The sequence below is a fragment of the Rhinatrema bivittatum genome, chromosome 2, assembly GCF_901001135.1.
Source record: "Rhinatrema bivittatum chromosome 2, aRhiBiv1.1, whole genome shotgun sequence".
NCBI lineage: Eukaryota > Metazoa > Chordata > Amphibia > Gymnophiona > Rhinatrematidae > Rhinatrema > Rhinatrema bivittatum.
The window spans coordinates 66,669,119-66,741,207 of NC_042616.1; the positions used below are offsets into that span (position 1 = coordinate 66,669,119).

Genomic DNA, 72,089 nt, shown 5'->3' on the forward strand with positions numbered 1-72,089 from the left:
AAGATCCTTCAGGAAACATATTTATTAAAGAGAAAAATGGTCACCGTCAACAAGAGAAGAGTTTAAAATTTAAAAGCAGCCACAGAGCAGTAGATTTTTAGATGGGATTGGAATAGGGCCAGAGAGGGAGCATGATGCAACAACACAGGAAGCTATTCCAGGTACACAGTGCAGCAAGAGAGAAAGATTGGGGTCAGGAGTTGGTGATGGAGGAGTAGTGCACAGATAAGTGCAGCTTACCTGATGAATGGAGTTCCCAAGGAGGGATGGGGAAGATAAGGAGGAGAGGCAATGAGGAACTGCAGATGACTACGGTGCCAATGAAAAAAAAAAATGTGCTGAAAGCGGGCGCTGGGCGTTCAGCGTTCACATGGTGCCCCCAGGCACCTCTCCTGGGGGCACCATGTATATTTCAATTAGGGGTTGTGCTGTCAGGGAGACTTTAGGGTCGATTGCACATCCCTTGCACCTCCTTGACAGCCGGTGCCCAGGAGTGGTCCATGGCTGTCCACCGGTTAAGAAAATGGACACTGAATTTATCAGCATCCGTTTCTCGAACCTGACTGCCAGCACTTTAAAACAATTGTTTTAATCTTTTGTTCCTCTGACTTAATATTGCCATGCTTTTAAGTCGGAGGATGTACAGAAAAGCAGTATTTTCTGCTTTTGTGTATTTTTGGGGTGCTCAGAAATTGCTCCGGACGTTATAGATTAAGGGGTTATGGACGTACCTACACATCCTGCATCCAACTGTAGGTTAAACAGTGAGCTCGGCTGAACGCACTGTATTGCTTCAGTAGAAGTTAAACTGTATGCAGAAATAGATCAGTAGGGTTGCAGGCCAAGCAATGTTCCCTCTAAGTTGTGTGGGGAACTTCCAACATATGTCTAACTACTGGGTGCTCTAGTCGTCTTATGCTTCAAATTGCACGGGGACCCATAGTATTGTGGGAGCTGCTAGCCCTGCACAGTTCAAACCATAAGATGACTGAATTATTATCTCAGTAATTAAGCAGTCCCCCATGCAGCTGTGAATGCGAGGGAACATTGATTATATGGTTGTAATGACAGTGGAGGAAGTTCAATTGTTCGGCTGTATTTTGACTACACTATAGAATAGGGATGTGCAGCAGGGACGGATATGTTTGATTCGGTATTCGTATTCATTGGGACCCAAATCCGTTACATCCATTTTCGGGGGACCCCGATTCGTCCATTAGTTATGTATGGTATTCGTTTCCCATTAAAGTTAAAAAATACCCCATCCCAACCCTTTACATTTAATTAACTACATCCCCCCGCCCTCCTGACCCCCTCAAGACTTGTCAAAAGTCCGTGGTGGTCCAGCGGGGGTCCTGGAGTATTCTCCTGCACTCGGGCCATCGGCTGCCGGTATTCAAAATGACGCCAATAGCCTTTGTCCTTACTATGTCACAGGGGCTACCGGTGCCATTGGTCAGCCCCTGTCACATGGTAGGAGCACAAGATGGCGCCGGCCGTCCATTGCTCCTACCATGTGACAGAGGCTGACCGATGGCACCGGTAGCCCCTGTGACATAGTAAGGGCAAAGGCTATCAGTGCCATTTTGAATACCGGCAGCCGACGGCCCAAGTGCAGGAGATCGCTCCAGGACCCCCGCTGGACCACCAGGGACTTTTGTCAAGTCTTGAGAGGGTCAGGAGGGTGGAGGTTTTATTCATTAGTAATACGTTGTATTCATGGGGGTTCGCCATACGTTTCGGAACCCCACGAATGCAACGAATAGGGACCTATACGTTGCGAATTGTGCATTCATTCAAAACAAATGCACATCCCTACTATAGAACAAGGCTTTCCAAACCTGTACTAGGGACCCCACAGCCAGTAGGGTTTTCAGGATATCCACAATGAATATGCATGAGATAAATGTGCACACCATGGAGACTCAGTATATGCAAATTTTATCTCATGCATATTCATTGTGGATATTCTGAAAACCCAATTGGCTGAGAGATATCAAGGACAAGTTTGGGAATCTCTGCTTCAGAGAAACTAGATTGTTCATTGGGAGACTTGTGAAAATGGATAATTGTTGTGGTAGTATATTCAAAAACAAAGAGGTTGATGTTAGAGAGAAACACACAATTGAGAAATGTCTTCTCTTCTGCAGCAGGCTGGGCCACTGCTGCTGTCTTCCCATGCAGCCCGGAGGCCATCTCCAACCTTGTGCCCTTGCGGCTGGGTGCTGCTGTCACCAGGACCTGCTTCACAGCCTGTGCCGCCTCCAGCCTCCTCTTCACAACCCGGAAGCCACCGCCAATGCAGGAACCTGGTTTTGCGGCCTAGTGCTGCTCCTGCTCTCTCTTTTCTCAGCATGGACGCCACTCTCCATGGTCCTGTCCTCCTAGGTGCGCAGCAGCGCCTCTTCTGCTTATTTAAAGGGCCCACGACGGGAAAGGCCCCGCAGCCCTGATTGATAATGTCATCTGGACATCTCCACTTCAGCTCTATAAAAGGGCCCTTCGCCAGTCCTCCAACACGTTCACAAGGAACTGCCTGCTCCTGGATTCTCTGCTGTTCCAGATCTTCGTCCAGGAGGCTCCAAAGTCCATCCTCGCTTCTTCAAGGCACTCTGTTTCTTCGAGGGAATTCCCTTGTCTTCCTCTGTGGTTCCTGATCCTTCATCTTCATTTTCGTTCCATGTCCTGGTCTCTCGTCGGATCCTGTCTCCTCGTCTTCAGATGTCCAGATGCTCCTTTCTTCTGATGTCTTCGTCTTCAGGTGTCCTATGTTCCAGTCATGATCTAGATGTATCCAAGTTCCAAGTTCTGAGTTCCGAGCCCTGATTCTGACATCCTATGTTCCAGTTCTGATCCTGATGTATCCTCTAGTTCCCAGCTCTGGGTTCAAGCCTTGCCTTGCCTGCTGGACCTCACCTCCAGCCGACCTTCCTGGAGGTAAATCTGTATCTGATCTGGTGTCCGTTTCCAGTGACTGGAGTCCTCTTCCAGCTGGATTCTTCTTTGAGTGCTGCCCAGACTCCTCCTTCATACTGAGTCTCAGTCCTGTGCATACCCTGCTCTCCACATGGTCCATAACCAGCCTCTTCAGGTTGTGTAGGGCATGCAGTGGGACAGGGTGGTCCATGACCAGCCCACAGGGGGCTGTGTATGGCGCCCTGAGGGGCAGTGCTGCCTAAGTCTCCAAATATGTTCATCTCATCCAAGTTCAAAGTATCCTCATCTTGTCCAAGTCTCCAAGTATCCTTGTCTTGTTCCAAGTTTCAGTTCCATTGTCTGTCCTCGACCTTTGTCCATCCTGTCCCATCTGCCGTTTCCAGGTGGCAGGTCTGAAAGGGCTATCGAGTGGCCGGAGGGCTACCCCAGAGACCAGCATTGCATTGTTGGATCTCTTCCAGTGCGTTCAGATTTGGCAGAGTTCAGGGCTCTTGATCTTCAGCCTGTCTGCTCAAGCATGGACACGTCTTGCCTGCCTCGGTGCTTTTTCGGAGCTCCTCTGCAGTCACACCGTGGTCCAAGGGCTCACCAATCTCCCCGGAATTGGGACCGCTCCATAGCACTCCTGCAACAGAGTTATTAAGACAATCGGGTTGAAATTTGCAACTGGATTCTTGGTGAAAGTTCTGATGTAGAAAGGTAGATCTGGGAGTTATCAGCATACAGCTGGTACTGAAAACATTAGGCGGAAAAGCAGAGCACCAAGGGAATTACTGTGGAGAGAAAAAAAAAAGAGAAAATGGCCCAGCCAGAACCCTGAGGCACATCAGTTCATAATGGGATATCAGTGGAGGAAGAACCATGAGAGGAAACACAAAAAAAGTGCCATGGAAAAGTTAAGAGGAGAACCAAGGAACAATAGAATCCCAAAATCCAAGTGAGGACAGACTATCAAGGAGTGGATCGATAGTAACAAATGCATCAGATCAGTCAAAGTGATTGATTATCAAATAAAGATTCCTGGCTTTAGCCATGAAGAATTTCACTGGAGAATTTGGGAAGGGCAGAGTTCAGAAGCTAGACTGGACTGAATTCAGAATGGCTTGAAATGCAAGAAATTCAGATCTTTGAAAACAGCAGAAATGGTTGCAATGAAAAGTGACAGAGGAAGGGGTGACTGCAGACAAGATAGAACTAAGGAGGTGGGAAGAAATGGTAGCAAAGGAAGAGGAACTGTGCTTGGAGGAGGCAAGAAGATGGACCATTTCCTCTTTACTGTTTTCAGAAAAAGAAGAAAAGGTGACAAGGGCAAGTGGGATGTGTAAAAAATGAAACTGTGGCAATGGAGGGAGTCTGATGGACAGTTCAAGATTAATTTTGTGAGCCTTGTCATAGAAGTCTGTCATAGTCTGGATAAAGAGTAAAGGGGGAATGGAAGGCAGAGGCAGAATGAAGAGGGAGATGGTGTGGCAACGGAATGTCAGAGAGTGACAGCATAGCTGTTTTTCATATGGACATAGTGGGGCCAACGCAGTAAAATGCGCTTAAAAAAACATGCATCCAAATTGGAGCCCGTTTTTAACGCGTGCACATTCATATCTCTTGGGCGCCCAAAGCAAAAGGTAAATAAGCTGCCGTGCTAAAAAGGTCACACTAGGGAAAATTGTGTGCCCCTAGCATGTCCTTGGCATTGGGCACCCATGAAATGTGGCTGTGTGTGGGTTAGGAAAACAGATGCTCAATATGAGCATCCATTTTATCTTGCTACCGGCGCATTATACACGCACAATATACATGGCCTGGAGCGTGTATATTGTGTGTGAATATTGTGTGCCCAGAAATTTTTTTTTACCTTTGGAGTGAGGAAACTCACCCAAAGATGAGATTTATGCAATGTTCTCTCAACCTAGCTTGATGGACTCTCTACCTGGGTAACAGCGGAGCTAACGAAGACACATCAGGGAGTGACGATGACTAGGATAGGTTAAAAGTAGACAAGATAAAAGTCTGGGACTCCAGGAGAGCAGACGGCCTCCCGTCGCTGGCAGACACTACAATAAAGAGCAGCCACGAGCACAGGATGGACAACGGCCCCAGAAGGAATTCAGGAACAGCAGATGGACATCTGGACAGAAGGAATCTGGACAACTCCCAGCAGTGATGTCCTGGACGGAGCCTCGGGACCCAACGTGATCGACACACCTGACAGGTCAGTAGATGGAGGATGAGACCTCCGACCTGGTGTGGAAGACGCAACAGAGGGAGGTTGGGCTGAAGACAGCCACTAGGGTTCAATCCGGGACCCGGAACGAGACAAGGACATCAGGACATGACGGACGAGGAGGATCTTTGGCCTCATGGGATGGAGGAATCATGTCACCGCTCTACACACCCCAGCGGGGGTGGTCATGGACCACTGGGCCACTACGTGCTCTACTCAGCCCAGCCAGGCTTTTTACCTTTGTAGCTGCTCCTTTCAGTTTTTTACTATTTTTCTCATTTTATCAAAGTTTCCCTTTTGAAAGTTTAGCACGAGAGCCGTGGATTGGCTTACTGTCCCCCTTCCAATCATTAATTCAAATTTGATCATATTATGATCACTATTGCCAAGCGGCCCCACCACCGTTACCTCTGTCATCAAATCCTGTGCTCCACTGAGAATTAGATCTAAAATTGCTCCCTCTCTAGTCGGTTCCTGAACCAATTGCTCCATAAAGCTGTCATTTATTCCATCCAGGAACTTTATCTCTCTAGCATGTCCCGCTGATACAGTCAATATTGGGGTAATTGAAATTATAATATCTTTAGTGTAATGAAAGACCATTATGAAATATTTATAGCACCAACAATATAAAGAAAAAGTATTTGTGACACAACGTATTTTCTTGAAAAGGTAATTGAAATCTCCCATTATTACCGCACTACCAATTTGGTAAGCTTCCTTAATTTCTCTTAGCATTTCACTGTCTGTCTCATCATCTTGACCAGGTGGACGGTAGTATACTCCTATCACTATAGTCTTCCCCAACACACAAGGGATTTTGATTGTGCATTTAGTCTCATGCAAGATGTTTATCCTGTTGGACTCTATGCCATCCCAGACATAAAGCGCCACACCACCTCCCGGGTGCTCCTCTCTGTCATTGTGATATAACTTGTACCCCGGTATAGCACTGTCCCATTGGTTATCCTCCTTCCACCATGTCTCTGTGATACCAATTAAGTCTATGTCATCATTCACTGTTATACCTTCTAATTCTTCCACCTTACTTCTTTAACTTCTGGCATTAGCATACAAACATTTCAAAGTTTGTTTTTTGTTTGTATTTTCATTCTGCTTTTTATGTTAGCACCACTGGCCACAGCAAATAGCGACCGGGGCCGGGTGTCATGGCCGCCGGCCGCGGTGGACTGTAATCCAGGCCGGGCTGGCGGCCGCGAAGAAAATGGTTACCCGAGGCTTCGGGTGTCTTTGAGGGCTCCTGCGGTGGCAGGCAGCCTCTTCCGTTTTCTCCCGCAGCCACTGCCGCGTCCAGGCTCGGCAGCATGGCTCCTCAAGGGTTCGGCTCCTCCCCCGATGTTCCCCTAGGGCTGTGCACGCGGCTGAAGATTGTTCTTAAAGGAGCCTTGACAGGAAATAGTCATGGCTCCTCCTGTGACTCCTCCTCTGACATCCTGTACTTAAGGCAAGGTCTGGACCTCAGACCTTGCCTTGGTATCAAGGTTCCTGCCTGAGTTTGGCCCAGAGCATCTTGTTCCTGGTTCTTCATTCCGCTCTGCATCCTGGCTCAGTGGATTGACTCTTGGCTTCTGACTTCTGGACTGGCATTCGTGTTTCTCTGGCTTGATCCTGGTACAGCTTCGGACCCTTCTCCTGTATTCTCCTGGACTGGCTTCAGACCCTTCTCCTGTTTTGATCCTTGCCTGGACTTTGACCCTTCTTGTGTACCGAACCCTCAGACCGGCTTTGGACTATTCTGTGACTCCGTCCTCAAGACTTCTATGACCTGCTGGAGGCGCCAGCCGTCTGGAACCCACTGCCCGCAGGAGGCGCCTGCATCCAGACCTTTCTTCAGTCTTCATGGGAGTCTCCTAAGTCCCAGAGGCCAGGTCCCTACGAGCTTCTCCTGGGGGGATCTCGAGCTTCCAGGGTGAAGTCTTCATTCTTCAACTACAGCATTTTGGCCTTGCCCTTCGACGGTAGAGACCTAAGGGGATCATTTCCTTCTAGGTAGCGCTGACTCTACCTCAAAACAGGGGTCCACCTTCGGATTCATAACAGAATACCAAGACCATGGACCCGGCAGAGGCCTCAGCTCGACAAGCCATTCCAGGACTAGCCCAGAAGGTCATGGAGCAGCAACGTATACTGGAGTCCATGGCATCTTCGTTGGAACGACTCAACGCACGTCTTGATTCGATGGCGGCTGCTCGGGCAGTTCCCCCACCAGTACCATTGGTAACGCCAAGTAATACCTGGAACACGATTCTGATACCTCTTCCTCCACGCTACGTTGGTGATTCTCACCTGTGCCAAGGATTCCTCGACCAGTGCAGCATGCACTTCCATCTTCAAGCTTCTTTGTTCCCGGATGACCTTACGAAGACTACATATATCCTGTCTCTGTTAGAGGGTAAAGCCCTGGCCTGGGCTTCTTCTTTTTGGCGACGGTTGGATCCAATCCTCCAGGATCTCCCAACATTTTTGGAACTGTTTCAAGAAGTATTTGATGACCCTGGGAAACAGGTGGTCGCTGGCTCTAAACTTTTACAACTTCGGGAAGGAAGTCAACCATTGGCTGACTATACCATTGAATTTCGAACGCTGGCATCTGAACTTCACTGGGAAGAGAATTGTCTACAGTCTATATATTTGGAGGGCCTGTCTCCCAGAATAAAAGATGAGATGGAAGCCCGAGAGTTACCTCGAGCATTAGACTCTATTGTGGACTTGGTAACTGTTAAAAGAGGGGCTTCCCCTCTATCTAATTACAGAATGAATACCAGCTTCAAACAATAATAAAGAAAGAGGTTTATTGATAAAGGTAATTAATAGAGGAAGGCGGACTGTTCCTCTATGGAGCAGAAAAAGATACAGAGAAGACAATACAAGAAAAGGTGTACAAAGTCTGTTCAGAATCTGCTCAGAGTTTCAAGATGTGTGCTTCAGCTTATAAGGGTCTGGGGTCTGCTGAATATCAGTCATCTGCATAATCCACACCCTTTACCTTTAATAGCCAATCGATATATATTTTAACATGTGTACAGCAGCTTGCTCTTACTTATAGGCCACAGGCCTCTTCTTATCAGTTAGAATAACAAACTTAGTTCCATCCTTCCAGGAATGATGTCATCCGTGCTGGATGATTCTCTGGTAAGTTCAGTGATCATAGTGCTTCACAGTGCTATAACTACATGTGTGCAAGATATATGCAGTTCACTATTCTACATAACCCAGATCAATTGCCGACTTCAAGAAAGAACCCGCGAGGGATCTAACTCAAGAAGGTCCATGACGGTTACTTCCTCCTCCCGTCCAGTTACTTCCGTTCCATGAACTATGCCCACTGTCGAAGGGACTGTGGCAGAACCTATGCAATTAGGACGTGGCCCACTCTCTCCGGAGGAACGACAAAGATGCCGCCGAGAGGGCCTCTATCTGTATTGCGGAGGAGCGGGTCATCTCAGAGCTCGTTGCCCAATGCGTCCAGAAAGCTTCCAAGCCCAGGCTCATGCGGGGGAGTAACCCTAGGCATCACTTCTCTGGCTCCCCCACTCACGCTACAGGTCTCCTTGATTCTTGGAGGTCTCCGATTTTCTACGATGGCACTAGTAGACTCGGGGGCAGGAGGGAGCTTCATCCTCCAAGATGTAGTGAAACAACTACACATCCCTCTTTGCCTTTGCCCTAGGCCATTGATTCTATCTTCCATCCACGGAGATCCTCTACCGGGGAGAATAACGCACCAAACTGTTCCACTGGTTTGTCACATTGAACCTAATCATTCAGAACAGATCTCATTTACGTCATTCAGAGAGCGATACATCCTATAGTTTTGGGCATCCCCTGGTTACAACAGCATAACCCTCAGTTCGACTGGACATCCTTAAAGCTTATTCACTGGGGTTCAGCATACCAAGAAACCTGCCTTAAAGGAACGACTTCCGCAGACAGTTATATCTGTACCACTCTTCTTGAAGGTTTGCCGTCTCAGTATGGTCAGTTTGCGGATGTGTTCTCCAAAACAGCTACTGATACCTTACCTCCACATTGAGAGTTTGACTGTGCCATTAATCTGGTTCCAGGGGTGACTCCACCTCGGGATAGGGTTTACCCATTATCTGCTGCAGACACCCACGCCATGTCCCAATACATTCAAGAGAATCTACAGAAGGGGTTCATTCGATGATCTACGTCTCCAACCGGAGCCGGGTTCTTCTTTGTGGGAAAGAAAGATGGGACTCTGCATCCATGTATTGATTTCCGTGGACTTAATGCCATTACCATAAAGGACCACTACCCATTACCTCTAATTGCTGAACTATTTGATCGTTTACAAGGAGCCCAGGTATTTTCTAAATTAGATCTCAGAGGAGCATTAAACCTAATCAGGATTCGTGAAGGAGATGAATGGAAGATGGCTTTTAATACTAGAGATGGCCATTATGAATATCTTGTTATGCCATTCGGATTGACCAATGCTCCTGCAGTTTTTCAACACCTCATCAATGAAATATTTTGAGATCTACTTTACATCTGCGTAGTGGTCTATTTAGACGACATTCTAATATTTTCTTCCAATCTTCAGTCACACCGGCAACATGTCATTCAGGTTTTACAACGACTAAGAGAAAACAAACTATATGCCAAGCTGGAAAAATGCATTTTTGAAAGAGAATCACTACCCTTCCTGGGTTACATTATATCTAAACAGGGTTTCCAAATGGATCCCTCCAAGTTGAAATGTATCAAAGAATGGCCACAACCTAAAGGATTACGCACGCTTCAACGCTTCCTTGGGTTTGCGAACTACTATCGTAGTTTTATTCAGAACTTTTCTAAACTAGCTGCACCTCTTACTGCCCTGACTCGTAAGGGGGCAAACATCAAGGCCTGGCCCATGGAGGCTGAAGAAGCCTTTCAAGCACTCAAGAACTCTTTCCTGCAACAACCGTGTCTTCGACATCCTGATCCTAGACTTCCATTTATTGTAGAAGTGGATGCATCAGCAGAAGGAATCGGAGCCGTCTTAAGTCAAACTAATACATCAGGAACATCTCAACCTTGCTCGTACTTCTCCAAGAAATTTTCTCCTGCAGAACGCAATTACTCCATCGAGGATAAGGAGCTTCTCGCCATTAAGCTGGCATTTGAGGAGTGGCGGCAGTGGTTGGAGGGAGCACAACATCACATAACAGTCTTTACAGACCACAAAAACTTGACATACCTGCAGCAAGCTCTACATTTGAACCCCCGCCAGGCTCATTGTGCCCTCTTTTTCACACGTTTTAATTTTGAACTATACTACAGACCAGCCGATAAGAACATTAAGGCTGACGCTTTATCCAGATCCTTCTCCATCGATGATACTGAAGAGCCTGTACAGCATATCATTGACCCAGCTCGCATTATTCTCTCTGCTACGTTCACGGTTCCACTGGGTAAAACAGTAGTGCCTAAAAGACTCCGTAATAAAGTATTGGCTTGGGGTCACGATTCCCAGTTAGCAGGTCATCCTGGACAAGTACGTACTCAAAAACTCCTCCAACAATACTATTGATGGCCTGAGATGCATAAGGATATACAAGCTTATTTGACTCCTTCCCAACTTGCGCTCAACATAAGATTCCTACAGGGAAAACTTGGGGTCTTTTACAACCATTACCAGTGCTCACGAAACAATGGACACACATCTCCACAGACTTTATTGTGGAACTCCCACCACCTGAAGGCAACACTGTGATTTGGGTAGTGGTAGACCGCTTTTCAAAAATGGCCCACTTTATCCCACTGCCCTCCCTCCCATCTGCCCCATGGCTGGCTCAATTATTCATGCTTCACATTTTCCGCCTTCATGGACTGCCTCAGCACATCACCTCAGACCGTGGTCCTCAGTTCACGGCTCAATACTGGCTCAACCGCTGCAAGAAGTTCTGTATTTCTCTGGATTTTACCAAAGCGTTCCATCCTCAGGCTAATGGTCAGGCGGAACATACAAATCGTACATTGAAACAGTTTTTACGGCTTTATGTCAACTCCCAACAGGATGATTGGGCACCCCTTCTTTCCTGGGCTGAATTCTCACACAATTCGCATGCCGGCACCTCTACGGGGGCATCTCCTTTTCAGATTGTCTTTGGTCATCAGCCCAGGCCACCCCTACCCGTACCACTGCCTGTTCCTTCACTGGCGGCTCAGCTGACGGCAGTTCAGCTGAAACAGCTTTGGCTCCATACTCAGCAGATGTTACATAAAGCAGCTCACTCCGCTAAGAGGTTTGCTGATCAACATAGATGACGGGCCCCCCAGTTCCGTCCAGGAGACAAGGTGTGGCTCAGCACCCAGCACATCTGTTTGAGAGTTACGTCTATGTGATTGGCTCCTCGCTACATTGGACCTTTTCTGGTGCTGCGACAGTAAGGTCCTGTTACCTACCAACTTCGATTACCTGCCACGTTAAGGATCCACAACTCCTTCCATGTGTCCCTTCTGAAGCCGTTGGTTCTTACCTGGCCTTCTCGAAAACCACCTGAAATAGTGCAACATAGAGCAGTAGACGAAACTATATATCAAGTACATGAAGTTCTGGATGTCTGGAGATGGGGCACCACCTGGGAATACCTTCTAGCTTGGGAAGGATTTGGACCAGAAGATAATTTTTGGGAACCTGCTAAGAATATATTGGATAAATCTCTTCTCAAGGACTTTCACTCCAAACACCCTGGTAAACCCAAGCCTTCTAGGGGGAGGCCTAAAGGAGGGGTTACTGTTAGCACAACTGGCCACGGCAAATCATGACCGGGGCCGGGTGTCATGGCCGCCGGCTGTGGCGGACCGCAATCCAGGCCGGGCCAGCGGCCGCGAAGAAAATAGTTACCTGAGGCTTCGGTTGTCTTTGAGGGCTCCTGCAGTGGCAGGCAGCCCCTTCCGTTTTCTCCCGCGGCCGCTGCCGCGTCCAGGCTCAGCAGCATGGCTCATCGAGGGTTCGGCTCCTCCTCCGATGTTCCCCTAGGGCTGCGCGCGTGGCTGAAGATTGTTCTTAAAGGAGCCATGACAGGAAATAGTCATGGCTTCTCCTGAGACTCGTCCTCCAACATCCTGTAAAGGCAAGGTCTGGTCCTCAGACCTTGCCTTGGTATCAAGGTTCCTGCCTGAGTTTGGCCCAGAGCTTCTTCTTCCTGGTTCTTCGTTGTGCTCTGCTTCCCGGCTCCATGGATTGACTCTTGGCTTCTGACTTCTGGACTGGCATTCGTGTTTCTCCGGCTTGATCCTGGTATGGCTTCGGACCCTTCTCCTGTATTCTCCTGGACTGGCTTCAGACCCTTCTCCTGTTTTGATCCTGGCCTGGAATTCGACCTTTCTTGTGTACCAAACCCTTGGACCGGCTTTGGACTATTCTGTGACTCTGTCCTCAAGACGTCTATAACCTGCTGGAGGCGCCAGCCATCTGGAACCCATGACCCGCAGGAGGCGCCTGCATCCAGACCTTTCATCAGTCTTCAAGGGAGTCTCCTAAGTCCCAGCGGCCAGGTCCGTACGAGCTTCTCCTGGGGGGATCTTGAGCTTCCAGGGCGAAGTCTTCATTCTTCAACTACAGCATTTTGGCCTTGCCCTTTGACGGTAGAGACCTAAGGGGATCATTTCCTTCTAGGTAGCGCTGACTCTACCTCAAAACAGGGGTCCACCTTTGGATTCATAACATTTTAATTGATAGGGATAAGTTAGAATTTTTTAGCTCAGGTGAGTTTTTAGTTACAGGCACTTGGACTACTTTTCTTATTATTGGAATCTCACTGTTGGGATGCCCTAATTCTAATGCATCATTAGTATCCTTTGAAGATACCTCTCTCTGAACCATGTGCTGCTAAGCGACTGTTGGCTTTCCCCTTTGTTCTAGTTTAAAAGCTGTTCTATCTCCTTTTTAAAGGTTAGCACCAGCAGTCTGGTTCCACCCTGGTTAAGGTGGGGCCCGTCCCTTCAGAAGAGACTCCCCCTTCCCCAAAAGTTTCCCCAGTTCCTTACAAAACTGAATCCCTCTTCCTTGCACCATCATCTCATCCACGCATTGAGACTCCGGAGCTCTGCCTGCTTCTGGGGACCTGCGCGTGGAACAGGGAGCATTTCAGAGAATGCTACCTTGGAGGTTCTGGATTTAAGATTTCTACCTAAGAGCCTAAATTTGGCTTCCAGAACCTACCTCCCACATTTTTCTATGTCGTTGGTGCCCACATGTACCACGACAGCCGGCTCCTCCCCAGCACTGTCTAAAATCCTATCTAGGTGACGCGTGAGGTCCGCCAACTTCGCACCAGGTACACATGTTACCAGGCGATCCTCATGCCCACCAGCCACCCAGCTGTCTATGTTCCTAATAATCAAATCACCAACTATTACGGCTGACCTAACCCTTCCCTCCTGGGCAGTAGGCCTTGGAGACACATCCTTGGTGTGAAAGGACAATGCATCACCTGGCGAGCAGGTCCTTGCTACAGGATCCTTTCCTGCTGCACCAGGTTGATGCTCTCCGATCATGAGTCCTTCTTCCTCCAAGGCAGCACCAGGGCTGCCAGTCTGAAGTTGAGACTTGGCTTACTGTCCAGCTGAAAGTGCCTTCCCTAGAGAGCCTGCATTTTTTTCAGCTCTAGGTATATGCCCCAAATAGCTTGCACTGGAAATTGACATAGGCTTTCCTCCCTAAAGATAAAAGGACTATGTAAATATATACATGAAACTGTCAGGGAAAATGGAGGTGGGGTTTTTTTTTCAGAGAATATTTAATTAATCAAAACTATGCTGTTATTTATTTGTTGAACAGGTATTTTGCTATAGAAATGTGCAGACCCAGTACCCAGAGATGTGAAATTGCTCAGTTTTTGGAAGGATAACTGTCAACCAAGCTTGATGTTTGAAACGTTCATTCCAATTCATTGATGTGTCTGTGTTCAAGCCCTACCAGTCCAACAGGTAGGGATGTCCAAAAATGCCAAGACTGGACAAAAACATCTTTTCAAAAACTGTGTCTATCACATTCATGAATATCTGAGCATCTCTGGAGCATAAAAAAAGAACTATAGACATTGCATGCAACCCACATTAACTTTCAGTCCTGCCAATTCACAATTTTATTTTAGATTGCTTAGGATTCAGTGATCATTCCTGGAGTCTGAGATGCTGGTCTATGTGCTGTTAGGGTTGTGTTTTGTTTTGTTTTTGTAAGGAAAAGGGCTCAAATTGGCTGTCAATAAAATGTAAAAGAGAAATAGGAAGAAATAGAAAAGAAACCAATATAGAAATCAGATTTCACTGGTTAGGAAAGAAATATTAAACATAAATATCCATAAAAGTACAGATTACTATAATATGCACAGCACCCGTGTCTGCAGGAGTATGCGTTTTGCAGGGTGAGAGAGTTAAGGGGCAAGGTGGAAGTGCGAAAATATTCAATCTCTTATCCTGTACCTGTGATCTCAACCTTATGAAAACAGCACAAGTCTCAATAAATGGCCATGAAAAGTGGTTGTCCAATGCTAAGCTGTATTTGATTTGCCAAATTTTGGATTTCTACACCTCTGTTAGATTTCAGTGGAATTCCACAAACGTGATAGGGTAATCTATAAAATCTCTAAACCTGTTGGAAGAGGTAATTGCAATGTTCCAACTTGTTTATGGGGATGTCTTATAATAAAGGCAAAATATACAGCCCTGACACATTAAAGCACTAAAGGATTGGGCAAACACAATGATTCAGCTGTAGATATGGCAGTTAGTGTAGCTGTTGTTTTTGTTGTTGTTGTTTTTTTAAGGATTCCTGGAGGAGAGGAAAATAAACTGATATTATTCAAGTTGATTTAGGGAATAGCCAGTGCCATTACTGCTATTAATAGCATGGGATCTATTTTAATGTTTGCCAGGTATTGACAACTGTATTGGCCACTGTTGGAAACCAGATGCTGGGCTTGATGGACCCTGGATCTTTCCCAGTATGGCAATGTCTTATGTACTTGAGAGAAAAAGTATAGCATGAAATGCAGGAGGCACAGCAGGAGGAAGATAGGTAAAATTGCCAAAAGAGCAAGAGAAGACTGGAAAGGAGATCAGGCAAGCAAAAGTTCATATAGTGGAGGATATCGAGCGATCCGTGAAGACAGGCCGTGGACATTTCTTTAGTTTTGTCGGAAGAAAGAGGAAGAGCAAAGGCAAAATAGAATCGAAGGGGAGTGCGGGTTTAAATGAAGTGGAAGCTGGGAAGAAAACAGGTGGCTTAAACCGATACACATTCTCGGTATTGACTCTAGAAGGGGAGCAGATTGCAGCAACTGCAAAGGACCAGATCCTAAGCAGATGGAGCCAAACCCTCTGCCATTTAGTGAGGCTAGCAATTCCCAAGCAGGACAACATTGCACCAAATCAGAAAGGTACTGCTACTGTGATATACATTCACCGTTGGATTAGCTCTGCTCCAGGTTGACTGGTGTAAGGATAAAAGGCATTGTTGTGGAGAATGGAATACGAGGGGATGATATAAAGTTGTCACACAAAAGCACACTGTGAGCAGTGACATGGCCACAAGTGAGAAAGTGAGCATGAAGCGAACGTAAAGAGAAACAGACTACAGCTCTCTTTAAAGCACGGAAGGGGGGGGGGGGGGGGGTGAAGGTTTTACCAAAGTGATCCATTAAAAAATGAATCATAGGCAGCCAGGGTATGGAGCAGAGTGGCACAGCGGGAGCGTGCTGGGCTCATAATCCAGAGGTCAATGGTTTGAAACCATTCTCAGCTACAACACTGTCAATTTTATCATCTTTAAATTCTTATTACCTGGACAGGCTCTTACATCATAAAGGTCTACGTTCTAATACGGAACATCAGCTCTGGGTGATGCAAGCCATTAAAAGACCATCTTTGGTCACCTAGCTCTGGGAGTTAAAAGAGCAGCCAGTGGCTCATTGGGCAAGGGGTATGATTCTTACTTTGGGTATGAGAAGTCATGTGCTCAAATCCCAGATAAGCCCTTCGCTTTACCTGGGTGCAGCTTCTGCAGTAGTGCCTCAAATCTCCCCCTGGTGAAGGGAGTAGCAAATCAGGTACTAATCAAGCTTTTGCTTCTCTGGGAAGATGAAAGCATGCTTAGGAAAAAGCTAGGACAGGAGATAGTGATGTAAGGACTACAGAGGAACAATGGACCTCAGACAAATGCAGCACTCAAACGGACAACAAATCTTCATGATTGGAAGACACCCCAAGGCTTCACAAACAGACTGCATAAAATGTAACGGTGGGACATGCTGGAGTGGTAAAGTTCCTACATGCAAAAAATTACTGTAAGGTAATCAAGTTTTTTAGATTACACAAAAGTATTCAGAGAAGTTATATCATATGCAGATTCTCATAAATATTGGATAAGTGCAAGGTTTTCATTTGCATAATGAGAAAAATAACCCATGCTGCCGTAACAAAATGCTAGATTCCAGTTTAGGGATTACCACCGACGAAAGAGATCTAGGCATCATGGCGGATAATACTTTGAAATTGTCAGCTCATTGTGCTGCAGCGATCAGAAATTCAAACAGACAGTTAAGAATTCTTAGGAAGGGAGTTGTGAAAAAAAACAAAACACATAATATAATGCCTCTGAATCGCTCTATGATCAGACCGCGCCTACAGGAAAACATATAGTTGCACTGGAGAAGGTACAGAGAGGGGTGTTCAAAATGATAGTGGGCCTGAAAGGGGTTCCCTATGGGGAAATGCTAAAGAGGTTAGGACTGACATCCTGAGAAGAGACGGATGATAGGGGGACATAATACAGGACTGTATAATCATGAGAGGACTAGAATTTGTCAATGTGAACAAGTTACATACCCTTTCGGGTAACATGAAGCTTAGGGGGCACTCCATTAATGTTGGAATGTAGCACATTTAATACAAATCAGAGAATGTTTTTCACTTAATGTAAAATTAAGTTCTGGATCTCTTTGCATGAGGATGTGGTTAGGGCAGTTAGTGTAGCTGTTGTTGTTTTTTTGTTGTTGTTGTTTTTTAAGGATTGCATATGTTCCTGAAGGGGAGGACTATAAACTGCTATTATTCAAGTTGATTTAGGGAATAGCCAGTGCCATTACTGCTATTAATAGCATGGGATCTATTTTCATGTTTGCCAGGTACTTATTGTTATTGTTTGGTGTGGTTGTGGACCTCTGGGTCATAGTGAGAGTTGGCTCCACCCACAGGGAGGAGCCCTGTGGGGACTCACTATGACTGGCAATAGCCTAAAGTGACAGACAATAGGAAATATACATTATTAAGCAGGAATTTAGATATCCTACTAGGTGGGCGAAGACTCAGTCCGGAGTGAAGTGGTACAATGCTGGTACTCCTAGAAATGGTCCTCAGAGTGGGGTATGCCAGCGCAGCTTCTCTGGAGTGGAGATGCATCTACTTGTTATCCAGTAGTGGCTCACAGCACGGGATACGCCGTGAATCCAGTGGAGATGAGAGAGAAGCACTCGTAGCAGAGGAGCAGGAAAGATGATAGCACTCACTACCATAGCGATGGCAGGTAACAGAGAGAACTCGGTAGTGGCCCAAGGAACAGGGTACACCAGAGGTCTTGTCACCAATGTAGTAGATGATGGTACTCACAGACTGAAGTAAAGATTCCTATAGGCAGGATGGCCCTCCAAGGAGTGGATAACCAGAACACAATAGGCCCCCGAGGAGCGTGTACCTTAGTCCAGTATCAGTAGTCAGGAAAGTACTGAGAATCGAAGAGAGTTATCTGTAGGAGTGGAATCAAGCAAGACGGAAGTCCTTGCTAACTCGCTGGATATTAGGAAGTTCAGGGTTTAAATACCTCTTGGCAGATGATGTCACAGGTGGGAACATCCCTGAGGTTCCTGGAGCAGGCAAAAGAGAGGTGAGCAACAGAGGTTGCAGCCATCTGCGACCGATGGGTGCAATAGTACCCCCCTTCTTAAGGCCCCTCCCAGATGGTTTTGGCTTCCTTGGATGAGTCAGGTGGAATTGTTGAAGAAGGTCCTTGTCAAGGATGTTAGTAGCTGGCTCCCAGGTATTTTCTTCAGGTCCATAACCTTCCCATGATATTTGGTATTCCCATATCTTTCCTCTCTTGTGGACATCCAAGAAAGCCTCCACTGTGTAAGCGATGTCCTCTTCAGCTGAAGGAGGCTATGGATCTGGAGTCTTTTTAGAGAATTTGGAGAGGATGAGTGGTTTCAGAAGTGATACATGAAAGGTGTTGTGTATCTTCATTGATGAAGGAAGCTTTAGGCTGTATGTTACTGGTCCCAGGCGGCGGATGACAGTAAAAGGGTCAATGTAGCGAGGAGAAAATTGGACAGATGTTAATTTGAGACGTATGTATCTGGTACTGAGCCATATCTTGTCTCCTGAGGTGCAGCTCTGTGATGAGCGTTGTAACATTTCTTGGCCCATTGTCCTGCCTTCTCCAGAAGGCCTTTGGTCTGTCTCCACAGTTGATCAAGTTCTTCCACAGAAGCCTGGGCAGCCGGAGATGATACCGACAAGGGTAGTGGTAAAGGTGGTTGTGGCTGACGGCCATATACAATCTGGAAAGGTGAAGATCCAGTGGCGGCAGAAGGATGAGAGTTTAGGGCAAACTCAGCCCAAGGAAGTAGTTCTGCCCAATTGCTCCATCTTGAGTTGACGTATGAGTGTAAGAACTGCTTGAGAGTTCTATTTGTTCTTTAGGTTTGACCATTCGATTGAGAGTGGTATGCTGGCATTAGATGTAAAGAAATGTCCAACTTCTTGCAAAGAGCTTGCCAGAACTTGGCCGTGAATTGCACACCTCTATCTGACAGGATGTGCTTGGGTATACCGTGGAGGCGGAAAATATGCTGAATGAACACTTAGCCAATTCTGGGGCTGATGATAGTCCAGGCAGTGCCACGAGGTGCGCCATCTTTGAGAAACAGTCTACTGTTACCCATATAGTGTTGTATTCACTGGAAAGCGGCAGGTCAACCACGAAGTCTGTTGTGATGTGCATCCAGGGTTCCTTAGGTGCTGGCAAAGGCTGTAGAAGACCCCAAGGGTGACCGGCCGGTGGCTTTTGTCTGGCACAGGTGGTACATGACTCAATGTACGTCTTAACGTCCTCCTTCATAGAAGACCACCAATAGTATCATTCCAGAGTGGCTAATGTACGGGCTTGCCCAGGATATTCAGCTAAACGAGAATCATGTGCCCATGTTAGAAGTTTCTTCCCCAGGTTCTGAGGGACTATGGTTCTCCCCACTGGCACAGTGATAATCAGCCATGGGAATGATCACAAGACACCGCAAGGCTTCACAAACAGACTGCATAAATGTAACATTGGGACATGCTCAAGAGGTAAAGTTCCTAGATGCAAAAAATTACTCTAAGGCGATCAAGTTTTTTAGATGACACAAAAGTATTCAGAGAAGTTATATCACATGCAGATTCTCATAAATATTGGACAAGTGCAAGGTTTTGCATGATGAGAAAAATAACTCATGCAGCAGTAACAAACTGTAGTTCCATTTTAGGAGTATCCACCGAAGAAAGAGATCTAGGCATCATGGTGGATAATACTTTGAAATTGTCAGCTCGTTGTGCTGCAGTGATCAGAAATGCAAATAGACTGTTAGGAATTCTTAGGAAGGGAATGGTGAAAAAAAACCCCAACATAATGTCATAATGCCTCTGTATCGCTCCATGATCAGAATGCACCTAGACTACTGTGTGGAATTCTGGTTGTCGCATCACAGAAAATATATAGTTGCATTGGAGAAGGTACAGAGAGGGGCGTTCAAAATGATAACGGGCCTGCAAGGACTCTTGTATGGGGAAATGCTAAAGTGGTAAGGCTGTTCAGCCTGAGAAGAGACCGATGACATGATACAGGTCTTTATAATCATGAAAGGACTAGAATGGGTCAATGTGAACCTGTTACATACCCTTTCAGGTAACAGAAAGTCTAGTGGGCACTCCACTAATGTTGGAAAGTATCACATTTAATACAAATCGGAGAAAAATGTTTTTAACTCAATATAAAATGTAAGCTCTGGTACTCTTTGCCTGAGGATGTGGTTAGAGAAGTTAGTGTAGCTGTTGTTGGAATACCAGCTCTCGTGGTGCAACATGTTAAAAGCACATCTTTGTTCAGCTATCTCTGGGAGCTGAAGGAACAGTTAGTGGCTCATTGGTCAAGGGGGATGATTCTCACTTTGGGTGCGAGAGGTCCTGGCTTTACACTGCAGATAAGCCCTTCACTTTACCCAGGTGTAGTCTCTGTGGTTGTGCCTCAAATCTCCACCTGGTGAAGGGAGTAGTAGATCAGATACTAGTCAAGCCTTTGCTTCTTTGGGAAGGTGAAATCATGGTTTGGAAAAAAACTAGGGCAGGAGATAGTGATGTAAGTACTACAGAGGAACAATGGACCTCAAACAAATGCAGCACTCAAACGGACAACAATTCTTGATGATCAGGCATGGGAGTGATCCACCCCCCTGGACCACCCCTCCCCACCCCGGGACCACCCCTTCATAGAGGCCTGGCTCTTGTGCATGTAATGGGGGATACACGCACAGCTGGGTCTTTTTTAAAATGTGTGCAGCGCGCGCAAGGCCCGGCCACGCGCATAACCCCCGTTTTTTACGTGCGGGGAGGTGTTTAAAATCAGCCTGATATTGCGCTTCATTAGAATGACCTTTTCAGCAAATGTGAAGGGTGAAATATTAGATGTATTTATGCATTTCTGGGGAATGAATATGAATGTTTAAGGGAGTTTTAAGAGGTGTATGTTTTTTGAATGTGTAGTGTGCTTTGTTAACATTATATTATTATGAATGGTTAACGTTTTCAAGCAATTTATTTAAGCTACATGTATTGTATAGATTAGTTAAACCACATTTTGTTTTAAATTATATTTTATATTAAACAATTCATAAATATTTTTCTATAAATAATTATTTAAACATTGTATTTGAATGTTAACCTTAATCTCTTTTCAGTCTTAATAACTGTAGAAAACAACCTTTTCCAGTGCCAAGACAGGATACCTAGAGAAATAGACAGGGTGGAAGACCAATTAAATTGAAGCATTTTTATTTAACTAACCCTATGGCTGCCAATTGGGTCAAATGATATTGATGTCTTCTCACTGAAAATTGTGAGCATATGCAAAGAAATTGCATTTGCTGTGTTGGATTTTACAAATTTTTATGTTTGGAAGCTTAGAGTGTAAGAAAAATTAAGTCATTGGCATTGACAAAGGGCTTTTTCAGATCTTCACTGCTGCAGTCAATGCTCACACTGACTGTGACAGAGAGACAGAAACACAGCTTTCTGTCTGTTCACTGGAGCAGGGTAGGACTGGATCTTAAAGCAATTGCCAGCAGGTGCAGACATATACTTTGTGTCACTCTGTCTGATGCAGCACAAGTGAGCAGAGTGTATTGCAGACTGTTTGAAGTGAAGTACAGCCTTGCCAGCCTTCTTGGCTCTCTTTTGATAGCTTTTTTATATGTAAAAAATGGATTCAGTCAGCAGTGTATACAGATACTTTGTATATGTGTGTGTGAGATAAAGACATTTTTGCACACATTGTGAGAAACAGCCCTAGAAAGACACCAAGGGCCTCATTTTCCAAATGTATCGCACGCGGTAAGGGACATTTTGCATGCAAAATGTCCCTTTTCGCGTGCGATACCAAAAGGGGGGCGGAGTCGGCCCCGGAAGAGGAGGAGTCGGGGCGTCACCGGGGCCAACTCCGTGACGACGGCGCACACAGTGAAAAGGTAAGTGCCTTTTCACAGCCTATTTCGCTCCCAATAGCTACACCTCCTATGGTGGCGCTATTGGGTGTGAAACCGGCAGCGATCACACCGTGACGGTGTGATCGCTTCCGGCTAGCACAGGTCTGCCCCCATTTTTGCCCCCGCCCCTCATCTTCTAAAGTATTGCAGGCTTGCGATACTTTAGAAAATGAGGCCCCCAAGTTTGTACACTAGTAAGCTGATTATTATTATTATTTATTGAACACATTATAGAAATTATCCAAGCAGTGGTGCACTAAAAAATATATAAAATAGTTGTCTAATCTAAAAAAAATGACAATAAAACAAAAGAATTTAACAAAATTACAAAGACACATCACAACATAAGAAGCCAAAAAATAGCTCTGTCAGGTTGATTATAGGTGACTCACAGGTTGTTCCATCAATAACTGTCCTCAAAAGCCTGACAAAAAAACCCCCCATATTTTTATTGCCTTCTGGAATTTCATAAAATCTTTCTCCAATCGAATATCCAGTGGGAAGGAATTCTAGAAGGCCAGAACTTGGTAGTTTAATGAATTTTCTCAAGTTGATTCCATCCTAATGACAGAAGGAGGTGGAAGAAATAAAATATTTTTTTGTGAAGAACATAGTGAATGGGCTGGAGAGTAAGGGTTTAATAATTTGGAAAGATATAAAGGTACTCCAAATTGACGTGTATGGAACGTTAGGCACGATATTTTAAACTTTATTTGACACAAAGAAGGCAATGAATGTAAGATTTTCAAAATAGGAGTCACATTATCACATTTTCTTAAATTAAAAATCACCTTTGCAACTGTATTTTGCAAAAATTGTAAATGTTTTGGTTGAAAAGAGGGTAAGGCCAGTAAGAGAGAGTCGCAGTAGTTGATACTTGTGATAACAAAAGCATGAACCAACAGTTTTAAATTAGAGGGTTCTAATAATGGTCATAGCTGACATATGTAATGAAGAAAGTAAAATTCTTTTAGAACTATACTGGAAATGTGGGCAATCATAGATTTATTTATTTAAAAACTTTTCTATACCGTCGCTAAGTTATATACCATCGCAACGGTTTACAAATAGGCACATAGACTAAGGTAAGTAAATGTAGGATATCTTACATTCTAACAGGTGCCAATAAAGTTTGGTTACAATTTCATAAATAAAATCATTATTTGAGTAATGTTGGTCAAGTCCAGGTATATTATTGAGTTACTATCGCTTTGAAATATTACTTCTTAAATGTAGGATTGAGTAAATTCTTTCTCATCTGCATTACCCTGTACTTTCATTCTCTACCCTCCACACTCTTTAGTGAAGGCTTTTTTAAAGAGCCATGTTTTTAGATTTTTCTTAAAAGTTTTGAGATTATTCTGTAATCTGAGTTCGGGGGGCATCGTGTTCCATAGTATGGGCCCAGCCAATGATACAGCCCTTTCTCTCACTTAGGTCAATTTTGCTGACTTTACTGAAGGGATTGTTAGTAGTGCATTGTTTGCTGAGCGGAGGTTTCTTTGTGGAACGTGTACTCGTAAGGCTGTGTTTAGCCAGTATGCTTCTTTATCATATATTAGTTTGTGTATGGTGCATAAGGCTTTGTATTTTATCCTGTATTCGATGGGTAACCAATGTAAGTCTGCTAGAGATGTACTCCTAAGGCAGCTGCAACATTCTTAAGTAGTATCGGAGTACCAAGCATTGCTGGAACTAAAGTTTGTTCAGAGAATCGGTGGCAGATATGCAAAGCTTCTGATTTTGCTGGATTATCTTTTAATCTATGGTTGAAAGGCCAAGCGCTACAGTTATTTAGGTCAACCAGTGAAAAAAAAATTCTGGAATTCAAACATACATAGCAGGTACGAAAAGAACTTCCCAGCCCGGTATCAACAGTTAAATACCTAATATTATCTGAGAAAAAGATGGCAAAAGAATTAGCTGAACAAGAAGAGTTGTCTGGTGGTAGAGGAGTAGTTTGATTTGAATTTTGAGCAATAGCTTTGAATAGTTACCTTGAGTGGTTGTCAGCTGTCTTGATCCTGTTAGAGAAATATTTCATTTTAGCAGACACAACTTCTTATAGATAGTGGGGCAGATTTTATAAATCTGCGCACACGCGTACTTTTGTTCGCGCACCAGGCGCGAACAAGCGTATGCGGGATTTTAATAGATACGCGCGTAGCCACGCGTATCCATTAAAATCCGGGGTCGGCACGTGCAAGGCTGCATAAAATCGGCAGCCTGCGTGCGCCGAGCCGCGCAGCCTGCCTCCGTTCCCTCCGAGGCCGCTCCGAAATTGGAGCGGCCTCGGAGGGAACTTTCCTTCCACCCCCCCGCACCTTCCCTTCCCTTCCACTACCTAACCCACCCCCCCGGCCCTATCTAACCCCCCCTACCTTTGTTGGCAAATTTACGCCTGCTTCCAGCAGGCGTAACTTTGTGCACGCCGGGCCGGCTGCCGCGCTCCATGTTCCAGTCCGGGAGCTGGTCCAGAGGCCGCGGCCACACCCCTGGAACGCCCCTGGGCCGAAACCACATCCGTGGTGCCGCCCCCGAAACACCGCATCACTCGCGACACACCCCCGAAACACCGTGTCACTCCCGGCACGCCCCCGACACGCCCCTCCATGCAAGCCCCCGGACTTACGCGCGTCCCGGGGCTTGCGCGTGCCGCCGAACAAATGCAAAATAGGCTCGGCACGCGCAGGGGGGGTTTGGGGTAGGTTTTCGGGGGGTACACACGTATCTTACGCACATACCCCATTGAAAATCTACCCTAGTGTTTGCTAGCTGCCATTCATTTATTTAGCCAAAAGAAGTCTTATCTCAAAAATTTGCTACATATTTTGAGAGTGTAAATAAATATGTGGATAATGGTTAGCCAGCTAATATAGGGGTAGATTTTTGAAAGTTGCGCGCGCGTGTCCATGTTTGTGTGCTACCCGGCACACACACGTGGAGGGAGATTTTATAAATTTGCGCGAGCGCGTACTTTTGTTCGCGCACCAGGCGCGAACAAAGGTACGCTGGATTTTATAAGATACATGTGTAGCCGCACGTATCTTATAAAATCCAGGGTCGGCGCGTGCAAGGGGGTGCGCGCTGCCGTTCCGAAATCGGAGCAGCCTCGGAGGGAACTTTCTTTCCACCCCCCCGCACCTTCCCCTCCCTTCCCCTACCTAACCCAACCCCCCCCCCCCCCGGCCCTATCTAACCCCCCCTACCTTTTGTTGGCAGATTTATGCCTGCTGAAAGCAGATGTAAATCTGCGCGCGCCAGCGGGCTGCTAGCGCGCCATCACCCGACCCGGGGGCTGATCCGGAGGCCTCGACCACGCCCCCAGGCCGGCACCACGCCCCTGGTCCCGCCCCAAATCGCCCCCTGACCCTGGACACGCCCCTGGACATGCCCCCTTCCCGCCCCTTTTACGAAGCCCCGGGACTTATGCGCGTCTCGGGGCTGTGCGCGCGCCGGCGGCCTATGCAAAATAGGCGCGCCAGTGCGCGAGGGCCCTGCACGCATAAATCCGGCCGTATTTACGTGCGCAGGGCATTTAAAATCCGGCCCATGACGCGCAATTTTATAACATGCGCGCGCCTGCTGTGCCAGGTGCCTCTAGCCCCGCCCCACCCCCAGGACTGCCCCTTTCACTAAGCCTGGGACTTACATGCGTCCCGGGGGTTTACGCACGTGGATGGGCCCTTTGAAAATTGGCCCAGCGTGCTTTCTGCTTAAGGCCCAGCCACGCACATAAATCCCCGGGTTTTATGCACGTAAGTGTTTTAAAATCCGGCCATTAGTGTATCTGGATTTCCAGAAAGCATTTGACAAAGGCCCTCATGAAAAAGTTCTTAGGAAATTAAAAAGTCATGGGATAGAGGGTCAGTGTCCTATTGTGGATAGGAAACAGAGAGTACAGCTAAATGGTAAATTTTCCTAATGGAGAAAGATCAATAGTGGAGTTCCCCAGGGATTTGCTCTGTGACCACTGCTTTTTAATATATTTATAAACGACCTGGAAATGGGAACAACAAGTGAGGTAATCAAATTTACCAATGACACAAAATTATGCAACGTTATTAACAAGAGGATTGTGAGAAATTTCAAGAGTACATTTGCCAAACTGGGAGACTGGACATTCAAATGGCAAATGAAATTTAATGTGGACAAATCCAAAGTGATGCACTTAGGGAAGAATAACCCAAATTAGAGCTACACAATGCAAGGTTCTATTATAGGAGTCACCACTCAGTAAAAGGATTTAAGCATCATTGTGAATAATGGGCCGGATTTTAAGACGTACGCGTGGGCATACATTTGTGTGCGCAACCCGGCGCGCACAAATGTACGCCAGATTTTATAACATGCGCACGCAGCCATGCGCATGTTATAAAATCCAGGGTCGGCGCGCGCAAGGGGGTGCACACTAGGGATGTGCAGAGCAAAATTTTATGTTCATATTTTTTATGTCCGAAAGGGGGTCCCACTTGCGGCCAATATGGACATAAAAAAAATCCAATGAGTTGGGTATATGTACATATGTGCAAAAAAAAAAATTAAACCCCCTCACCCTCCTTAATCCCCCCCCCCAGACTTACCACAACTCCCTGGTGATCGAGCGAGGAGTGAGGACGTCATTTCTGCAATCCTTGGCGAGAAGCATGTGACGTCGGTGGCACGTCGAGTGACGCGGCGTCACGTGATTCCCGGCTCGTTCGCGCCGGACGGCTCGTTCGGCCCAAAAAGAACTTTTGGCCAGCTTGGGGGGGCCTCCTGACCCCCCCAAGCTGGCCAAAAGTTCTTTTTGGGCCGAACGAGCCGTCCGGCGCGAACGAGCCGGGAATCACGTGGCGCCGCGTCACTCAGACGCGACGTCACGTGATTCCCGGCAAGTTCGCGCCGGACGGCTCGTTCGGCCCAAAAAGAACTTTTGGCCAGCTTGGGGGGGCCTCCTGACCCCCTCAAGCTGGCCAAAAGTTCTTTTTGGGCCGAACGAGCCGCCCGGCGCGAACTTGCCGGGAATCACGTGACGTCGCGTCTGAGTGACGCGGCGCCACGTGATTCCCGGCTCGTTCGCGCCGGATGGCTCGTTCGGCCCAAAAAGAACTTTTGGCCAGCTTGGGGGGGTCAGGAGGCCCCCCCAAGCTGGCCAAAAGTTCTTTTTGGGCCGAACGAGCCGTCCGGCGCGAACGAGCCGGGAATCACGTGACGCCGGCGTCACTCGACGTGCCGCCGACGTCACATGCTTCTCGCCAAGGATTGCAGAAATGGCGTCCTCACTCCTCGCTCCATCACCAGGGAGTTGTGGTAAGTCGGGGGGGGGGGATTAAGGAGGGTGAGGGGGTTTATATTTTTATTTTGGCTCAACAATCGCGATTTCCCACATATCGAACATATCTATGTTCGATATGTGGGAAATCCGATCGTTTATGTCGAATCAATTTTTTTAAGTAAAAAAAAAATATGAGTTGCGTTTTACTAATGCGGTCAATCCGAATGCACACCCCTAGTGCACACTAGTGCACCTTGCGCGGGCCGAGCCCTAGGAGAGCGCCGGTGGCTTTCCCCGTTCCCTCCGAGGCCGCTCCAAAATCAGAGCGGTCTCGGAGGGAACGGGGAAAGCCATCGGGGCTCCCCTAGGACTCGGCGTGCGCAAGGTGCACTAGTGTGCACCCCCTTGCCTGCGCCGACCCTGGATTTTATAACATGCGCGTGGCCCTACCACCTCCTAGCCCTACCTAAAGCCCCCTAACCTTTATTTTATAAGTTGCGCCTGGAGAAAAGAGCAACCCAAATTATAACTTCACAATGTAAGGCTCCACATAGGGAGTCACCACCCAGGAGAAGGATCTAGGCAGCATTGTGGATAATGTGTTGAAATCCTCTGCTCAGTGTGCAGTGGCAGTTAGGATAATTAGGAAAGTAATGGAGAATAAAACAAACAAACAAAAAAAAAATCACAATGCCTCTGTATCACTTCATAGTACAAGTGCACCTTGACTAGTGTGTACAGTTTTGATCACCACTTCTCAAAAAAGATATAGCAGAATTAGAAAAGTTACAGAGAAGGGTGAACAAAATAATAAAGGGGATGGAACGAGTCCCCTCTAAGGAAAGGCTAAACAGGTTAAGCTTCTTTAGCTTGGATAAGAAATGGCTGAAGGGAAATAGGATAGAGGTCTATAAAATAATGAGTGGAGTGAAATGGGTAAACACAAATTGGTTGTTTACTCTTTCAAAAAGTACAAAGACAAGGGTACATTCAATGAAGTTACTAGGTGATACATTTAAGACAAATAGGAAAAAAATATTTTTTTTTACTCAATGCATAATTAAACTCTGGAATTCAGTGGAGGAGGAGGTGGTGAAAACTGTTAGTTTAGGTTTAAAAAAGATTTTAACAAGTTCCTGGAAATAAAGTTTATAAACCTTTATTAAGGTGCACTAGGGGGAAATCTCGATAAACTCGGCGTCAGTTTTCCTTACTGGCGGACAGCCACGGAAATCAACGCTGATAAACCCAACGCTGGTTTTCCCGACCGGCATACGGTAGTAAGGGAAACTGATGCCGGGTTTATCGGCGTCGGTTTTCCTGGCTTTCCGCCGGTAAGGAAAACCGATGCCAATAAACTCGGCGTTGGTTTTTAGTGGCAAAAGGTAGTCACGAAAACCAACGCCGGGTTTATCGGCGTCGGTTTTCCTTTCTGCCAGTAAGGTAAACCGATGTCGATAAACTCGGCATCTGTTTTCGTGATGGGTCCGACTGTCAATTTTTTTTTTTTACTTTTATTTCTTTTATTTATTTATTTATTTTTTTATGCGCACAGCTATTAACGCCTGCTGCTGGCAGGCGTTAATAGATGACAGTTAAATGTGCATCCAAGATGCACATTTTATTTTTTTGCATTGGGAGTGAATGCCTAACAGCCTCATTCACATGCATTTGCATATGAAGAGCGCTATTAGATTCACTCCGCGTTGGACGCGCGTTGAATATGAGCTAATCCCCTTATTGCATTAGGGGATTGATTGGCGCCTATTCTACTCGTGTCCAACTGCAGGTTAACAGCGTGCTTGGCTCAGCGCACTGTATTGCTTCGGCCCCCTAGTTAGTAGCATCTTAGTCTCCATTGAGGAAGTAGAGTAGGGAAATGATACTGTCAAGTTTGAGGCTGGACACAGCAAAGGGAAGGACCAGCTCCAAGCCTGAACCTCCAGTCCCTTCTAATGATGCCATACAGAAATGGCATGAGTCCTGCTCAAGGGATTTCCTCTGGCTTTTCACTGCCTAGAGCTTTGTACCAATTTGGTTGGTGTCCTTTGCCCCTCATTTCAGGCCTTGGGGTGTTCCTTTCCATTATGGGTAGGTTCTTTGTTGTTCTCATGATTCCTTGGGGTCATCATGCAAATGTTGCAGCTGCTTTGACCCTATATTACTGTTTTCTTCCCCTTTCATGTTGTCTTTTGCTGTTCATATTATACTTGAGCTGCTTTGTTCATCTCATGCATCCTTGAGGGGTTCATGTCACTGACAGTGTCCTTTGTCCCACCTTTGTCCCACCTTTGGAGACTTGGGGTTTACTGGCCACTCTTGCTGCTACTTTGTTCCTTTCATGATGCCGTGGAGTACTGCAGTCACTGCTGCTATGGATCATATTTAGTCGCACATTGAAACTGCTTTGATGCATTGAAGTGCCTTCTCCCTTCTGATGATATTTACCCAGAAGTTTCATTAGAAATGATTAGAAAACCCCAATTCTGGAGCTAGATTCCTTTCCTCAGTTGACTTTAATGGAAAACCAATGAATGAATAAAACAAATAAATAGAATAAGTTTTTCATTTGAAATAAACCAAATAAGTTATTTTGACTTAAGAAACAAATACATGAGCTTAAACTAAATTTTTCTCTCTGCACATCCCTACAATACAAATAGATAGACAAAAATTACTTAAATGCAGAGTATATGTGGAAGAAAGGGAGAGACATGGGAGATCTGAAAGGGTATGCATGATCTTCAGGGATCCAAAGAAATTTTTATCATGGAAAATTGGTGAGACCACATTGCACTCAGTCTTCCACATGATAAACTCAGTTTCAGATTGCTTGGTTTAAATCTGTGCTCAGTGCTAAATCCAGACATTTTGGCCAGCGTCCCTTGTGTATCTGGGCATCTAAGTCTTTCCAAGGCTCTGTATTAGCAACATCTGGATGTAACTGCAACATTTGTAGTTTATACAGTTGTAATTTTCCAAAATCTTTATCACATTTCAGTGTGCATGTTTATTTAAACAAAAATAATTTTGTTTTCAAAGAATTTGACTTCAATAAGTAGGCAGGAAGAAACGTCTGCTGCATCTTCCAAGCGAGGAGGCCAGTGAAGCCCATGCAGTCATAGAATCAGAGCTGCTGACTTCATTGCTGAGATGGATGTGCAGCTATACACTGCAATTTTCGAAATAGCTGTAGCTTACCCACAGTGAGAATGATTTCCAAAGGCTTTTCTACAGATAAAACAGTGCCTTGCCCATGGAAATGGCTTGTTATAAAATTGTCCACCTGCTATGTAATCAGGGCTTAATTTGTAGACAAATAGGAAGTGGAACTGCGGAAGGAGGTGAGACAAGTGGGGCCAGGGCTAGGCGTGACCTCTCTCTGTCTCACACACAAATACCCAAACACTACTTCACATGCTTAAGATGTTCGATGAGCACTGGTAGGTGAAGGATGGCTGGGGATTTGGGATGCAGGATCACTGGGGTAAGGAGGAGAAGGCAGATATAAAGAATGGGGCTTTTTCTCTCTAACCCTCCTCCTCTCTAACCTGTTGATCTTGATCATGCATTCCGAGCTCCTCTCTCCTATAAATTTGCCAGTGGTTCCCTCCCCCGCCCCACAATGGTCTTAAAGCCCACAAGTGTAACCCTCTATTCCTGGTGATCCTTGAGCCCCTCCTCTCCCTAAAAAAAAATTACCCTCTCCAGCAACTCTCCTCTTCTCCTTCCTTGGCCAGTAAAGTTCAACCCTGATCTTCAAGCCAGAGTCAGCTGGCTCACCTCTATGATTAGGGAGTAGGAGCAGACTGGTGTGCACTGTCCATTATTCTCAGTCTCCTTGGACAGGGGTATGAGGCCTGCTCTTTGCCTTCTTGGCAGTGGAAGGAAGGGAGCAATATCACATGCCCTCCTCATCCACTCGCTTCTCTCCCTCCATTGCACGCAATCCTGTCCCCTGCCCCCTCCTTTTTTGCTCTAGCCTCTCCAGTCAATCACTTTACTCACAGACTGCCCTCCTACTATGATCATCTCAGTCACATCTAATAGTCCATATGATCCCCTTAGTCACACCCCACAGCCTCATTGATCCCCTGATTCACTCTTTCTTCCTCTCCCCTATGCAACTTACAGCCTCTCTGATGTCTTCATTCATTTTCCTTCCCCTCCCTCTGATCTCATCATTCACGCCCCTTTATCATCTCATTCACTCTCAGCCCTTTCCCCCCTCCTGGGTTAATGGCATGATAAGCAGGAAGCCCACACAGCCTGAAGTGAGAGAAGTAGTGGAGCTGACAGGCATTTACACCAGGACTTTTTTTTTTTTATCTTGGCTGTTGACCCTCACAGCCTCCTAAATTGTGTTGGGAAATTGCAAAAATCAAAGCCAAGTATCAAAGGGTAAGTAGCTTCAACAATTTTTGTTCTTCTCTGCTTCCTCCAAGGGCTGCATGACCATAAATGATCCATGTAACTATTGGCTCTGGTCTGTTTCCACAGGGGTGCCAGAACTGATATACATTTTCTTGGGTTACAGAAAAAAGACACCATTCTGAGTTGTTCTGCCAAAAATTAAGTCCTTGATAATGGGCACAAAAAGGGATTGAATTAATATATTTATGTTTATCTTTATGTTTATTAGGTACTTGATTAATCACAAATCTTAAGCAAATAAATCAATATGATGTACAATTAAATAATTTAAAACTATCAAATCATTCTAAAATTAAATTTAAAAAGCACAATTATAAACATGGTAAAACATAGTCAAATAAATAACCAATAACTGCCCTTAACTCTGGCACGCCGTAGCTCACGGACGACCGCCCCTCCCACCCTTGACCACGCGACACAGAGTAGGTAAGCCAAGATAACTTTTATTAAGTGGAAGAAACGGCCACAGCCAGCATTTTACATTATAACCTTATTACTTTATATTGCAGCAGCTTAATCAATTGGCATTAGCTAAATGCCACGCCCTCACCGGTACCTTGCTTGTTCTTCCCACCCCAATGCTTTTTTGGAGACGGCAGCCCTCCATCCTTCCGCTCCGTGAAGGTGGTATACCATTGGCACCCCGCTCCGTGAATGCCAATCCCGCCTTCCGCTCCGTGAAGGGGAACACCCGCCACTGGCATCCCGCTCCGTGAACGCCTCCGTGGCTACTGCCGCTCCGTGCAGTATTCTGCCGCCTCCTCCCACCCCTGGCCTTGCGGGCCGCGATTATTGCTTATGCCAGGCCTTCATTGGGCCACCCCCAGACCGGCCATTATCTCGGTCTCCGCCATGCTGGCCTTGCGGGCCGCGGTTATTGCTTATGCCAGGCCTTCATTGGGCCACCCCCAGACCGGCCATTATCTCGGTCTCCGCCATGCTGGCCTTGCGGGCCGCGGTTATTGCTTATGCCAGGCCTTCATTGGGCCACCCCCAGACCGGCCATTATCTCGGTCTCCGCCATGCTTAGTTATATCCATGCCCCCGCTTTCCCCCTATGCAAAGTCCTTGGTGCTGTGCTCCTCCCCTTCCCCCTCCCCCAACACCAAAAACTTCCCCTCTATGCAGCGATACATCCCCTTATGGTCCGGTGAGGGCACCCGCCAAAGTAGGAAACAGTAAAACCTTACTTGTTTTCTACCCCCACTAATTAATTAAAGCTGCTGTGGCCGTTTGCAGTGCAAGGATGAAGATATCTACCCCAACGTCTGATAAGTGAACCCCATCCGGCCTATAATGCCTGAACATGAGAGCGAAATATCATCATGCTTGATGACATATCCCCCTATAGCTCTCAACCACGTCCCCACTTCTTTATTCAATTTGCGCCTGCTTTTTGCGATGGATTTATGCGACCTCGCGTCCCTCCATACCAATCGGGGGTTAATGTGGGACCATACCAATACCACGGCTGGCCATATAGCCTTAATTGCAGTCAAGTCCTTCTTGATCGTGATTACTAAGTCAATGTTTTTGACTGCGACCAAATCGTTACCGCCCAAATGACAGATGATATCAGGCTGTGGTAGTTGCCTGGCGTATTGGAGGATGCCAGGCATTAGTTGGACCCCTCATCCCTCGTTTACCGAGCCAGAATAAGCTGGCCTTGCTACGAGGTATGCCCATCTGCTCGCTGGAGGTCTTTCTCTTGGTTCTAATGTGCGCCCAATAAATGTACGAGTGCCCCATGATCCATATCACTTTCGCGCTCCCCGCTGGCGAGTCTATGATAGACAAAATAAAACGGTTATGTGCAACAGGACGGTAAATATATGCTTTTTATGTTTCTCAGTGAGACTGTTCATTGGGGTGTCTGGTTATTGGGGCGCATGTATGTTTTGAATTTACCGGATTTCCACCGCCCTAGCGCCTTAATTTGATCTTCGCTTAAACCGCTGCTGGCGAAGGATGCTGCGCCTATTCGGAATGAATGTGTGTGATAAGCTCCCGCGTCTTCCCCTATCTTTTCCAAGCCTTTGCGTAGCATACTGATAAACTGGTAACGCGATAGCGCGTTGCCATCTTTGTGTTTTAGAAAGGGCCCTCCCCCCAGCGGGCGTACTTTGAGGTATTCTGTTGTAGCCCTTACGGGGCATATCACCCCCGTATGAGCAGGGTATAATGTAATCCAGCGACCTACTGCCCGTTGATCAGTTTTTGCTCGCCTGAGAAAGATCTGTACTGTCTCATTAAACAGCCTTATGTTTTCTATCAGGAGACCCCCATCCGATGCCCTGGTGGTCACCTTTGCCCTCGGGATAAGCTCGCTGTTTCTAAATGCACCAAAGAACATTAGTGAAAAAGCCACGGTCCATAGCTTTACCTCATAATTGTCCCAAACTAGGCTGGGGAGCTCCTTTACCAGTGCTTGTAGCAGCATTGGTGTGATAGGCTTTCTGGCGTCCCTTCTGACTGGTTCTTGTCTCCGCCAACCCTCTAATATCTTTTTTATGAGAAAGGAGTTGCTAATTGAGCCTATCCCCCATAGTTTGGAGACGAAAACAATAGCAGCTACATGTGCCCTGCCTGTGCTCTTGATACTCCCGAGTTCTTGAGGTAGAGCAAGAACTCTGTTACATTTCTCTCTGTCATTGTCCCTTGAACTTGCGTGTTATTTGATTGGCAAAATTTTTGGAACAGGCTCCAGCCGCGTGCATATGCTCTCCCCGTACTCTGCCAGAGCCGATCTCAATATGGAGGCGATTCCGGGCACCCTAATTCCCAAATCCGCGGAGGGACGTGATAAGGGTGATGCTCTGCTTCCGGGGCCAGGAATCTGAAACGAGACCACTGACAACGAGACAATGCATCAGCGATGCCGTTAGCTTCCCCCGGAACGTACTTAGCCTTAAAGACCAGGTTAATGCGCAGGCAGAGCAGTACTAAATCCCGCAATAGCCTAATGACCCTAGGGGAGTGAGCGGTGAGAGAATTTTTCGCCTGTACAACCGCCATGTTGTCTGACCAAAAAACCACTCTTCTGTTGTGGAAACATGCTTTCCACATGTGTATTGTTGCAACAATGGGGAACAATTCGAGAAAAGTGATGTCTCTGAGTAAACCCATGGCTTCCCACTGTACTGGCCATCGTTCCGCGCACCATTTCCCAGCCAGATAGGCCCCAAATCCAGCGCTCCCCGCTGCGTCGGTGTAGAGCTGCAGCTCCCTATTGGTCATGATCGGGTCCCTCCAAACTGTCCGCCCATTATATTCCCCTAGGAATGTCTTCCATACTATGAGGTCCTCCCTGAGCTCCTTGGTGATTCTAATGAAATGATGGCTCCTGCGAATACCTGCTGTGGCTTGGGACAATCTTCTCATGAAGGGGCGACCCATGGGCATGATCTTGCAAGCGAAATTGAGGTGACCAATGAGTGACTGCATTTGTTTTAGCGTGATTGTTCGGTAGTAGATATGTTGGCCCGTAACGCTGCTATTTTTGCGGGCGGTAGGCGTGTGACCATTTGCAGAGTATCAATTTTGATACCGAGAAATGACAATTTTTGTGACGGTCCTTCTGATTTGTGCTTAGCTAGCGGAATGCCTAATTCGTCAGTTTTCCGGGTGAATGCTTCGAGGGCTTGCGCACAGGCCTGTGTGTCCCTATGGCCGGTAAACAGAAAATCATCCAAATAGTGTATGATTATCCCTTTCCCGATGTCCTGCTCTACAGCCCATTGCACAAATGTGCTAAACCTCTCAAAGTAGGCGCAAGATATAGAGCAGCCCATCGGGAGGCATTTATCGAAGTAATATTTACCTTGGAATTGAAACCCCAACAGATGGAAGCAGCTTGGATGTATTGGAAGCAAGCGGAAGGCTGATTCAATGTCGGCTTTTGCCAACCATGCCCCTTGCCCCCAATGCCTCACCATGTCTAATGCCTGGTCAAATGAGGCGTAGGCAACCGAGCATGCTTCGGGGTCCAAGTAATCATTCACTGACCCACCCTCTGGGAAGGATAAATGGTGAATCATTCGGAATTCCCCTGGCTCTTTTTTGTGAACCACCCCCAGAGGGGAAATCCTAAAATGAGGTAGAGGTTTGTCCTTGAATGGGCCTTCCAACCTACCCATGTCGCTTTCTTTTTTGATCTTTAGTGCAATGACCTCTTCATTATTCCTCGCAGATAAGAGATTCTTAGCCTCTGTGGCGGTTTCTGGCCCCATGAAAGGTATATGAAAACCTTGGGAAAACCCTTTGTATAGCCATCTGGCCTCCTTGGGCTGATAACCCTTTAAACAGACCTGCAAGCTATGTATCTTAATGGGGGTAGGTGCTCTAATGAATTTATTGTTGCTCTGTGTGGGGGATGGTTCCTCCCCTTGAGCATTTTGTTTGAGGGTGGCCTGCACCGCATCCCATGCAGGCGTGTCTGAATTTGCAGGCAGCAGCGAATCTGCAAAAACCAGAGTTGAACAGCCTACAGATGGGAGTCCCCCCACCCCTAAATCTAGTGGCTTGCCCCCACCTTTGCCCTTGACGAAAGGGCTGACCTTGCCGAAATGGAAATCTTCCCGTAAAAGTATGTTGGCGAGGAGTTAACCATGTACTCGGCTGGTATGCATTGCCAGCGAAGCCAGGGACAACCTCCTGCACCATACTCCAACCAAGCCGTACCGCCATATGTGCGATAAGCACCACAAATGACGTCCTGGTAAGCAATTAAGGAGCAACATTTTTCAGGAAATTTTTGACCTATGATGGATGACAGAATTCTGAATCCTGCTGACCAATTAGCTAGCGTCTTAGCGATGCAGGGTTTCTCCCTAGCTGAGAGTTTGCACGCTTCGTGGCATTTGGGATCGGAACCCTCCCCTTCTTTCCTGAGCAGCTCGAATATATCTACATATTCGCTGCGCCATATTTCTCTTTTAACGCCTCTGACACATGCGCGGTTAGTGAGCCCACTGTACATGTGTATTGTGCAGCGTTATTGCCATTCGTGGCTGAGCTACCAGTGGTATTGTGCCCATTGGTCCCCAGCTGACCCACCGTTGTTCCAACCGCTGTAGCTGTGGTTGGTGTTCCAACAGCTGTAGCTGGGGCTGGGGTTGGTGTCACAAGTAAAATATCCCCCATGGGTCGTCCTGACTGCCCTGTTTCCTGTGTTGGGCTAGTGTTAGCATTACCCTGCCCATGCCAGTTATCGAAAATAGCTTTCATAGCAGCGAAATTGTCAGTAGGAGCGCTTTGTGGCCCCAGCCACACTTCGCTGCCATTCCTTGGTGGTGGGTAACTGGGCTGTGTTGGGGGTACCTGCACATTACCCTGGCCCCGGTTTAAATCAGGGTACTCACAGTTCTGTCCTTCTTGCGGTTGCCCGTGTTGTCCATGAGCTGTCTGTTGACGTGCTGGTGGCTGGGTGTTGCCAGCTGAACTGTTGGAGCTGCCCGCTGCACCGTGCTGTGGACCGATGGGCACTGAGCCAGGGGATGGGCTAGTGGTATGCGTTAAGGCATCCAGCATTGCCTTCACCCTGTCCGTGCCATGGATAGCAGCCGCTGACCAGGTTTGGTCCATGAGCTGACGCAGCTGTCGTTCGGTAACATTGCCGAAGTTCTCTCGTGGCGGTGCTGCAGGGGTCGGTGCTGCAGGGGTCATGCCCCGTGGAGGGGGCTGCTCCGGCACATAGCAGCCCAAATGGCTGATGCTACGCGGTTGTCGTGTGCTTGCGGATTTCCTCTTCTTATTCCTCTGTGTCTTGGTCTTACGTTTTTCGACTTCTGGCGTTGCCGCAAAGTTTTCCTGCAATTTGCTTGGCTTCCGACGTGCTCGCTTGGCTAGAGCCTGAGCCTGGTCCGGCATAAGTGCGGACAGGGCAAAAGCCATAGCAAACTGAGTGGTAGCCATGCTGTGTAGACATAATAAATGGTTAGATCTCGCACAGTTTTGGGGGGGGGGGGGGCATATGAATAGGTAGCCAAATGTGGGTGTGCGCACACCTGCTGAGGGGGGGGTGGGGGAGGGGTGCAAGGAGCCGGGGGGGGGGGGGGGGGCTGGGGCTGGGCGCACGTTTGGGCCCGGCAAGTTTGGGGGGGCTGGACGGGAACAGGATGGGGGTGGGGGCATCTGAGGAAGGTGGAGGGGGGGGCGAGGGGCGGCCGGACTCTGGGGGGAGGCGGGAGTGCCAGCGCATTGGGGGGGGGGGGCCTGGGGAGTAAAAGGAAAGTAATAAAAAAAAAAAAAAAAAAAAAAAGAAAATCCTGAAAGTCCATGTGCTGACCTCCAAAATGGCCGCTGCCATGTGCTAAACTCCCAAAATGGCCGCTGCCATGTGCTAAACTCCCAAAATGGCCGCTGCCATGTGCTGACCTCTGCTGGCAAGCCCTTCCCATGAGAACCACAATACCATGCTAAGATGTAAGCCAACCTTTCATTAATAATTTAATTTAATTTACTTTGAATAGAGCTGCATAGCGCAGCCTAAATCATATCTATCAAGCTGAGGGTCCTGTACCCCTTATAATTCAGTATAAACGTGCACATGGGACAGCTGTCCCTTTAAATGGTAACCGAATGCTAAATATCACCTTTAGGATTAATATAAAACCATCCTGTTAACCTGGCTGAGCACTCAAATGCCATACCGCTGTCCCACAGACATATCATCAGAATTCCCAACTACGGAATGCTGGCTACTTTTTAATTGTCAGATTACTTAGGTATAACAAAGCACATCCACAGGATGTTGAGGTAGCATGGTAGACATGAAGCCTGCCCACTTCCTAGCAATTTAGAGAGCGAGGGGTAAAGCAATACATTGCTCTCGCTTCCAGGCTGCAAATGTGCTCCCCCCACCCCGCCCTACCTCTAAGTACCCGAGCTCGGAGACGCCGCCTTCCTTGTCTCATTGGCTCATGCCCAGGTTTGAACTGGCCCCTAATCCCATTGTCCGCCCCTCTCCGCACCTAGGCTGTGCCCCCCTCCCCCCTCCCTCTTGCCTGCCGCACGTCTGCCCAGTTATACGGCCCATGCCTCAAGAGGCGGGCCTCCTTTAACTGCTCACCTCCACTTCTGCCGCTTCTGCTGCTGCTGCTGCCGCCGCTGCCGAATACCAGGGAGAGAAGGCCTGCGCGATCGGCACCCAGACCCGTCGGGGTAAGGCCTTCCTATTCCCCTGCCCCGGCGAGCCCAGCCTCCGATCACGCTGCCTGCCTGCCACCAGCCGCGCCGCCCATCGGACCCTCCCACCAGCAACCAGCCAATCCAAACGGAGAGGGATTTTCAAAATCCTGGCGTCACAACTTAAATTAACTGGACGGAAGGCACCGCGTCCCTTTAACTGCTCACCTCCGCTTCTGCCGCTGCTGCTGCCGCCGCTGCCGAATACCAGGGAGAGAAGGCCTGCGCGATCGGCGCCCAGACCCGTCGGGGTAAGGCCTTCCTATTCCCCTGCCCCGGCGAGCCCAGCCTCCGATCGCACTGCCTGCCTGCCACCAGCCGCGCCGCCCATCGGACCCTCCCACCAGCAACCAGCCAATCCAAACGGAGAGGGATTTTCAAAATCCCGGCGTCACAACTTAAATTAACTGGACGGAAGGCGCCGCGTCCCTTTAACTGCTCACCTCCGCTTCTCCGCTGCTGCTGCCGCCGCTGCCGAATACAAGGGAGAGAAGGCCTGCGCGATCGGCGCCCAGACCCGTCGGGGTAAGGCCTTCCTATTCCCCTGCCCCGGCGAGCCCAGCCTCCGATCGCGCTGCCTGCCTGCCACCAGCCGCGCCGCCCATCGGACCCTCCCACAGCAACCAGCCAATCCAAACAGAGAGGGATTTTCAAAATCCCGGCGTCACAACTTAAATTAACTGGACCGAAGGCGCCGCGCGCCTGCGTCGCGCGCCGAAGGAGCGCAACAAAGGGGCTGGCCCCTTTGTGCGCCCCTTTGTGCAGCCACTGAGTTCTTAAGTAAGGCAAACCAATAAACAAAGTCGCCCAGAACGCTACTTTCTCCATTACTTCTTCTCCAACCGTCTCTCATTCTCATTCATTGCCTGCATTTTCTGCTAGCCTCACTCGGACATCTCTCCAGCTTCCACATTCATCCTCTGCTAGCCTCACTCGGACATCTCTCCAGCTTCCACATTCATCCTCTGCTAGCCTCACTCGGACATCTCTCCAGCTTCCACATTCTTCCTCTGCTAGCCTCACTCGGACATCTCTCCAGCTTCCACATTCATCCTCTGCTAGCCTCACTCGGACATCTCTCCAGCTTCCACATTCATCCTCTGCTAGCCTCACTCGGACATCTCTCCAGCTTCCACATTCATCCTCTGCTAGCCTCACTCGGACATCTCTCCAGCTTCCACATTCATCCTCTGCTAGCCTCACTCGGACATCTCTCCAGCTTCCACATTCATCCTCTGCTAGCCTCACTCGGACATCTCTCCAGCCTCCGCATTCATCCTCTGCAAGTTTCAATCAAACCACATCAAAATTATTTTCCTCTACTAAGATGATGTCTGTTACCATCCCTCCATTCCAAATCAGGCGCAAACACCTTATTAACATCCCCCTCTTGAAAATAACAAAAACCTATTATGTCTCACCTTCCTCCTCATCAATGCTCAATCCCTATCAAAAAAACACATGCTAATCTCCGACTTATTACAAGAAAATAACCCTGACTTCCTCGCTATAACAGAATCCTGGCTAAAAAACACCGATCAAGTACTTCTGAACCACCTAGTTCACACTAACTATGACACCTTCTCAATTCCTCGTAACTACAAAAGAGGAGGAGGCCTTTTATTTCATATAAAAAAACACCTCTCAATGAAAATGATTCCGCATAACCTCCCAAAACAATATGAAGTAGCTCTTTTCGACTCTCAATTCCTACAAATTTGCCTTGTATATTGTCCACCCAAACTACTAAACAGCAACATCTCCCCACTCCTGGAATTCCTCATTACAAACATCAACACGAAAAAACCTTCCATCATCCTGGGTGACTTCAACCTTCACTCTGATGCCATCCCCAGTTCCCCAAGCTTCGAAACCCTACTAGACCTGCTCTCTAGTCTAAATTTTACCCCCCAAGTAAACCACCCCACACATAAAGCAGGACACGCCCTTGACCTGATTTTTACTAACAGTTTCTTCACGGACACCTCTATTTTTTACACCCCAGTTCCCTGGTCTGATCACTATCTTCTATCTTGCAAGTCTCAATTGAACTACAACCTCCCTTCTAACGATAATAACAAACAAAAAATCTTCAAATACCGTCCTCCCTTTCAAACTATTCCCCTCCTTCGTGAGCTGGGACATCAACTAGCGAATCTTGATCTATCAAACATAAACAACGCTATTCAATCCTGGTCTCATATCACTGAAAAAACTGCCAATATCGTTAACCCAGAGAAAATCAAACGTCTGAAGAACAAAAAAGAAAATCAAAACCCTTGGTACAACTCCACTCTAAAAAACATGAAAAATGCTCTCAGGAAAATTGAAAAAGAATGGCAAAAAAACAAGCTCCCCTTAACACTACAGAAGTACCGTACTCAACTAGCTGCATACAAAAAATCTATCCAAAACACAAAATGGGACTACTATGGTAAAAAAATAATAAACTCCACTTGTCAGAAAATATCTTAATATTTTGTGCTTTATTGATAATTACTTATATTTAGTGAAGTCAGTAATCAATTAGCCATAAAGAAACATGTTAGCATTTAATACCCATAAGCCTTTACTTTTAAAAGCCATGACATTGGTCATGGCTGTGCTGAAAAAGCTTCAGCACATAGCTTTCACCTTTCCCCTACTTAAAACCTCAAGATTTCACCTTTGTCCCACTTTCAGACTTGAGAGTACAGTTGTTTACCACTTTCTCTTATCTCAAGTAAGAAAGCACCTGCATTTTATGACATTGAGCATCCTAACGCAGGTGTCATGATTGACCACCCTAAAAACAGATGGCCAGCCAATTAAGTGTGACAGAAAGGAGTGAAAAAGATTTTCTCTTAGAACTACAAAAGAAATCCAATTAAAAATCAAAAATGGGCGAAGCTATAAACAGAATAAAATATAAATGTGTTGATGGAAGTGTAACAGCGACCCTGGATCAAAGGGTCTTAAGTGTATAAAACAGTGGCAGTTTGAGGGAGAGGGAGAGGTGCTACTTAGACTTTCTTCGCACGTGATTGAGAGAGACACAGAGCGGGGTGCTTCAGAAAATTGGTAAATATAATTTTTTATTCAAGTATATGAGAACCTTTAAATTGCTATTGTTTCTACATTGGCAGATGTATTAGAAATGTATTAATTTCTAAAAAGATGACATTAATAGACATTTATCTGATATTAATAATTTCAATTTCCTTATTAATGGTTCTTGCATTGATTGTAGGATATACTCTGGTAAAATTAAGATTTGAACATAAAAGTGATTCTTAGTCATTTAGAGATATTTATTCATGCCTTTCTGTATCTGTGAAATAAAGAAAATATTTTTACAATAAACTGACTGGTTTATTTATGCATGATGTGCTGCAAGAATTAAAGGTTAATAAAAAATTTCTGTGGTAGATTCGAACACACCTCTGAAAGTAAACTTTTTGTCTCAAGGCAGAAAGGGTAGGGAAATAGAAGTGGAAGTGGGATATTTTATCCAGGCAGGATTCCCTGGTTTTAAATTCTGCTAAGGGTAGAAGCCTCAATACTTCCATTCAAAATTTACCACATGGCGCCCAACGTGGTTTAAATCTCCTGTAGAATTAAATATTATTTTCCAGTCATGTAATTTTGCCTTTTGCAGCAGTTTTTATAATTGGTTGCAATGGCTGACCCTTATAGAATTAGAGCTTCTCAAGAAGCAACGTTCCGTAAGTGGGTTGAAGCCAATCATATCAGGGAAGATCAGTCCTTTGTCCTGCATTTACAAGTGGCCAGTGACTCGTCACCGTGCTTTCATGTTGACATTTGTCGTTTAAAAGCTCTTACTGCACAGGGCAGACACCAGGGGCTAAATAGAAGAGCGGAAGAGGATTTTGTTCCTTTTGCTCTCCCTGATTGTCAGATGTCTTTTTCACTTGGTAAATGCTTATTTGTAGAGAATCCGGTAATTCCGGTTTCTGAAAAAAGAGGGGGCTTGGCGTTCACTGAACCGCGTCCGCCTCTTGATGCTATTTTGTCCTTTGATGCCCCGCCTGTGGATCAAATTCCGGCAGGGAAAAAGGATGCGTTTTACAATGCCCTATTGCACTGCTTTCAAACGCTCAGAGATCATTACGGACAAACCTCGTTTTCTTTGGGGACGCCTGGAGAATTCGGGGCCCGTAGTGAGATTGATCGAAAAGCAGATAGAGTAAGGCGGGCTTTGGGGACGCTTCCAGCTGATGTTAATCTGATACCTCTATTCGTATTGATCTTAGTAATCGTTTAAGTGCATTGGCCCCGGCAGATCGACATGAGCAGTTCCCATTCATTATCCAGCAAGTCTTCGAGGCGGCTGGTCGTCCATTAATCCCTTCTAAGCCTCTTAAACAGGCTCAGCTAGGGTCTGACAGACCCAGGGAAAGGGGCAGAGAGATCCAGCTTGAGAAAACTTCAAGACGGGTGAGTTTTCATTTTAGGAATCCTTCTTCCCAGGATAGAAATCAGAGGGACTATAGGGGGTTTGGGAATTCTAGGCAGGATTATACACCCCCCCTCCACGAAATCCCTCTAATACTGGGTGGGTTCCCCGCTATCCTGTGAGGGATAATCGTGGGACCCCTCCTGCCCGCTTTCCAGCTCCTGAGAAACCTCCAGCGGTGTCCGGAGCTGTAACTAAGGCGGACCGCCCTCCCCCTTCTTCTCACAAAAAGCCTGTGAAGCGAGCCACTTTCCATGGCAATGCTGGCTCCACGTCTAAACCCCCTGTGGATCCAGAATAGGGAGCAGGGTGATCTATTTGTGGGCATGATGGACTCAGGTACTACAATTAATATCCTGACTAGAGAATGGGATACAATTCAATATTTAAATGAAAATGTCACAATTACTATGTTTGCAGGGAAGCAGTCTCAAGCTCCCTTAGCGACTGTAGAAATCTTTTCCCCTTACTTCAAAGGGTCCCGTACCATAAAAGTGGCATGTTTATTTGATGAGGAGGATCCTTTCGCAGTTTATTTCACACAGGCTGCTGTGCCTGTTTTGCCTTCTATGATGTTGGAGGACCCCCTTTATGGCTTTGAGGCTGTAAAAGCTTCATTTTCTCCTCAGCTCAAATCCATCATTGGAGAGGATGAGCTGCAGAATTTGTTTACTGAATGGCTCAAGTTAGGAGTCGTTCAGCTCTATCATACCCACACTGGTTTAGTGCAGACCCCTAAGCCGATAGAGATAGTTTTAAATAAGCCTTTCAGTCCTCAAAAACAGTATCCTGTCCATAAGAAATTCTACAATGATTTAAATATTATTATTTCTCAGAAACTTACTCAGGGTGTTTTAATTGAGGAATATTCTGAATTTAATTCACCCCTCCTTCCTGTGCCCAAACCAAATGGGAGTACTCGTATGGTCATTGACTATAGAGTACTTAACGCCTCTTCTGAGACAGTTGCCGCTCAGACGTTGAATCCTGCATCTACAATTGATAATTTGCCACGTCCTAGGTGGAAAGCCACCTTGGATTTAGCTAATGGGTTTTGGAGTATTCCGATTAGCACTTCCCCTGTCACTGCATTCACATTCAGGGGTAAGCAGTATCAGTATACCAGGCTCCCTCAGGGTTTTAAAAATTCCCCTGTTTTATTTTCTGCTGCCGTTGAGGAACTCCTTCAACGACATAACATTGATAATGCTGTTCCTTATGTTGATGATATATATCTGGCTTCTGATAAGCTGGATGTGCTTTGGGATTCTGTAGTTCAACTAATACAGGTACTGGGTGAGGAAGGCTTTGTAGTTAATTTTGCCAAAGCCAGAATTGGTTTTGAGGAAGTTAAGTTTCTGGGATTTTTAATCGGGGTGGCAGGTGCTAGCCTTGCCCCCACCCTCCAAGAAAAGATTATATCCTTCCCGGTGCCTAAGACATCTCGCCAATTGCAAGTAATCATGGGGACACTTAATTTTGCACGTAAAACTGTGCCTAGTTTTGCCTCATTAGCAGCCCCCTTGTATGATTTGCTTAAAGGAGATGCCGTTGTGGCACGTGATTGGACTGCTGTTCATTCTGAATGTTTGAGAGCGCTGCAAGAGGCTGTCAAAGTTTCAGCCCCTTTGGCGCACCGTAAATCATCTAAAGATTTAGATGTCACGTTGCAGGTTTCTGACTCTCATTTCTTGGCTACAATCAGTAACCATGCTGAATCTCAGCCCATATGTTATATTACACATACTTTCTCTCAGCCTGAGAGGAAATTTAATGTTGTGGAGCGTACACTGACGGCTGTCAGATATTGCCTGTCTAAAGTCTCTGCTCTTGCTCAGGGTAAGATTATTCATTGTTATACTGGGATTCCCCAGTTACAGGCTGTCACTCGCCATTCCCTCCCAGAGAGTAGGGCTCTCTCCACACGCTGGGTGCAATGGCGTGCTGATCAATATAGAGACGATGTGCAATTCCATTATCAGAATGGTTTGGCTGATTCTGACATTATTTTAACTTGTGAGGATCTTTGCTTAACTACTGAGACGGATAGGCTCCTTCCTCCTATTTATCGGAAGGTTCAATTGGTAATTTTTACTGATGGTTCTGCCACACCCTCGGGTGACTATCTTACTGCATTTTTTGCTGGTGCGGCTAATGTTATTTTAACTCCTAATAAAAGGGGTCAGTGGAAAGTCTTTGCCACACATACATGGCGATTAGGTGATATGAGTTCACAGCAGGCGGAGCTGATTGCCTTTCAAAAGGCTTTGACACATATTGAGCAAACGCCCAATTTGGATCCTGAAAGATCCGTTATGGTTTGTTCTGATTCTACATATGTGGTGTCTGGGTTTAATTCACATATGAAAGTGTGGGAAAACAGTGACTTTTTAGATGTTACAGGCAAGCCTATTGCACACAGAGCTCACTGGAGATTAATTTTTTCTATTTCACAGAAACTTACTGTGCAGGTGCTTGTCTTGCATGTGCCTGCTCACCAGACCGTGGGCTGGTACTCTCGTTACAATTCTTTGGCAGATGAAGCAGCTAAATTGGCTGCCTCTCAGCAAGAGATAACTGTAAGGGCACGTCTTGCTAGGCATGGCTCCTTACATTTGAATGCGGCTACTTTGTGCCTGCATTCAGATGGGGTTTTGACTAGAAGTCAGGCAAAGAAAATGGTCAGTGACTGTTTGGATTGTCAGCGCACAAATCCCAAACGGACTGGACACCCTTATGTTGAGGGGATACTTCCACGGGGAATTAGACCAGGGCAGGTGGTCTATATGGATCATGTTGGTCCCCTTACTTCTTCCCGTGGTTACAGACATATTTTGGTTGTACTTGATTCCTTTACTGGCTTTGTGTTTCTATTTGCACAGAAACGCATTACTGCTATTGTGACTGTTAACCGTCTGGCTATTGTATTTGGTATTTTGCCTTTTCAGTTTCTTTGCACAGACGGCGGTCCAGCCTTTAAAAATGCTGAGGTTGAGACCTTTTGTGCTGATCATAGCGTTACTCATCGATTCTCCTACCCACATCGTCCAGAATCTAATGGAATGGTTGAAAGGATTAATGGTGAGGTTAAGCGTAGTCTGCAAATTTTTGCTTTGCAATCTAACCCCAGTAATTGGTACCTTCATCTTCCGGAGATCCAAATCCGGATTAATAGTACCATAACTGCCAATCATGAAGCTCCCGCTATGTCTCTCTTTGGGTTCTCTATGCTTGAAAATATGGCCTCCTCAGAAGCTATGGTTACTTCTGACAAGGCCTCTCGGAGTCCAAATCCTTTTCTGATTGGTTCCGTAGTTTTGAGCAAAACGCATGTTCGTGGCTCTTTAGAACCATACTGGTCTAATCCCTTTATTGTTACAGAACTTCTAGGTGACTCGGGACTGTTGCTTTCTGACTCTGAGGATCCAAAGAATAGGAAAGTTGTGTCCATTAGAGATGTCAAGTTGGTATCCGAGACATTGGGGTTTTCCGGTACCAGAGCCTCGGTTCAACCCCCAGCCTCTGCTGCATCCGCAGTTTCCGCTGATGCCAATGGGTCAGGAGGATCTACCGCTGCCCAGCGCTCCCACTGCTCCAGCAATTGATGTCATTCTCAGCGGTGACATGGCTGTGCCTACCCCGGAGCAGGAAGATCAGGTCGTTCTCAGTGTAGCTTGTCCCGCATCTGAGCGTCCTCCATGTTTAACCCGCTTCCAGCAGAAGCTTTTGCTTGCATGCTGTATGGTTTGTTCCCCAATCAATACCTTTTTGCATGCTGTGTTTCTTTTTTACAGACCTTATTGTAAGTATGTTATTGCTTGCTGGGTGCTTTTAATTATTGCATCTCCTATCTCACTATTTTATCTCTTATCTAATACCCAGCTGCATTCCACCTTTTCTCCTGCAGCTTCACAGGAGCTCCGTTATTCACACTCACATGTCAGTAAGCGCTCACCTTCTGAGCCTTTGTCTCTTCTGGCAGTGCCTTTGCCTTCTGGTGTTATTCTTGTTCCATACCATGGCTGGCTGGTGCAAGATCCTGTTTTATTGCATATTGATGTTCCTTTCAGGTTTTACACTCACCAGGTTTGGCAAGGCATCTCTCCGGAGTCCCTGCCTGCGGGTCTAGAGTCCAGACTTGTTGCTCTGTTTCTGCAGCTGGAGCGTTCCTCCCTGCAGCTTTCTTCCATCACTTCGGAATCTCCTCTTGATGGCTTCCGTGCAGAGTTCTGTTCGATTAGATATCAGAACTTGTTCCTGGGTTTCAGAGCAGTGAGTGTCAATCTTACTGGGATCCTTGAAACTCCATCCTGGAAACTGCAGCACTGCTCTCAACCACATATTGGTGCTTCTGAACAGTTCCAGCGGCTGTTTGCCCTTCGTCCTTGTTTTCATAATGGATCTTGTGCCTGCATCAATCCCCTTTCGAAGGTGCCTCTGGAGGACTCCTTGTCTGGCTCTAATTATGAATTTTCAGGTTTGATTAAAGGTCTCATTTTCTCCTGGATGGACATCTTTCCTGAGGTAACTCTTTCTTACGCTAATTATTCCACATGGGGGGGAGAGGATACAGGATTCCCCCTTCCAATGATTAAGGACTCTCTGTCTTATGTTTGTAGACTACCTTATGAAATTCTGTTTTTAAATAGTACACATTATCATGTCTTTTGTGATGAATTGCCTGTCTCTTTTACACATTGGCGTGGAATTTCTTTTTATAATTTATCTTTGTGGAATAATGCGTGTGGGAATAATCCATTCTTTTGTACCCGTTCCTCGTCCACCCAGACAAATTGCTTTTGTTGCCCTAGTTGGCAATATCAGGTTAATCTTTGTAATAAAAGGTTTTCTAATAGGGTATGGGGACCCTTCTTTACTCAGGAGGCTAATTTTTTTCAAAATGCACCTGTGCTAGGCCGGTCTTTGACCGCTGCCTGTATCAGGGGTTTAGCTGAGGGGTTAAATGACACTCAGGTTACTTCTGTGTTAGATTTAATTGTACAGACAAAATGGCTGAATGACTCATTTCCCTTGCCCGCTTGGGTGATGAGAACAGCCAACAGAAAGCGCAGGAATGCTTTGAAACAGGAGGTTCAAAATACATTCCTTAATCTTAATGATAGAATTAAAACTGCTATAAAAGGTATTCAATCCAATGAATATCAGCTAAGAGCAGGTATTTTTCAATTAAGGGATTACTTAGCTCAAACCTTACAGTTAGGGATTGATGCCATATCCACAACTGATGAGAAAATACAGGTTCTAGCAAGAATAGAACAGCTTACTCACTTTATTGATGGTCTTACTTCCCCAAAACCCAAATGGGGAGACCTTCAATTGGGAAAAATATTAGAGGAAATAAACCTCACAGCTGAGCAAATTCAGTATGCCCATGTTGAGGCTTCACAAGTTATTTTGCAGGTCAGCAAACATGAAATGGGAAAAGAACCATGGGCAACCTTAGGTTCAACCCTAGTACAAGGGGTCAGACGTATCTTTCTCCCAATCACTACTCAGGTCTATAAACGTTGCTGGGAAATCCAGAACTTTGGTCAGTTCTTGGAAAGCTCAAATGGAAGCAACACCTGGATTAAAACAATTAAAATCTTTGAACCAACCCACTTGTGTATTAATAATGCTGGTTATCACTGGATCATAGCACAAGGTTGTCACAAAGTTCCTGTAACTGTGTGTAATTCCCTGGTGCAGGTCTCTAATACTTGCCTCACACTAGAGGGAGAAGCTGATTGTCCTCTAGAACCGAATCCCGGTCCTCTAGTAGAAGTTTTTTTGAAATTACCCAATGGATCTTATATCCTTCGGTCAAACAAAGCACAGTGTGGGTTTCAACCGGGAATATTGTATTTAGTTACTGCACTATCTGTCATTAAGTGTGGACCGTGGGAGTTTTATCCTACACTTAGTGCCCGGTTAACTGAAACAATAAAGTACATGGAATTTAAACCAGTACAATTCACGGAGTTAAAAATGTTATTGACTCATGTTTTAAATGTAAATGTATTATTAAGAAATTTGTCTTCACTTTGGTTAATGTCAGAGGATGAGTTTTTACAGCATCTGAGAATGATAGAACTAACAGCTAGTGAATGGGAGCTGATCCTAGACGAGCTACTGAAGCCAGAGGTATTTTCAAATGCCCTGGGTCGTGCTTTTTCTGGATTAGTGGGTGGAATAGCTAAAACAGCTGTTGGTATAGTTAAAACCATAATGGAAGGGGCAGGTGGACTCCTTCATGACTTAGGGATCAATTTATTCCCATTAATCCTGGGAATCATAGTAATAATTGGTGTTCTTTTCTTCTGTCTTAAGAGAAATTAGAACAAAGAGCAGCGAACCAGAAATGGCAGGTGTAAACTCAAAGATACATATTCCAGCTAATCCTAGGAAGAATGCGATGATTGTCTGCCTGGGACCTGATCTCATAAATGAGTATGCTGATTATGGAAGCTGGATGTATTCAGAAAACAATCCTGATACATGTGCACCTTATTATCTGCATAAAAACTGTGATATTTTATTTAAGTTCCCACAATATTCCTATTGCTGGACTTGGCCAAGAAGACTGGCATCTGTTCGTGAAGCACTACGAAGAACCTTGAGTGCTCACATTTGTCAGTGTGCTCTCTGGGAACTTGTGCCCTGCTACTTCAATATCTACTCTTTGGCAGAATATCAATTAGGATATGGACATGGCCTATCAAATGCCAATCCTGTTGCTTCAGATGGAAATTCAAGAGCCTCCAGCCCGGGGTTAAGCTCGAATTGGTTTCCAGTACCTAGTCCACCGTCTTTTGTGACGGATGAAGAATTAGATCCAATACACCTTGCTCCGGCTAATTCTCTAACAGACGAAGGACAAGACTTTATGCTTTGGCTGAATGCAGCTCTCTCCTCTGAGGATGATCAATCAGTCATTCTCCAACATCAGCAACCAAATCCTACTCAAGATTCTGCTCCGACTAGACCAGCAGTGGAAGGCGAGCAAACAGATTCCAATATCTATAATTAGTCAGACTGACTTCACAGATATCTGAAACGTCTGATCCGGCTGGATCTACTGAGAACTGTGAATAACTGTCTATTATTGACTGGACTGGTATGTGTCTTATTCAAAATGCACCTTGCCATTTCAGGATCGTAGCTCGTCAATTGGTAAGTATAATAGGCATTTAATGCCCACAGATCCCTACACATGATGGAATCAGTGATGACACATCACAGATTTCTGACCCATAGAGATTATTTTAATTATGAACCCTCATCTTATTTGACTGGATGAGCAGCTTCAAATTTAAAATTTACATTCCCTGGGTATGAATGTTCTCTATTTCCCATAAGGAAATATTGAGAAACTCTTTATATCTGGTTATTATTAGAAACTAACTCAGATTTGTCAACTCATATCTCTTTATATTCAATTTGGTAATGTAACCAATTTTTATTACACTTGTATTATTACATTTGATTTTCACTTGTATCTATGCAATGTTGAGCACTGACACAACTTATTATATGTAGTTTATTGTGTGATTATTTTCCCCCAGGCTTATTAGTGCCTTACTGATTTATATGTACCTAGCTATGTCTAGTATTTGTTTTACTGACTCCATGGGGGGGTGTCAGAAAATATCTTAATATTTTGTGCTTTATTGATAATTACTTATATTTAGTGAAGTCAGTAATCAATTAGCCATAAAGAAACATGTTAGCATTTAATACCCATAAGCCTTTACTTTTAAAAGCCATGACATTGGTCATGGCTGTGCTGAAAAAGCTTCAGCACATAGCTTTCACCTTTCCCCTACTTAAAACCTCAAGATTTCACCTTTGTCCCACTTTCAGACTTGAGAGTACAGTTGTTTACCACTTTCTCTTATCTCAAGTAAGAAAGCACCTGCATTTTATGACATTGAGCATCCTAACGCAGGTGTCATGATTGACCACCCTAAAAACAGATGGCCAGCCAATTAAGTGTGACAGAAAGGAGTGAAAAAGATTTTCTCTTAGAACTACAAAAGAAATCCAATTAAAAATCAAAAATGGGCGAAGCTATAAACAGAATAAAATATAAATGTGTTGATGGAAGTGTAACAGCGACCCTGGATCAAAGGGTCTTAAGTGTATAAAACAGTGGCAGTTTGAGGGAGAGGGAGAGGTGCTACTTAGACTTTCTTCGCACGTGATTGAGAGAGACACAGAGCGGGGTGCTTCAGAAAATTGGTAAATATAATTTTTTATTCAAGTATATGAGAACCTTTAAATTGCTATTGTTTCTACATTGGCAGATGTATTAGAAATGTATTAATTTCTAAAAAGATGACATTAATAGACATTTATCTGATATTAATAATTTCAATTTCCTTATTAATGGTTCTTGCATTGATTGTAGGATATACTCTGGTAAAATTAAGATTTGAACATAAAAGTGATTCTTAGTCATTTAGAGATATTTATTCATGCCTTTCTGTATCTGTGAAATAAAGAAAATATTTTTACAATAAACTGACTGGTTTATTTATGCATGATGTGCTGCAAGAATTAAAGGTTAATAAAAAATTTCTGTGGTAGATTCGAACACACCTCTGAAAGTAAACTTTTTGTCTCAAGGCAGAAAGGGTAGGGAAATAGAAGTGGAAGTGGGATATTTTATCCAGGCAGGATTCCCTGGTTTTAAATTCTGCTAAGGGTAGAAGCCTCAATACTTCCATTCAAAATTTACCACACACTAATAAATCGAAATCCTTGTTCAACATTGTAAGCAACCTCATCACAGATAACGGCATCTCTACTGTCTCTGTCTCAAAAAAAAACCTAAGCCAAGACCTAGCTATCTTTTTCAACGACAAAATCTCCAAAATCATAGACTCCCTCAACTCTACATCAAACTTGCATATGCAAATGCATACCTCAACAAATAACATCTCTCCCTGGTTCGAATTCAGACACATCTCCATTTTGGAAACTGAAAAAATGATTTAAAAAATCAACCCTGCACGACATGATTTAGACTCCATTCCCACTTGAGTTCTTAAGGAAATTGCTCATCCTTTAGCCCCAACAATTGCAGCAATCATCAACAAATCCCTAGAAGAAGGCGAGCTACCTCCCATGCTTAAAATTGCCACTATCACACCTCTTTTAAAGAAAAAATACCTCAACCCTGACGACCTTAACAATTACCGCCCAATTTCTAACCTACCCTTCTTCGCCAAACTGACTGAGAAGGCGGAACTGAAACAACTCAATGATCATTTAGATGACAACAAAATCCTTTACCCCACCCAATTTGGTTTTAGGAAAACCACAGCACTGAAACCCTCTTACTCAACCTTTCCAATACAATTCTAAGAGGTCTTGATAACAAAAAAGGATATTTACTGATTCTTCTAGACCTCTCCGCAGCCTTCGATACGGTGGACCACAATTTGCTTATTTCTAGTCTGGAAGCCATCGGTCTCGCTGAAAAAACCCTAAGCTGGTTTTCATCCTTCCTGAAAAATAGATTTTTCAGAGTCTCCTACAACAACTCTTCTTCAAATGCCATCCCCCTCAATACAGGTGTACCACAAGGATCAGCACTCTCTCCCATTCTGTTTAACATCTACCTTATTCCGCTATGCCATCTCCTATCCAAACTTGATATTACCTATTACATGTACGTCGATGATATTCAAATTCTCATTCCAATTTCCTCCTCCATTGAAGATTCTATGTCTAGAGCTGCCTCACTCCTTAATTCAATCAGAAACATGTTACTCCAGCTCAAATTATGCTTAAACATGAACAAAACCGAATGCATTCTAATCGCCAGAAATAATGCCAGACCAAAAATTATCCCACCTTTCCAATTCGACAATACCACCATCCAACTCAAAGACAACGTTAAAGACTTGGGCTTCTGGATTGATAGCGATCTAAACTATAAAATTCACATCTCTTCAAAAATAAAAGAAGGATTTCATAAATTACATGTAATCAAACACCTAAAACCTCTGCTTCACCCCCATGATTTCAAAACCGTCCTTCAAACCCTAATCTTCTCTGGTCTGGACTATTGCAATTCTCTACTAATTGGCTTACCTAAATCATCCCTAAGACCCTTACAACTTCTTCAGAATGCTGCTGCCAGAGTTCTGACGGGTAAAAGAAAATTTGATCATATCACACCCGTATTCAAGCAATTACAATGGCTCACAATTGAACAAAGAATCGAATTTAAGATCCTCTCAACTTTACAGAAAGCAATATACAAAGCAGACTACACCGCACTTGATGACATCATTCATATCCAGTATTCTCCACGCACAACAAGATCAACTAGTAAAATACAGCTAGTGATTCCATCACTCCCTTTTGCTAAACTCTCTTCCACCAGAAACAGAGCCATTTCTATCATCGGCCCAAAACTATGGAACTCTTTACCTCAGTTCCTCGCCTCTCAAGAAAACCCAAAATCTTTTAAGAAAGAACTAAAAGCCTGGCTACTCTGCCAATCTCATACTGACAGCCTGCTCAACAATCTCAAAACTTAATCCCACAGCTTCCCATATTTTGTCATTTATTCCCCCCCTCTGTCTAATCATCCTGTTTCCTACAGATATCTAAGACTATCTTATCATTATACTTGATCTCTGTCTACTCAATGTACCTTTCCTTTGGTACACCTTATCTGGTTTATTTTCAATATGCCTATCCTCTGGGATAGCTTGCCTTGTCCATATGTTTGACATGACAGTTCTCAGATTGTTAAATGCTGTTGTTTCTTCAATGTCTTCAATAGTTTTATGTATCAGGTTGTTATAATTGTAAACCGGAGTGAAGGCTACTCTGCTCTACCTCGGTATATAAAAAATGGTAAATAAATAAAAAAATAAATAAATAAAATTAACATAAAAAATAAAATTAACAATACTAATAAAATAAAATTGTCTTACATCATAGAATAGGCTTCTGAAAACAAAAATATCTTAAGGGATTTCCTGTACTTAAACTAATTTTTCTCAAGAGCAAAGCAATCAGAAAAGAATTCCATAGGTTCTCTGCTAAAATGAGAAACTGAACTCTGGTAGTCTCTAGCCTAATTTACTTTTGGGATAGTAACATTAATATCTCTTGTTCATATGAATGCAAAGTTTGCCAAGGATGATAAGGAGCTAGAGGGTTTGAAAGATAGGAGGAAGTGGCCCACCAAAAAGCTTTAAATGCCAAGCACCCAATCTTAAACTGTATGGGCATGGAGACAAGACGTCAATGCAAGTCTTGAAGTATGGGGATAACATGGTCATATTTTCATTAACCAAAGATCAATTTAGCTGCTGTATTTTGAACTGTCTGCTTAACAGAATGGAAGTGAGGCCATGAAATAGCACATTATAGTAATCTAACCAAGACAAGACTAAAGAGCATGCAAGGGATTTAAAATCAGAGCGATCAAGATATGGTCTTAATCAATGAATGAAATGGAGAAAAAAATAGGATGTTTGCAATGGATGTGAGATATGATTAAAGAAAGTAAATGACAAATTGATTTTAACATCCAAGGTGGAAATCACTTCATGAACTTGAAAAGGAGCACCTGCCATGATAGGTAATGGAAGCTGAGATGACATAAGTTTCCTGGAGATCCACATTGCCTCAGATTTACTAGGGTTAACTTTTAAGTTTAACAGAACCAAGCCAGGCAGAAATAACACTTAACAATTATTAAAGTTTGTTATAAGCCAAGGTAGAACAGAATCCCAGCTGGCTATTATCTGTATATAAGATTAACACAAGGCTTTGCAGAGGAGTCGCTAGAGGTGAAAGACAGAAATTGAATTGTATGGGAGAATGTATAGGTTCCTTGTAGATGGATGTTGATCTTGTAAAGTTTAAATTAATGGACAAAGATCTATCTTCTGAAAAGGATTTGAACACATTTATTGATAGATCATGAACACTGACTTCATGCAGATGATTAAGCAAGTTTGAAAGTTGTGAGCAGTAAAAGTATTCATCAAGGCCAGGGTTGAAGTCTTAACAATTGGCACTCCTGCTCTCAAGTTTCAAACTTGTGCTAATTTATATCCTGTTTGTGTCTGTTGATTATTGTACAATGTCTGCTTCAGTATCACTCCCTTCCCCTTCTGTTCCCTGCTATAAAGGAGGAGAAGAGGGGGGAAGGGGAAATAAGAGGGGAGGGCCTGAATTAGGAAGCAGAGTAGCTGATCTTTTCTCTGTGTGATCCAGGTTCACCCCCTTTTCTTCTCTTCCCTGCAGACTGCCTGGAGGGGAAGGTCTAGAAAAGAACACACCCACTGCTCTGCCTCATGCTGGAACTGTGACCCTGGCCATTCCCCCTCAAATTATGCTTGAATGCCATGGGCTAGCTACAAAGGGGCCTTGGGGTCTTGTGCCCCCCTCACTTTTCTCTCTGGACTACTCTCTTAGTAGCAGGATCATGTCACATCTGAGTCAGCCCTTAAATGTACAGAATTTAAAGACCAGGAAGCAGTGGAATCACTGCCAGTCCATGATCCCCTGCACCTTTAAAAAGGCTGAAAAGACAAAAACAGAGGTGAGTGAACCATATAAATAAATAGAAAATAGCAAGAGTGATAAGCAAATCAAAAAGGTGATAAATAGAAAGTTAAATAATTATATAAAAGTAAATATTCAAAAACACATGAAAAAAACATAAAATATCACAAATTTAAATATCAATTAAAAACATAAAAATAAAACATAAAATTAACACAGTGATGGATCCAATACACTCAATATGGCCATGTTTCAACAATTCGCATCAGGGGTGATTATAAAAAACTTTCATCATTTGTTCCTGTCAGAAACCATAATTATCCAAAATCAAACTAACAAAATTATAATAAACAACAAATAGTACCAATTAATGCTAATAACATGATATACAAAATTTAATAAATAAATAATAAACCAATAATTCTATATAAATGAAAATACATTTTCATTTGAATTTATAACATATAACATATGATGGTGGATCATAACAGTAAACAGCAAAGGGTAAAGATTTTGGGGCATAAGGTAGAAGAATAATTTGTAGGAGATTGTTGTTACCAGTTGTTGTAGTAAGGCAGTAGACATTGTATGTTAACTAATTTACCCATGGACATGGGAACCCAGCTTGGTGGCAGCAGCAGCGAGGGCAGGTAGTGACTTCATGCTCACAAGTTCTCCACAGAGGAGAATGATATGCCACTCATACAAGTAGTTCTATCTAACTACAACCAGCTCATTGGACGGCAGGCAAAAACAACACCCAAGGCCACAAAACCACCATCTGGAACCAGATTGCAAAACAGGATTGCCATCTAGGAGATGTCCCAGTGACTAGTAGTCCCACCTGGCGATATGAGGTAGGATACAGGAGGACTGATGGCAAGTAATAAGATGTTGACCTTTCATATTAGAAAAATGAATATTTTATGTCAGCGTATCTCAATCCAGTGCTCAGAACATACCTAGCCAGTCAGGTTTTCATGATTCCCTTAATAAATTTGCATGAGATAGATTAGCATGTACTTCTTGTATCGCATGCAAATCTATTTCATGCATAATTGTTAAGGGTATCATGAAAACCTGACTGGCTAGGAGTGTTCTGAGCACTGGATTGAGAACCTCTGACTTATGTTATACATAATGTGTAATATGTGGTCCATTTCATTCGTAAACTATTTTCCTTCCTTTCACAGGACCCAGCACCTGACAGGAAACAGTGGAGCTACAAGCATACCTTCAGCCTGAAGCCCAGTCTGAACCAGTCAGGCAGTAGAGGGAACAGCTGTGCAAGTGTCTACAACATCGCCTTCAGGGTCTCAGCAAATGATCCCACCAGCTCAGCCACTACCACAGGAACCCCCCACAGCTGCCAGATGTCACCATGACCAGCACTCAGGAAGCCACAAATCTGCAAGATAGCACAAGGAGTCATTGCAGGGAAATGCAAACGATGCAGCAGAGCCAGCAGCAGCAGCAGCAGCGGACTCTAACACTCTTCCTAGGACTTAACACGCTAACTGCCTCTGTGAGCAACTTAAACATTAGTCTCATCACTGCTCTCAACAACTTGAAATCCACCATTCTACTAGCTGTGTAAGAATTCCAGCAGGAACCTCCAATCCAGATCCATCATCATCAACAACAACAACAACAACCAGGAGCAGTCTCAATCTATCTGGCCATTGTGTCAGCAGAGGGCTATAGGAACCCCCTGCTAAGAGGCATAGAGGAGGAAAGAGGTGATCAGCAGCACAGGAGAATTGCCCTTATTCAGAGTTTCCTATGCTCTGTCAACTTTGCAGCTGGGTTTGCCCTGGCTGAAGAATCCCTGTGCATGGGTGAAGAAGATAGCCTGCTGGGCCTGTCCTGGCTGAAAAGTCCCTAATCCTAGGTGGAGATGGCTAACTGCTGGGCCTGCCCCGGCTAGAGAGAGCCTGTACCTGTATAGTGGGATATCTATCTTGAAGTGATGCCAACAGCATATAGAAAACTGGAGAAGTTGTTGCGATCGGGATGCAGATGGACCTGGCCATGCTGCTAAAAGTGGATCTACTGCCTGAGAAGTTGACAGGGTTGCTGATGAAGAACAGTATGCCTGTATGTGCAGTGGAGAAAAGTAGCCCTGATAAGTCACAGTAAGTAGCTGAGATATTGAGAGAGGAAGTGCTCTGTATAGAATCTAATGTAATTGTTCTCCAGTCTCCTGGCCCCTGGTCTTCAGTCTTCAGTCTCCTGGCTCCTGGTCTTAATGCTCCTGCATTGGCTTCTTCATTGGCTATCACTTTTTATTTGAGACTTCCTATAGACATTTTCTTACAAGTGTAAAAAGGCCCAGACTTTGCTATATTGTCTTTTATTCACCAAGTCACAGTCAGCTGGAGAAGGAAGAACAATATGACAAAGTCTGAGCCTTTTGTATACTTGTCAGTTCTTCATTTAAATTAGAGAGGTTATTCGGCCGAACCTTTTGGTTCAGCCTTCATATCGGCCCACTGCTGGAAATTTCGTTTTCCCACGGTTCAGGCCGATTTTTTTCGGCCTCCCCGAAAAATGAATTTTCAGGAAATTTCAGGAAAATCCACTTTGCACATCCCAATTTAACTATAATACCCCCACCCTCCCAACCCCCCCAAGACTTATTGAAAGTCCCTGGATAACACATTGAAATTGTCAGTTCAGTGTGCTGCAGCAGTCAAAAAAGCAAACAGAATGTTGGGAATTATTAGAAAGGGAATGGTGAATAAAACGTAAAATGTCATAATACCTCTGTATCGCTCCATGGTGAGACCGCACCTTGAATACTGTGTACAATTCTGGTCGCCACATCTCAAAACAGATATAATTGTGATGGAGAAGGTACAGAGAAGGGCTACCAAAATGATAAGGGGAATGGAACAGCTCCCCTATGAGGAAAGACTAAAGAGGTTAGGACTTTTCAGCTTGGAGAAGAGATGGCTGAGGGGGGGATATGATAGAGGTGTTTAAAATCATGAGAGGTCTAGAACAAGTTAATGCAAATCAGTTATTTAGTCTTTCGGATAAAAGAAAGACTAGGGGGCACTCTATGAAGTTAGCATGTAGCACATTTAAAACTAATCGGAGAAAGTTGTTTTTCACTCAATGTACAATTATGCTCTGGAATTTGCTGCCAGAGGATGTGGTTAGTGCAGTTAGTATTGTTGGATTTAAAAAAGGTTTGGATAAGTCCTGGAGGAGAGTCCAATGACTGCTATAGTCAAGTTGACTTTGGGGTAGATCTTTAAAAAATACACGATCGCGTACTTTTGTTCGCGCACCAGGCGCGAACATAAGTACACTGGATTTTATAAGATACGCGCGTAGCCGCGCGTATCTTATAAAATCCAGGGTCGGCACGCGCAAGGGGGTGCACATTTGTGCAACATGCGCGCGCCGAGCCCAGCGTGCGCTGCCTGTTCCCTCCGAGGCCGCTCCGATTTTGGGGCGGCCTCGGAGGGAACTTTCCTTCGCCCTCCCCCCACCTTCCCCTCCCTTCCCCTACCTAACCCCCCCAGCCCTATCTAAACCCCCCCCACCTTTGTTGGCAAAGTTACGCCTGCTTTCAGCAGGCGTAACTTTGCGCGCGCCGGCCGGCAGCCCCGCTCCGTCCTCTGGTCCCGGGGGCTGGTCCGGAGGCCTCGACCACGCCCCCGGGCCGGCGCCACGCCCCTTGGCCTGCCCCCAAAACGCCGCGGCACGCCCCTGAAACGCCGCGTCGTTTCGGGAATGCCCCAGACACGCCCCTTCCCGCCCCTTTTCGAAAGCCCCGGGACTTACGCGTGTCCCGGGGCTTTACGCGCGCCGGTGGCCTATGCAAAATAGGCGCGCCGGCGCGCGCAGGCCTTTTAAAATCTGCCCCTTTGGGAATAGCCACTGCTATTAATGGCATCACCACTAGCATGGATCTACTTAGTGTTTGGATTGACCACTGTTGGAAACAAGATTCTGGCTTGATGGATCCTTGGTCTGACCCAGTACAGCAATTTCTTATGTTCTTTGCTAGCTTCCCTTTTTATATGTCTTTGCATTGCATAATATTCTCAGCATGATTCTACTAAGGATTCTCTGTTATTTGCTTTGTTATTTGTATACATTCTTTCCTTATAAAACAAAATATGGTTTCAATATGAAATGCATTTGCCTTGCATCTGTATGTAATTTTCCTTCTGCGTACATTTCTTACATTATATAGTTGAAATGTATCATATTTACAGAAGTCTTTGTTGCTTTGTAATCAAAGCATATTATTTTTCTAAACTATATCTTACTTTTGGTTTTCATTTTCGTTTTGAAAGGATTCTGTGAGGTTTAAAACTTATAGTTTACAAACCTATACAATTCAACCACGAAAAATATTTGGGCAGATTTTAAAATCTGCTCGCGTGGGGTACATTTGTGCGCGCTACCTGGCGCGCACAAATGTACACCTGATTTTATAACATGCGTGCGCTAGCGCGCGCATGTTATAAAATCCGGGGTCAGCGTGCACAAGGGGGTGCACACTTGTGCACCTTGCGCGCGCCAAGCCCTAGGGGAGCCCCGATGGCTTTCCCCGTTCCCTCCAAGGCCACTTCGAAATCGGAGCAGCCTCGGAGGGAACTTTTCTTCTGCTGCCCCCCACCTTCCTCTCCCTTCCCTTATCTAACCCACCCCCCAGCCCTAGCTAAATCCCTCCCCCCCATCTTGTTTCAATTGTTTACGCCTGCCTCTGGCAGGCATATCTTGCGCACACTGGCCGGCTGCCGGCGCGCCATCCCCCGGCAGAGCCGCTGTGCCGGCTTCGGCCTTGCCCCCGGACCACCCCTGGACTGCCATCGGACCACCCCCGGACCAGCGCCACACCCACACCCCCGCCCCCTTCCTGTCCCTTTTTCAAAGCCCCGGGACATACGTGTATCCCAGGGCTTGCACGCGTTGCTGAGCCTATGCAAAATAGGCTCGGTGCGAGCAGGAGCAGGTTTTTGGGGTTACGCGTGTAACCTACGCGCATAACCCTTTGAAAATCTGCCCCTTTGTGAGTCCACAAATGCTGTAGCAATCTGTTTGTTAATATAAAGTGTCAAAATTGCTGTATAAGACTTTTTGCTTGCAGAAGCTCTAAATATGGCTACAATATGGGACAATCATGCCATGAAGAATGAAGTCAATGAAGAGAAGAGGGGAGAGGAAGGAATAGGGGTTATTAGCCTGTTTTCAGTGAAGAAAATAGGAAAATATAATAGGCATTTCATTTGTTGTGAAATAGGGCCATGCTAGCTTAAAATGCCTTAAAATTATACATACATACAGGAAAAGTAATCTGTACTCACTTATGGCTGGGCCTTCACAGCAGCTTTCTAGCATTCCAACAGGGGTGCTAGCAGTATCTGCTTTCAGATCTGGGTTAGTGTCACCTGGAATGTTTTGACTATTAGCTATATATGTAAAGCACTGCAAGCTAGCACACTGTCTGCAGCGTTCTCAGATAAATACTTTAGCTTGCCCCCATGCTTATAAACAACTGTACCTTTTTTTTTTAACAATCCTAATGTCCACTTGATAACAGAGGCTCCAATGTAATAAGTATGCTTAGTTGTGCATACATTTGCATGCGGTTGTTCACACAGTTTTGCACATACAAGTTTACTACCGATTTTACAAGTAGTTTAGCGTGTAAAAATATGGGGCAGATTTAAAAAAAATATGCAAGCGCGTACTTTTGTTCGTGCACCCGGCGCAAACAAGAGTACGCCGGATTTTAATAGATACGCGCATAGCCACACGTATCTTTTAAAATTTGGGGTCGGCGTGCGCAAGGATGCGTAAAATCGGCAGCCTGTGTGCGCCGAGCCACGCAGCCTACCTCCATTCCCTCTGAGGCCGCTCCGAAATTGGAGCGGCCTCGGAGAGAACTTTCCTTCCACCCTCCCACAACTTCCTCTCCCTTCCCCTACATAAACCCCCCCCCCAGCCCTATCTAAACCCCCCCTACCTTTGTTTGAAAAGTTACACCTGCCTGAAGCAGGCGTAACTCACGCACGCAAACCGGCCGCCAGTGCGCGATTTCCCTGGCCCGGAGCAGTTTCGGAGGCCTCGGCCACGCCCTCAAAACGCCTTCGGGCCGGAACCATACCGCGGCCCCATCCGGATGACGCGTCACCACAACATTGCCCCCGACACGCCCTCCAGGAAAGCCCCGGGACTTATGCATTTCCCGGGGCCTCGTGCGTGCCACCGAGCCTATTCAACATAGGCTCGGCGCATGCAGGGAGAGTTTGGGGCAGGTTTTTTTGGGGGGTACGCGCATATCTTACACGCGTACCCCTTTGAAAATCTGCCCCTATGTGTATAACTGAGTGTGCCTTCATGCAAATTCAGTGTTAATCAAAGCCTTAGCTAAGAATTACTCCTCAGTGCAAACTAGCAAAAAGACAGGAAACAGAGAGTAGGATTAAATGGACAATTTCTCAGTGGAAGGGAGTGGGCAGTGGAGTGCCTCAGGGATCTGTATTGGGACCCTTACTTTTCAATATATTCATAAATGATCTGGAAAGAAATACGATGAGTGAGATAATCAAAACTGCAGATGATACAAAATTGTTCAGAGTAGTTAAATCACAAGCAGATTGTGATAAATTGCAGGAAGACCTTGTGAGACTGGAAAATTGGGCATCAAAATGGCAGATGAAATTTTATGGGATAAGTGCAAGGTGAATCATATAGGGAAAAATAACCCATGCTATAGTTACACAATGTTAGGTTCCATATTAGGTGCTATAACCCAAGAAAGAGATCTAGGCATCATAGTAGATAACACATTGAAATTGTCGGTTCAATATGCTGTGGCAGTCAAAAAAGCAAACAGAATGTTGGGAATTATTAGAAAGGGAATGGTGAATAAAACGGAAAATGTCATAATGCCTCTGTATCCCTCCATGGTGAGACCGCACCTTGAATACTGTGTACAATTCTGGTTGCCGCATCTCAAAAAAAGATATAATTGCGATGGAGAAGGTACAGAGAAGGGCTTACCAAATGATAAGGGGAATGGAAACAGCTCCCCTGTGAGGAAAGACTAAAGAGGTTAGGATTTTTCAGCTTGGAGAAGAGATGCCTGAGGGGAAATATGATAGAGGTATTTAAAATCATGAGAGGTCTAGTACGGGTAGATGTGAATCGGTTATTTACTCTTTCGGATAATAGAAAGACTAGGGGGCACTCCATGAAGTTTAGCATAGGGCACATTTAAAACTAATCGGAGAAAGTTGTTTTTCACTAAACACACAATTAAACTCTGGAATTTTTTGCCAGAGGATGTGATTAGTGCAGTTAGTGTATCTGTGTTTAAAAAAGGATTGGATAAGTTCTTGGAGTAGAAGTCCATTACCTGCTATTAAATTATGTCGACTTAGAAAATAGCCACTGCTATTACTAGCAACAGTAGCATGGAATAGACTTAGGGCTCGGTGTGCGCAAGTTGCACAAATGTGCACCCCCCTTGCACCGTCTTTCTTAATGCATGACGTCTAAATCTTTTTCCTGGGTGGTAGCTCCTAATATGGCATCTAACATTGAATAACTACAGCAATGAGTATTTTTCCCTATATTCATCACCTTGCACTTGTCCACATTAAATTTCATCTGCCATTTGGATGCCCAATCTTCCAGTCTCACAAGGTCCTCCTGCAATTTATCACAATCTGTTTGTGAATAATTTTGAATCATCTACAAATTTGATTACCTCACTCATCATTTGATTACCTCACTCATCATTCATTTGATACCTCACTCATCATATTCCTTTCTAGATGATTAACAAATATATTTAAAAACACTGGTCCAAGTACAGATCCCTGAAGTACTCCACTGTGAAAACTGAACCCTACTCTCTGTTTCCTGCCTTTAACCAGTTTATAATCCAAAAAAGGACATTGCCTCCTATCCCATGACTTTTTTAGTTTTCTTAGAAGCCCTCATGATGGATTTTGTCAAAAGCCTTCTGAAAATACAAATACACTATATCTACTGTTTTACCTTTATCCACATGTTATCCCTTCAAAAAAATAAAGCAGATTTGTGAGGCATGACTTCTCTTGGGTAAATCCATGCTGATTGAGTTCCTTTTAACCATGTCTTTCTATATGCTCTGTGATTTTGATCTTTAGAATAGTTTCCACTATTTTTCTCAGCACTAAAGTCAGGCTCACTGGTCTATAGTTTCCTAGATCAACCTCGGAGACCTTTTTAAATATTGGGGTTACATTGGCCACCCTCCAGTCTTCAGGTACAATGGATGATTTTAATGATAGGTCATAAGTTTTAAATAATAGATCTGAAAATTTCAGCTTTTAGTTCCTTCAGAACCCGGGGTAAATACCATCTAGTCCAGGTGATTTGCTACTCTTTAGTTTGTCAATCTGGCCTACTACGTCTTCCAGGTTCACAGTGATTTGTTTCAGTTCATCTGACTCCTCAGCCTTGAAAACCATCTCTGGAACTAGTATTTCCCAACATCCTCATTAGTGAATACAGAAGCAAAGAATTCATTAGTCTTTCTACAATGGCCCCTTTAACCCCTCGGTCATCTAATGGTTCAACCAACTCCCTCACAGGTTTCTTGCTTCAGGTATATTTTTAAAAAGGTTTTATTATAAGTTTTTGCCTCTATGGCCAACTTCATTTCAAATTCTCTCTTAGCCTTCCTTACCAGTGTTTTATACTTAACTTGACAATGCTTATGCTTTTTTCTGGTTTTCTTCAGATGGATTCTTCTTCCAGTTTTTGAAGGATGTTTTTTGGCTAAAATTGCCTTTTTACCCCACCTTTTAACCATGCTGGTAATTTGTTTTGTCTTTCTTCCATCTTTCTTAATTGCATGGAATACATCTGGACTGCACTTCTAAGATTGTATTTTTAAAGAATGTCCCACCTCCTGTTGTATACTTTAACCTTTGCAGTTGCACCTTTCCAGTTTTTTCTATTTTCCTCATTTTATCAAAGTTTCCCTTTTGAATATTTAGTGTTAGAGTTGTAGATTTACATATTGTCCTCCTTCCAACCATTAGTTTCAAATTTAATTATGTTATGATCACTATTGCCAAGTGTGCCCCACCACCGTTACTCTCTCAACAAATCCTGCATTCTACTAAGAATTAAATCTAAATAGCTCCCTCTCTCATTGGTTTATGAACTAATTGCTCCATGAAGCAGTCATTTATTCCATCCAGGAGCTTATAGGGATGTGAATCGGGCTTCGGACGATTGAAAATATCGTCGATATTTTCAAAATCGTCAGAAATCGGGGGCTCCCCCAAAACGATAGGAAAACGCCACAATATTATTGTGGGGGTTCTCTTATCGTTTTTGGGGGAGGGTGGGAAAAACGGCACACAAAAATAACCCCTAAACCCACCCCAACCCTTTAAAACTAATCCCTTAGCTTTCCCCCACCCTCCCGACCCCCAAAAACCTTTACAGGTACCTGGTGGTCCAGTGGGGGACCCGGGAGCGATCTCCTGCTCCGTCGGCTGCCACTAATCAAAATGGCGCCGATGGCCCTTTGCCTTACCATGTGACAGGGTATCCGTGCCATTGGCGGCCCCCTGTCACATAGGGGGCGTGTGGTTGGTCCGGGGGCATGGCCGAGTGCTCCGACACAGTGGCCTGTGTCGGGGCCCTGCCGCGCCTGTGCGCGTAAGTTACTACTGCCCGGAGGCAGTAGTAACTTCTCCGATAAAGGTAGGGGGGATCTAGATAGGGCCGGGGGAGTGGGTTAGGTAGGGGAAGGGAAGGGAAGGTGCGGGGGTTAGAAAAAAAGTCCCTCCGAGGCCGCTCCGATTTCGGAGCGGCCTTGGAGGGAACGGGCAGTGTGCGCAGGGCTTGGCGCGCACAAGTTGCACCAATGTGCACCCCCTTTGCACGCGCCGACCCTGGTGCGTGAGCAAAAGTACGTGCGCGCGTATGTTTTTAAATCTACCTCAGCGTGAATATAAAGTACCACCTCACCAAGTTGATCCTCCCTATCATTGTGATATAATTTGCACCCTGATATAGCACTGTCCCATTGGTTATCCTACTTCCACCAGATCTCTGAAATGTCAATTATGTCTATCTCCATTATTCATTGCTATGCAATCTTACTCTCCCATCTACTTCTTAGACTTCTGGTTAACCAATGCATAGAAAGTCAGTAAAGAATCTAGGAAAAAGAAACTGAAACAGCAATTTTATATTCTTAGCTATTTGACTGCAATGACCATCAATCCTTTGTCTACATCCTCTTCCACCCTTGATTATGGTTCCATGTTGTATGAGGTTCAGGCTTCGTTTTCAGCCAGCCGCAGGAAATTTCGTATTTCCCGCAGTTTCAGGCCTTTAAAATTCAGGGAAACACAAATTTCATTTTAGTGCACAGTAATGGGGAGTTAGTATGCACTAAACCTAAAAACAAATTTTTCCAAAACTGGGGAAATTACCTAATTCTTCCTGGACGAATGCAAAACCCTGGTGCATACTGACAGACTGGAGAGAAGAATAGTTCACCCAAGCTTACTTGTCTTTTTTGTTCCGTTTGCCTCGCAGGTTTTTTTGTGTGTGTGGACTAGAAAAAGGAGTCACTGTCAATCAGCCACACAGCATATACATACACTGTGCCTATGAGTGTGTGTTGTGTATGTGTGTGTGTATGTGTATGTATGTATGACAGAGAGTTTTACACACACAGCAGAGTCATACTGTGAGTGGGGATACAATTACAGTATCAATAAATAAAAAAAGTATTTGTAAAAATCCAAACTCCCAGCAGGTAGTGCACTTCAACAAATTCCATCATGTCAGGAAGGTAGAGGAAATGTTGATGAGGCAGCGCAGCATAGTAGCACTGATAAGAAAAATGAAAATGAAAGCCCCAAAATTAAAGAAAGACTTTTTTAGCCATAGAGTGGCTGGAGTATAAGATAGCTCAAGGCAGAAGAATTGAAATTTGGATAGCATGTGCCACTATATATATATATATATATATTATATATATATATATGTTTGTGTGTGTGTGGTGTGTGTGTGTGTGTGTGTGTGTGTGACAGTGTGAGTAGAGACAGAGAGACAGAGACAAACAGGTAGATCTTAAATAAGCACGCCGGATTTTATAAGATACGCGCGTAGCCTATAAAATCCGGGGTCGGTGCACGCAAGGCTGCGCAAAATCAGCAGCCTGCGTGCGCCGAGCCGCACATGCCTCCGTTCCTTCCAAGGCCGCTTCGAAATCGGAGCGGCCTCGGAGGGAACTTTCCTTCCGCGTCCCCCCACCTTCACCTCCCTTCCCCTATCTACCCCAACCCCCAGCCCTACCTAAATTCCCCCCCCCCCTACCTTTGTTGTGCAAGTTACGCCTGCTTGAAGCAGGCGTAACTTGCGCGCGCCACCTCGGCATCCCCCGGCACAGGCCGCAGAGCCGGGGGACTCGGGACCACCCTCCCGGCCCGCTCCTGAACTGTCGCCACGCCCCCAGACCCACCACGGACCGCACCCTGACCCCGGACATGCCCCTGGACACGTCCTCTCCTCCTCCTTTTTTACGAAGCCCCGGGACTTACGCTCGTCCCAGCGCTTTGCGCGTGCCGACGGCCTATGCAAAATAGGCGCGCCGGCGCGCGAGTGCCCTGTGTGCATAAATCCGGCAGGATTTACGTGTGCAGGGCTTTTAAAATCTAGCCCAAAAGGTTCATATTTAGTAAGTTGGTTGGTGGAAAAGTTATCCAGCTAAATGTTTCATATATTCAGCGGTAGAAATGTTCTGCTGAATATACCAGCCTCAATTTATCTGGCTACACATAGCCAGGTAACAAAAAACCTAACCGGCTATGTTTGAATATAGCTGCGTAGGATTTTAGTTAGCCACTTTGGAGGCGCCAGTTGCTGGGCAGAGGATCCAACACTCCCAGCCTGGACTTAAAAGGTATTGGGGGGACTGTGAAGAATCAGAAGGATAGATGGGTAGGCACCCTTATGATTCCTTCAGGGTGGGGCAGCCAGAGAATTTTTAATCAAAAATTGGGACCGGGGCTAGCATACAGTGCCAGCCCCACCCTAAGTCTTAACAAAGATTTTTTTTTTGGGGGGGGGGGGTGAGATAGCCTGATGGCTTTTGTATTAAGCTTTGGGAGGAGAGGGGGGATTAGCCCTCTGATTCATTGGTTTGGATATATCAACGCTACTTAGCCAGATATCTTTTGAAGATATCTGGCTAAGATATCGGGTATATCCAGCTACCTAGCTGGATATACCCGATATACCCAGCTAACCTAGCTGGATATACCCGATATTCAAATAGGTTAGCCGGATAACTGAACCCCTCCCAGGAATAGCCACGGAATGCCTCTTTCTTTATCAAGCTAAATTATATCCAGTTAAGTAGTTATCTGGCTATAATTTAATCGGATAAGTGATTGAATATGCCACATTTGCCACTTGGGAGTTATCTGTCTAAATGGCTTTTGAATATGGACCTCAGAGTGTTCTCCATAAAATGAGTAGTACTGTGAGTGGGGATACAGCTATTATAAATACATAAATTAAATTGTAATATCCAAAACCCTAGTAGGCACTGCACTTCAACAAATCTTATCATGTCAGGAAAAGGGAGAGGAGGAATTGTGGCAGAGTTGGAGGGCATAGAGGAAATGGTGCAGAAGCAGCTCAGTGTACTAGTAGTTAAAAAAAGACAATCCTGCCACAAAATTAAAAAGATTTGAGGCAAACCAAGATGGCGGCATAACGGATCGGTGAAACGCCAGCTATCTCTGAATCTCTCTTAAAGCTTTTCTTTGCCTGATAATGCCTTCCAAGAGAAAGGGAAAGGTGAGGGTGTTCCCTCCAGAGCCCTTACCTGGACCTAATCAGCTTGACATCGTGCGTTTCCTGGCCCAGACAGTGAGTTTGGAGGGAGCCAGGAGGCCATTGCGAGCCCTGCAGCAGGAGAGCGGAGTGCGTCGCCGGCAGAGACGTCCCTCAGCCCTGATCTTCGCGCACCTCCGGCGCAGCGCGACCCCGCCGGGGCTCCTGCTCAGTCGCACTCGGATGACGCGTCCGGGGCGCCAGAGCTGGAGGGAGTGAGCCCTGGAGCAGCAGAAGGAGAAGGACTGGCCCGAGTGCAGGCGGACCCTGAGGTAGTTGGAGTGGGGCCTGGTGCATCGGGAGAGCCCCCGGTGGAGGAGGGGGAGGCTCGAGAAGCTGGAGAGAACATCATTCTCCCGGTCACTGCTGGTGAGTCAGCGTTGGGAACATCGAGGCCCGGGGCTGTGACACTTGAAGCCATATGGGACCTGGTTGCAGGCCAGGGACTCTCGCTAACCAGATTGGAGAAGAAAGTAGACTCCCTTAATTACAATATACAACAGAAGATATTGGGGATTCAAGAACAGGGAACTAATTTGACAAACAAGATAACTGAGATTGAAAATAAGCTTCAAACTAATGCTAAAGTTAATTCTGTTATTATAAAGGAACAGTTAACATCTTCAAGACGCCTAGAGACACTAGAAAATGGACTGAGAAAGTTAAATGTGAGAATTCTAAACTTCCCCCATATTATGGGGGAAATGCCTTATACTTCCTTAAAAAAGTTTTTAACAGTATGCCTAGGATTTTCTGAACAAAATATTCCCTCTATTAATTTTTGTAGATTTATAACAAAAGGGCTACTGCTAGAAATGAAAATAATGTGGAAATACCATCAAATTTGACTGGGTTTTAGAATCCTCTAATGTGGAAATAATTGAGAGGAAATCCTTCTAGTGTCATTTATTACAACACAAGACGTCATGAATGTAATGCGAAATTACTTTAGGAATTTTCCTGTGAATTTCTGCGACCAGGAAATTAGGTTATATCCTGATATGGCCCCGATTACTCAATATCGCAGGAAAGAGTTTTTATCACTTAGACAAGATGTTATTGCACTAGGTTTTGTGTTTTCATTGCGGTATCCCTGTAAATGCCTACTAAAGAAAGGTGACGAAACTTTTGTGTTTTTCCAAGTAGAACAGTTAAAACAGTTTATTGAAGCCCGTAGGCCAGTAACCTCTTCTCCAAATGTCTAGAGATAGGTCAAAAATTGGAATAATCACTGTTAGTATTATGTTAAGCCTATTCCTAAAAATCTTTTCGTTTGGGCTCCTGTTAAATATATAATGTTTGCCACTTTTGGGAGATATTTCTAATGGTAATTTGTATATCCTTATTATAAGTTTTGCTATTGGGGATTATCTAAATAAAATATTTTATATAAAGATAAATGTTTCTTTAGAGTTTAAGATTGTATGACTAAATAATATGTGATATTATGTAATGCAATTTTATAAGGAAGGATTCTAACAATGTAAAATGGAACATTATAAATAAATAATTAAAAAAAAAAATTTTGGAAGGTAGCTAAAATCAGAAGAGATTAAAATCTGGGGAGCATATGCCACCGCTGCCAGTTCCTCTCACTTGTTTTTCTTTTTTTTTTGGAGTTGAGGGAAAAGGTAGGAGATTCATCGAAGACTGGCAGAAATAGGGCAGGGGCACAAACAGAAGCAGGAAAAATGCAACAACCAAAGCTAGCAGCATGTTGCAATATGGCTCTTGTTTCTAAAAGGGAGAAGGCATTTTTTTTTACCAGCTGATGCAAAGGAAGAATCTTGTTGGGATTCTCTGAATCAAAGAGCTAGTAGCTGAAGAGAATTTGGCCAGTTTAGTCTGTAGCATCTTTGCCTCCAGTGAAATGATGGGGGAGAGAGAAGGTACTTATGAAGCTGAGATGAACCCCCAGGAAGAACGGACAGTGTAGGGTAGAGAGCGGGAGCAATGCCTTTTTCCTCAACGCCAGTGCCAGCATCAGCCCCCAAGGATGTAGCCCCTGATTTGAAGGCACTTTAAAGTGAGGGTGGACCCATGTTTTGTTCAGTACATTTACTGCAGCAAGGATACGAGTCAAGGGAAACAAGGTGAGCAAATCACAAATGATGGTATTGCAGCATCACCTATGGTAGCAGCACCCATTAGCAGTAGCAGCCTGAGGACCCCTTCTTCCACTCAAAGTACAAGAACAAGGAAAGGAGTTGAAAATGAGAAGACTTGTATTTCCTGTTTTCAATATCGGTTGCTTGTATTGTAACTGTACCTGTCTATTCATATACATCGTGACTGATGTATTCCTTGCTTGTTTGTTTATTGTAAATGCAACTAAAAAGAAAAGAAAAGGGGAAGACTTTTCTCCAAGCTGATCCCATGACCCCCTCCACCAGTCGGGTGGCAAGCAAGCAGCCCCCAGCCGTGCGTCCGCAATGGCAACCCAGCATACAGTTAATGGGGTGGTGCTCTTCCGTAGCCCTGTCCCAGAGCAAGGGACAGGCAGCATGGAAACACCGGGGAACTGACTGCCCTTGATGACCAGCCCTTGTAAGTAGTGGAGAACATGGGCTTTAAGTGTCTCCTGCAAATGTTAGGCCCCCAATTACAAAGTCCCCCTACAGGACTAGATTTAGTAGGAAAACTATCACCAGCCTGTACAACCAGTGCCATAGTAATACCCAAGTGTACCTGGCTAAGGCAGAGGGGAGTAGTGTGCTTTTCCCCGTTAATATATCTGGACCTGCATGAGCATGATACATGCTTCCTAATCCTTGAGAGCACATTAATGGGACCTGGCTGAAACAGAGTCTGGAAGCAGTTCTAACGGGGGGGCATCAAGCCTCTTCAGAGATTTTCTCTGACTTCTCCCTGCCTAGGCCTTTCTACAAATTTGGTTGGTGCCCTTTGCCCCTCATTTATAACTTTGGGGTGTTTATTGTCACTCTGGGAGGCTTCCTTGTGCCTCTCATGATATTTGGTGTCTTCATGCTACTCTTAAACTTTGCTTTGACCTTCCATCACTGCCTTGGTGGGGTTTCTTCCTCTTTTGTTCCCTCTTCATAGTGCCTTGGGCTACTCGTGCCATAAATGGTGCCATTTTGCCCCTCTCATACATTGTTTTGGCATTCATGCCACTGTTAGTGCTCTTTGCCTTACCCATGTAGCCTTGGGATGATCTGGCTAGTCTTGCTTCTGCTTTGCTCCTCTGATGGTACCTTGGAGAACTCCTACAACTGCTGGTACTGGTTTGCCCCATTGCAGATCCTTGGGCTCTTCATGCCACTTTTTGTGCCACATTGACATAGACTTGATTTGTTGTCATGCCTTCACCCTTCTAATTATGTCTAC

The 72,089-nt window shown here is 45.1% G+C and overlaps 2 protein-coding genes across 2 annotated transcripts; both read right to left on the minus strand.

Moving 5' to 3' along the window:
• Window positions 1–21,399: 21,399 nt before the first annotated feature.
• LOC115083215 lies at window positions 21,400–37,600 on the minus strand. Its single transcript, XM_029587022.1, has 3 exons — window positions 37,033–37,600; window positions 33,319–33,456; window positions 21,400–21,482 (listed from the first exon to the last, which is right to left on the minus strand). The coding sequence occupies exons 1-3, from the start codon at window positions 37,583–37,585 to the stop codon at window positions 21,400–21,402; spliced, it is 774 nt and encodes a 257-aa protein (XP_029442882.1). The 5' UTR covers window positions 37,586–37,600.
• Window positions 34,255–36,598, minus strand: LOC115084020. The gene is made up of 2 exons (XM_029588287.1): window positions 35,220–36,598; window positions 34,255–35,100 (listed from the first exon to the last, which is right to left on the minus strand). Exons 1-2 carry the CDS (start codon window positions 35,899–35,901, stop codon window positions 34,421–34,423), a joined length of 1,362 nt encoding a protein of 453 aa, XP_029444147.1. The 5' UTR covers window positions 35,902–36,598; the 3' UTR covers window positions 34,255–34,420.
• Window positions 37,601–72,089: the final 34,489 nt, after the last annotated feature.

What these genes read in the sequence shown, in the direction of transcription:
- LOC115084020 (XM_029588287.1), bottom strand. Translation starts at nt 35,901, where the DNA reads ATGGGGCCAGAAACCGCCACAGAGGCTAAGAATCTCTTATCTGCGAGG. An exon ending in ACAAAAATTGTCATTTCTCG is followed by an intron (nt 35,101 to 35,219) that starts GTATCAAAATTG and finishes AGTCACTCATTG; the next exon opens with GTCACCTCAATTTCGCTTGC.
- LOC115083215 (XM_029587022.1), bottom strand. Translation starts at nt 37,585, where the DNA reads ATGGCTACCACTCAGTTTGCTATGGCTTTTGCCCTGTCCGCACTTATG. An exon ending in ACCGCAAGAAGGACAGAACT is followed by an intron (nt 33,457 to 37,032) that starts GTGAGTACCCTG and finishes TGTCTATCATAG; the next exon opens with ACTCGCCAGCGGGGAGCGCG. An exon ending in GGCCAGCTTATTCTGGCTCG is followed by an intron (nt 21,483 to 33,318) that starts GTAAACGAGGGA and finishes TCTCTGTCACAG; the next exon opens with TCAGTGTGAGCATTGACTGC.